The 72,089-nt window shown below is 27.9% G+C and overlaps 4 protein-coding genes and 2 pseudogenes across 6 annotated transcripts; 4 read left to right on the top strand and 2 right to left on the bottom strand.

Annotated features, from left to right (window-relative positions):
- Positions 1-7,842: 7,842 nt before the first annotated feature.
- LOC107167565 (protein Rae1-like) lies at positions 7,843-13,059 on the top strand. The gene is made up of 8 exons (XM_015516682.2): positions 7,843-8,227; positions 8,299-8,457; positions 8,524-8,790; positions 9,956-10,027; positions 10,169-10,325; positions 10,398-10,534; positions 10,597-10,791; positions 12,949-13,059. Exons 2-8 carry the CDS (start codon positions 8,326-8,328, stop codon positions 13,033-13,035), a joined length of 1,047 nt encoding a protein of 348 aa, XP_015372168.1. The 5' UTR covers positions 7,843-8,227; positions 8,299-8,325; the 3' UTR covers positions 13,036-13,059.
- A 13,999-nt stretch (positions 13,060-27,058) lies between these two features.
- Positions 27,059-55,291, top strand: LOC149059789 (uncharacterized). Of its 2 annotated transcripts, none has more exons than XM_089217122.1 (3): positions 27,059-27,353; positions 51,670-51,823; positions 54,944-55,291. In XM_089217122.1, exons 2-3 carry the CDS (start codon positions 51,690-51,692, stop codon positions 55,083-55,085), a joined length of 276 nt encoding a protein of 91 aa, XP_089073248.1. In that variant the 5' UTR covers positions 27,059-27,353; positions 51,670-51,689; the 3' UTR covers positions 55,086-55,291. The 2 variants fall into 2 exon arrangements, with proteins under 2 accessions (XP_089073248.1, XP_089073247.1); XM_089217121.1 differs by lacking the exon at positions 27,059-27,353 and adding an exon at positions 35,443-35,955.
- Positions 36,919-40,495, bottom strand: LOC149059791 (uncharacterized; annotated as a pseudogene).
- Positions 42,460-45,170, top strand: LOC149059790 (uncharacterized; annotated as a pseudogene).
- Positions 55,292-56,088: 797 nt separating the features above from the next.
- LOC149059788 (uncharacterized) lies at positions 56,089-64,557 on the bottom strand. Of its 2 annotated transcripts, XM_089217119.1 has the most exons (13): positions 64,234-64,557; positions 62,263-62,481; positions 61,698-61,798; positions 61,537-61,611; positions 60,165-60,283; positions 59,598-59,697; positions 58,464-58,770; positions 58,216-58,382; positions 57,804-58,080; positions 57,556-57,722; positions 57,119-57,413; positions 56,871-57,037; positions 56,089-56,728 (listed from the first exon to the last, which is right to left on the bottom strand). In XM_089217119.1, exons 2-13 carry the CDS (start codon positions 62,458-62,460, stop codon positions 56,461-56,463), a joined length of 2,241 nt encoding a protein of 746 aa, XP_089073245.1. In that variant the 5' UTR covers positions 62,461-62,481; positions 64,234-64,557; the 3' UTR covers positions 56,089-56,460. The 2 variants fall into 2 exon arrangements, with proteins under 2 accessions (XP_089073245.1, XP_089073246.1); XM_089217120.1 differs by lacking the exon at positions 61,537-61,611.
- A 5,094-nt stretch (positions 64,558-69,651) lies between these two features.
- Positions 69,652-70,032, top strand: LOC149059787 (uncharacterized). The gene has a single exon (XM_089226125.1). It carries the CDS (start codon positions 69,652-69,654, stop codon positions 70,030-70,032), a length of 381 nt encoding a protein of 126 aa, XP_089082251.1.
- The last annotated feature ends 2,057 nt before the right edge of the window (positions 70,033-72,089 follow it).

Here is a 72,089-nt window from a genome sequence, read left to right as displayed (position 1 = left end):
TATATATATATATATGTGTGTGTGTGTGTGTGTGTTATTATATTATACGATATTTACAGATAAATGTTATTGCATTTGTACAAATATTTAAAAATATTAAACATGATATAACAAATATGTACCTATATTACTTCAAACAAATCGTAATGATTCCCACTACGTCACTTCACTTTTTGTATACATTATAATTAGGGCTGGGATTTTGATGCAAAGGCATCTTTTTTTCTGATGTTTTGAAACGTTGATCCGTAATTATAAAATGTGTTTCGGGTGATACTGATTATTTTAAAGTATTTTTTATTTTGCATTTTTTGACAAAATTAATTCTTCAATGCATTTTTAGGACATTTTTTATGTTTTTAGTGCATTTTCTTGGTTTTTAGAGCATTTTTCATAATTTCTTCATAAAATGAACGAAAATTGTTGCGATTCACAAAAAACTTTCGGCAAACTGCTGACGGTACAAATAATAAATTGTATATAGTATCATATATTCATATATTTCATCATAGCTAGGGTTTTCCCCGAAAATTATCACCGTTATATTATACCTACTATGAATTATTATTTTTATTACACCATACATACATACATAGGTACAAGTTATCGTCTATAACAATTTTATCATAGCTAGGCTTAGATAACTATTACTGGATTAGTAACCAATTAGTACGTCCGTCGTCGTAGTATAATTAGTGTAGTATAATTTAAATTTTTTTCTAATTTTTAACCTATAATAAATATAATTTAAATGCATTTTTTGAGTTTTTAAAGTCATTTTGCATTTTTTGAAATTTTTTAGGGCATTAAAATCCCAGCCATAATTATAATATTGTGGCGCCATCAATAGTATACAATGCAAAACCATTTTCATTTATGGCAACCGACGGACACATGGCGGTTATTGTGTTAACAACAATAGCATTTTCTCGTAAATAGCTGGATACCGTCGAATAATAACTGATACCTCGTGAAAAGAGCGGAGTACTTGAAGTAAGTTATATTGATACAACATGTACCAAAACGAGTTACGGTCGATTATATTTGGCTTTTAACGCCGAACGACCTATTGACATTGATTTATAAGGGTAGGATCCCCCGTGGTACGTTTAGAACAGAATATCCAACAAAATATCATGCGCTATGCTGCAGGATATAATAATATTATCGTGGTCGACACGATGTACAGAAAAAATCGTTCAAGTATAAAAACTTCCCACACGTGTTGTTTGACCTATATAGAAGTTGTACAGTGGTTTGCTGCCGAATGCTTAGAGGGAGGGAGTGGTGCCATAATAATTTGTTAGCATCGTATTCAAATTCTATAAACTGGTCGACCGTCGACAATAGAAGTCGTTAACACGTTTGAGTACAACACTGCTCACTGTGGAGGAAGCTGTGACGTTCAAGGCCGATTTCACTGCACCACAGTCAACCATATTATGTATACTATCTATGCATTGTACCACCGACTCTGCAGTTAAATATAATATATTATAAATGTTACTTATTTCTTATGACCAGTCAGTATATGGTTTTTTAAACTATGTAAACAATCTACAATAATCGAAAATGTAAGATTTGTCGTACATATTTTGCAATATTAAAATCCGACCTACAACTATTACTATCCCACAAGGGCAAAATTATTTATTGCTTTAAATGTATTTTATCATTTAACATTTTACCGTGAAAGTTCATATTTCCATCACTCCATTAGTTGTTTCACTTGTTTGTACTTGAATAGCACCTTAACGCATCGTGTTTTAGTCAGAGTAATTGTATATTATATAATAATTGAGCCTATTAGGTGTTTGATGTTAAGGCGGCTTTAAGGTTTAAGCCATTGGATTTTTTTATGTATTTAGACCAATATTCTGGCGAAAAATAAATATAATTCTAACAGTTCACTTTTAATTTTGATAAAGGTGGGCATTAACTATTTAATTTATTTTCTGATCAACTTTATATGAACTTATATAGTTTAATTGATAGTTGAAATATCTTAGATTTTCTCAGTTGATTTAAAAATAAGCCATCTAGTTTTAAATTTAACGTTTATACTTAAATATTAATACAAAATAAAAATAATCCAATATAATAATAAAACAGACATTTCTGTTCTTTTTCTTGATAAAATAATTTTGTATATTGATATATTTAATTAGATTAGATAGACACACAGTCACTCTGTGTCTCTGTATGTAGTATGTGATTTACATACTAATTATAAAGAATAAATTAACTTTATCGAGTGAAATTTATTATTTGTTAACTTTCAACTTATTGATCATAACGTCATTTAACTTGAGTTAATTATTTTCATTGGCTTGCCCGCCTTTGAATTTTGAATACCAATTTGAATTCGTTATTCTTTTCTCTATGTTTAATTTTTTTGTCTCATTGGCATTTTAAAATACATATTAATTTTGAAAAATTAAGTAAATTCGTTTGGAACCGTAGACCGCATATAGTACATAAGCTTTTTAAAATATCGAAAATAAATTTCCTACAAAAGTTAGAATAAAATCTAACAATTCAATTTTGTTCAAAATTATAATCGTGCTTTTAAAAGTTTTGTAATAACAAAGCTAACTACACGAAATTGGTTTTGCTGAACGCAAATTAAATTATGGTACAAGTATGTTAGTCGACTAGTCGAGGTTAGCATCATATTATCGAAATAAGTTATCTCACGCATAATATTATATTAAATATGTACAGCAACTGTTGGCTAGACTTGTTTTTGTAATCTATAATCTAAAAAACATATTATGTATATTACATTATGCGTGGATTTCCATAGGTGCATGATAATGTGCATATCGCATATCTATATTATTTTATCAATATTGTATACATACATTTATAAATTATAATCTTATATAATATTATTCAAGTAGAATTTAACATAATACAATAAGACAATAGGTATACATATACAGTTTTTCCAATAGCCCCCTAAGTAGGTAGGTACCAATATATATTATATTCATAATATATAATACCTAGACATAATTAGTTTCAATCTTTTTTAAAATTGGACAATTGATACTATTGAAATCTAGAAGGCAGTGTCGTACATCAATAATTACATTTTTAAATATCTTTTTTTTTTAATACAACATTATTAATTTAGCTTTGTATTTAATATAACTACCATTGTTTACACAAGTAAAAAACTCAACAAGCTCTCTATAAATGGTTTATTGTTTAATTATCAATTTTATTTTATTGCTGATATACAGATTTTTCTCATTAGAACCTTATATAATACGAGTAGGTTAGGAGTACTTAACTATATTACCCCTATGGTACCCCTGTCTGTCTTGATCATTTGTCACTGACGTTGCTGAAGGTCGGCGGGCTTGTTTATATAAATACATTTAAGATGTTAAGATATGTGTATGTGTCTGTCTGTTTGTTGTTGAAAGGAACATAATATACATTATAATGTATTTATGTGAATATATATTGTATTATGCATAAGCTATTATTGTTTATTATTATTCTTTGGTCGACTAGAAAGAGATTTATTATACATGATATTCACCCCGAATATGGTCACCCTTGTTTTCATCAACATTAGTGAGTATGTTAATCAAATAATAAGTTGTATGTATATTGTGTATAACAGGTATAATATCTAAGAAACTGACTATAGTAACACTTTTAAGTTTTAACCATACCTTGGTATATTAGACAGTCTTAACGTCCATGTAAAATGGAAATGAAATTGTTAGATGCTATACCATAGTAATTTGAAAAGTATTTTAATAATATAAAATAAAACGAGTGATCACAATAATTATGAAAGTTCATCGGAACCATATAGGTACTAAAAGTACCTGCAGTAAGGAACAACTAAAACTAACTCGTATATTGCCTACCTGTAGACAACCTTCTAACAACTAGATTTTCCCAATAAGCGTAGGGGTGGCACCCTTTTCGGCCAGTATTTTTTTAATTTGCATTATTGTCAACAGCTATGTGAAAAAAATAATAAAATAAAACAATACTTCGCAATAAACTGTTATAAAATATTACTATATTAGGTACCTTAATTGAAAAAAATGAATATAGTCTTATAATACCTATATAATAATTATTATGATGATAAAATATACATTCATGAATATATCGAAAGTTAATATTTCCTAATACAATTGTTTAATGAAAACTATTATTATAATCTTATAATACCTATATTTCCAAAATGCCTATAATAATACAATATGTCATTAATATATGTATTATTTTATATTAAATAAAATGGAAACGTCAAACACTAAAGTATATTATTAATGGCATTACGCTATATTATACTACCATATTTATATTGATTATCTATAAATTCTATGGGACACATCACTATAACTAGAGAGCCTAGATAATAATAATATTATTATCTAGGCTCTCTAACTATAACTAATTGGTTCGCGCATATTATAACAAACAATAAGGAATAATACTGATGTATCTATGTTTCCAAAAAACCAATTATGAGTGATGTTAAACTTACACTGAATAATGAAGACCATAAAAATAGTTAATTTTTCAAACAAAAACTAATTTTTATTTATTCGACTAAGCTAATAATAATATGCTTATCAATTATTCAAAATTAGTTATTTAAAATATCACAGTTGTAAATACAATAATATTAAGTTCAGTTTGTATGACACTAAATTTTAAAGAAAACTGTAGGTACTGACCGAAAAGGGAGGGTATATTTTAGCCGAATATTGAGTCTGCCCGAAAGGAAGAAGGTAAATTTTGGCCGAAAAACTGCGACTGCCTATCTTATAGTTGTCCTCCTCGGCTGCATATTGTAAATTAATAATAAATAATAATAACAGCAATTATGTTGCCTTTGTGTAAAATCCATTAGAGCTAAACTATACGCATTTAGTTGATTACACAATACACACTAAACATACACTAGTATAATATTATTATTATTATTATATAGCCCATACTCACATGAACACGCATACACGACCACACACACAAAACAAATATTTTAACCCCCGAACTCTGACAATCAGACTAGACAACCACTCGAATTTATCAGTCAATTATTTAAAAAAAAAACCTCCAGAGAGTATTTAGTATTTTTTACTTTTTCAATAGTCGTGTAATTTATTACAGTATTTACCAACCTTTTTTATTATGAATCATTTTTAATATAGCATCATTTAATTTATAATATAAAAATATAAATTTAAGTAATAGATTCCTAATTTACGAATATAATGTTAAATATAAAGATTATTTTTGGATTAAAATATTTAGATATACTTCGAAGTAAAAATAGTATACAAAAAAATGTTTACAATATTACGATGATAACAATTATTTTGTACAAAAATAATCGATACAAAAGTTATTAAAAATCTAATTATATACATTGTATATTCAATATTCACCTACGTTCTAGAGCCGTAGGCTGTAGAGTATATCAAATAAAATACAGTAAATTTCGATAATTCGTATGTCCATAACATGATAAACCTATAACTGGATTTTTTTACTCCCTTAGAGGTAAAATTAGGTAAAATTTGGGTTAATTATCTAGAATAATACTGATATATATATATATATATATGTATCTTAGCAGTGGCGTGGTGAACTAAAAATATTCCAGAGGCAACCCTCCATATAGATGACCCACCCCACATGTATTTGCATGTAAATAAGTACAATCCTTGATACCCATCCCCAAAATTTGAAAAATCCCAGAGGCAATTGCCTCTGAAATTACTCTTTGCCACGCCACTGTATCTTAGCAGATCGCCTAATTATAATAATAGCGATATAATGTTCGTGTTATGTAAAATTAATTAGAGCTTATATGCCTTCTGCCAGTGGTTCCCAACCCATGGACCGAGGGGTCCAAGGCGGCGCAAACAATGTAATACTGCAGTACTGGGCCGTGGATGCTGGACAAGTGTCTATGCCAAGCGTCAGCGTCGGAAAATTTTAATTGAAATCAACATTGAGATCTTAACATCCACGTCTATATTTCTTCTCTCGTCTTATTTGTGCGAGTTTATATTTCATAACTGTATGTCAGCGTAAGTGGGTCTCATTGTTTTTTTTGTACATTATTGGTATTCCGCACAACTAAAAATGTTGGGAACTGCTGCCTTAAGCAGTACGCGCTTAGGTGTTCACACACTCTCACATATTATTATTATTATGTAAACCCGTGTATTCACAAAAACACGAACGCACGCACGCACGAGCATACACACAAAACGAATATTTCAACCCTCTACCTTTCTGACAGCCATACAACCACTCTTTAAGTGATTTCTAACAAAAATTAACAAAATTTAATGGCACCTTAAGACAGATCTAAAAGACACCACCACGTTATTTTAAGTCGTTATATAGTAATGTTATTATTGATGAACGTTATACTCTCGAATTTATTATATTATACTGCAGGTAGATACAGGTTTTGTATCGCGACCTACCCTCCTGCGCTGTATATAACATCGATGAGGTGACATTTTTACTCGTGCCACACAAATCAACGGGTCGGTGGGGGGAAGTAGTCCGACCTTATCTTCTAAGATCGTAACTTACACGCATTTATAGGCGTCCACACACACACACACACACAAGACGAATATTTTAACCCTCGACCACTGTGACAGTCAGACCCCTGCCGTTTAATACTCGTACAATAAATTGTATTTTATATTCGAACGGACCATTTTTATTATATTCTGTATTATTAGACTCATACACACGGACACCGCCACAAAATCAAACAATCACAATAAAAAAAATAATAAAAGGGGATGGTATCTAAAGAGAAATCGTATTTTCTTCGAAAACCCAATGCGCATACCAAACATTAAATACACTGGGTGGTTCTTCTTTATTCTCTGAATACTTCTTATTTCGAAAAAAAAATATTTTTTTAAGTATTTAAAAACGACATTTAATTTTTAAAGTTTTAATTTCATATACAAAAACAGAATATTTTAGAATAAAATATAATCTATTATAATAATACTCACCAAAGTCGACCTAGTTGTTTCACGGATTAGATACAATTAAAAATTTATATACCCATCATACACGTTTTCAAAGTACTCGATCCATCAATAATAGACTCTTTTTAATCCAATTGTTCTGATGATCCACAAGTCTCGTCAGACAAGACTTCTTAAAACACGTTTGAATTCTTCGCGAAGTTTAATCGAAAACCAAATTAGTAAAATATCACTCAATGATAACTTATAAGTCCTATCAGACAAATTATTATATTAGTTTTTATGATTTATTTGAATTAATATTTTGGACCACTGTACTAAATATTTTATTTTAACTCCTTAAAATATTACTTAATATAAAATAAGTATTCCTATCAAAATTATAAAATTCATTTCAAAGAGTCCCGGAGTAGCTAATTTCATGTAATCCAGTTCCATCAACCCTCCCTGTACCCTTGCAAGGGCCATAAGTTTTCTATAACACATTTTAAGGTTTCAGAAACAATATAGTCCATTTTCATGATACCCACCGACCAGTCTACTACACACACACACTGGCACGCATTCGTGATCAATATATTTTGTAATTTCCCCTAATATTTTTGTGGTGAGTCGTTGTAACCTACCATAAAGCGGAACCGAAAAATGCTTAAATTTCAAATGATGTTTGTCCGATACCGTTACAACGAGTTTCCTTGTTCACCGCCAGTCCGCAGACCGCAAGATCAGCGCTGTCACACATATGACGGGGGGAGTGGAGGGACACACATGAAGGCCAACAGGGTTCGCTCGTACGCGACGAGCGCGGTCAGTTTTGCCAGATACACGTACGTGATCACAGCCCTCCGTCCGTATTTCACGCAACCCCCTCCTAACTGCGATACCTATAAGTGAAATTCAAACGATCTTAGATTTTTTCGTACTTATTTTTTTGTTTTTACCATGATTATTTGAGACAACACGCTCAAGTGCGATATTTCTGAATATTAATTTTTTCTGGGCTTCTTTTGAAACTATCAATGTTACAATAACGCGTTAGCTTCGACCAGATTGATTCTGAGTTAAATTTTTTTTTATTAGACCAACGCAGCCCACCAGCCGTGTATATTTCTTATAGTAACTCAATTGTGTGAATCCGCTGGTCCCGAAGGCAACATCCATACGGACACGTGAGATAATAAATAAAGACGGATACAGCAAGCTCGTCCACAACTTAAGTAAGTCGATTAATATTTAGTGTATTAATGTATGATCGGAAATTATTGTTTCGTTGTAAATGGGTTTATAGACTAAGGCGACTTGAAGTGTGTTGACAATGGCGAATCCCATAAACCCTAATAATGATTTTGAAGTCATGTCGCCTCCCAATGATTCCGTTTCAGCAATGGAGTTTAGTCCGGCCACGTCGCAGAAAACATTTCTCATTGCGGGTAGTTGGGACTCAACCGTAAGATAAACAATATATAAACGTAAAACGATGTATCGAGTTGAGATTATTTGATTTCCATCTTAGGTACGTTGTTGGGAAGTCAAAGAGAACTGTCAAGCCGAGCCAAAATACATGTATTCTATGAACATGCCAGTATTTGACGTCTGTTGGAACGGTGACGGCACCAAGGTTTTCATGGCATCTTGTAACAATCATGTGGAATGCTGGGATTTAGAAGGAAATCAAACAATGCACGTGGCAACTCACGATGCACCCGTAAAAACTTGTCATTGGGTTCAAACACCACCTTATAATTGTATTATGACAAGCTCGTGGGATAAAACGTTAAAGGTGTGTAAATTGTTTTGTTTTTTATTTTTGTAAAATATTCATGTACTAGGAAGGTAAATGACCAAACGGGTAATGATCTCCTGTATGGTAAGTATTCAAAGATTTATAATTATCATTGTATACAAAAAACGATTCTGAGTGGAGACTGTTTGTCAGTCTAGGATATTTTATATTGTCTGTGTCTTGATACCCGGGTGGCCGTGTGTGATAAGAGGAAATGATAAGAGTGGTTATACGGCGTTTACCCATATCTTTATTATCTATGCGTTTACCATGTAACCTAACTTGAGGTGATGTTGTATAGTAAGTCGAGAGATATTATCGAAATTTTTGGTCTGAGCGCAGCACAGTGAGTGAGTGACATTGCGGGTATCACTATAAAGGCAACACTGCATATATAATATAACGCCAGGTATGAGACTGTATATGCTTTATCTACACGGGCACCCGGGTACCTATACATGGCGTTTTATATTACATATTAATATGTTATTATTAATACTGCGGTAGCCGGTAATAGAAGAAATATTTGCACAATGCACATCATACCATTATATTTGAATACAATGGTGTACTATCGAAGAACCTATTAAGTAATCAATGATAATATTTTTAAATTACAATAAAATTACTAAACTTATTCTTGGTTTTAATTTGATTTCGACCAAATTTTTAAAACTTTAAACTTAAAATTTCTGAACAATATAACTGTTTACATCATTTTTAGATTTTTTGGTGACAGAATGAACTATAAATGATAATCTTTATTAATTAACATTTAAAATTCTAATTTCTAATTTCCGTTTCTTAGTTTTTAATTCTATTAATTTCAATCAAACTGCCGGTAATTATATACACCAATAACCAATTCCGCATAAAAATTCCTATTTTTACTTTTATTTTTATTTGTTTTCTGGGTGGTTTTGAAAAATTATAGAAATTTTAAATTTTGAATTCTTGAATCATTAAAAAAAAACACATCATTATAAAATCTAAAAGTTCATCACTCCGAATCCAAAATTAGTACTTACATTCTAAATAGAGATGTTTTCCAGTAGGTATTAAATCGTTTGATATATAATTCACTTTAATATGTTTTTAAATTCCTGTAAATATTTAACTATGTATTTCAAGTATTATATTTTGTATTGTTTTTATTTAACAGTTTTGGGATCTTAGAAATCCAAGTCCCATATTGAATATTAATATAGGCGACACAGTTTGTTGTGCTGACGTGGTAAGTTTATATCATACAATTTTATAAAAATATAAATTATTAATCGTCTACTTAATAACTAATGTTTTTTTTCATTTAATATTGTATTTTTCAACTATTTATTTTATAAGACGTACTACATATCAACATTTAATTGTTTAGGAGTATCCAAATGTGGTTATCGGTACGGCATTAAATGGTATACTTACTTACAATCTAGATTTAACTGAAATGTTAGTGGATTGTTCAAACTCTCCTTTTAATTCTCGAACTCGTTGTGTTTCAATATTCAAAGATAAGATAACGCAAGTTCCTATTGGTCAGTAATATTATTAAAAAAAAATATTAATATTAACATGCAAGTATAGAAATATAAGAGGTTGTATTTTAGGTTTTGGTTTGGGAAGTTTAGCAGGAAAAGGAGCTATTTTTTCAAACTTCAGACCAGAAACAACCAAAGCTATTTACTCATTTGATTGCCACTATCGAAATATCATGGGAATACCACCTATGCGAAACATTTATCCCGTAAGTGCCTATTTGTTAAGACAAACTATTTTATATTTCTTAATTACACGATATCCTTACAGGTTAATGATATCAAGTTTCATCCAATCCATGGTACATTCGCAACTGTGGGATCTGATGCCACATTTGCATTTTGGGATAAAGATTCACGTACAAGATTGAAGATATCCGAGATATTAGACCAACCGATTACAAAATGTTGTTTTAGTAACAATGGTCAAATATTTGCTTACAGTTCTGGATTTGACTGGTTAAATGTTTGTATATTAATTACCCTAAGGTCTAAAACTACCACGGCCGTATATCATTTGCGCATCTTCTGTTTACCTCTTCCAAAATATCGTACATCATATGCGCATCAACATTCTGAATAATAGATATAAAAATAATTTTCGATTAAAAATTCAATTTTGCCATGAATCATATTATATAATACGAGTAAATAAATAAATAGAAACAGTTAAAATAAATTGGATTAATTTGATTGAATTGTTGTTATAGTTATATAAATGTACATACATAGAATATTATATAGATAGAATAATTAAAGATTTTTAAGTTTAAAAATCATAAAGATACATAAATTGTGTTCAATCAGGCACATTACAGCTATAGTTATAAACTATAATATAAATATAGTATACATATAGTTTGAGTAAAAATTTGTTATCAGGGAAAAAAAGGAAAAACAATATTATAAATTATTATTTGGTATATTGTAATGTCCCATTATTTTTACAATATTACGAGAGTAAATTTAGAGATGTACGAATTTTAAAATTAAAGTATTAGTTAGAAAACAACTTGTGCTTTTGGGTATGCACCTTTTTTTGCAGTTCTATTGTTAAATAATATTGATGTGCAAATGATATACGACCTTTTAAACGATCGACGCGCAAACGATGTATAATCCAAAATTGAACGATATGCATCTGTCTAACAAAAAGGTCAAAAATAACAATAGTGATGCGCAAACGATAACTGGCGACTACCAAATAGATACCAAATTAATATTAAATACTTATTTACAAATGTGATACATTTAAAGGAACCTCCAAAGGGATAATATAAACCGGATTTCTAACATAAATTATTGATTAATTTTTTTTTATCCTCATATTTTATTAATTTGTATACATTTTCAACAAAAAGTTTTCATTTCATCTTCGAAAGCAGAATATTTTTCTGAGTTTTTCGATACATTTAAATCGAATTAAGACGAATGGCTTATAAGTGTTTATGCGTTATTATAAGTATTTAAAGTTTAGGGTAGTAGACCAAAATTTTGCGGAATATTCGCGTACCGCTGTACTACATTCCCATTACAAAATTAACTTTTAACTTTTAAGCTATAATCTGTTTTCATTATGTTGATCAAACTGTGATCTTCTTTCACAAACTGTAACAGTTTACTAAATTTTCGTTTCATAACTCGTAGGTTAAATTATAAAATTAAATGTATCACATCGATAAGTTATCTTCGTTAACGATGAGATTATAACTATTTCTTATGTATATGTAATATGTTACATATAGTACGTATTTTAAATTAAGATAACTAAAACTGTATCGCTAATTCAGCGTCCTATCGACTAAAATTTTTTCGCGACATCACATTCATCGAAATATGCAAAAATATGCAAAATAACAATTTAGAAGTAAAATTCAATTACTGTAAGATGAACAAACATATAAAAAGTGAAAAGGAAAAAAATGTACAAAAACATAAAAATCCAGGCTCTATACATAAATAACTTATATAAACTACTTGCCCTAAATTAAATTTGTATGTGCCTATCAAAATACTTAAAAAAATTTTTGCTTTGAAATATGAAAGTAAAAGGGTATGTTGTCACTAAACAAAAAAACTTCAAAAATATAGAAATATTTTTAAAAATTTTATTTTTAATGACTAGAAACAGTGAAAAAATTTTTTTTCAACATATCTACACTTTTTGAAATAATAAGTGTTCCATGATAAATAGTCATCCGGTATAATCACATCCGGAGTTAATGTTATTATAATTTTGGAAACCTTTTTCAATTTTTTACTAAAAAAAAAAAAATACAATAAACTGTCCTAATGTGTTTATTATATTTAAATAACTATTTAAAGATATTATCGAAATATTTTAGTTTGAAATAATTATTTGATAACTTTTTAAGATAACTTATGGTCGTTTAACACTTAAAATGAGTTTTATAGTTTAAAATTCTATAAAATTCAGTAATATTGAGTAAAAAATTGAATTTAGAAAAGTTTATAAATATTTTAACATCAGAATTCATATTAGAGTTGTAAAACAAATTGAAATATTTAATTAGGTTATACCTACTAACTAATAGAAATAAAACAATAACTTCTGTCTCAATTTATTTTTAATGTTTTACTCTGTTATTTGTTTGATTTTCAGGGTCCTTCCAATTATGATCCAAGTAAAACGCCGCATATATTTTTAAGATCGTGCTTTGAGGAATTGAAACCAAAACAAACAACTTAAGATTAATTGTTTGTTTTTCATAATATGTTGATTATTGTATTTAAAGTAACTATGATAATTCAAATAAACATAATTATTACAATATAATACAGACAGTATATTTTATTTTATTTATTTTATTAGTTTCCTCGTATTGCTTGATAAAAAAAAAAAACTTTTTCTTGATTTTGTAAATGAATAATTATTATTTTGAAGTGTAATTGGTATTTTATATGAAAAATTATCGAGAAAATAAAAAAAACTTGTTTAATCTCTGTTGATATTGTAAAAAGTACCTATTTACTATTATTATTATTATTTTTTTTTTTGCTAAAATAATATGGGTTAATATTTATGATAAGAATTTGCGAAGTCACATAAGTATACAATATTTCTTTTACATTATTAGTATTAAATTAATATAGGGCTACAATAAAAAAAAATTATATATTAAATGGTATACATAATTTGTTATTGGGCCACGTAATTTTTATTAAAATGGATCAAAAGGGTCCTTTTTATTTATATACCAATAATAATAACTATAGGGTATAGGGCTCGGAGTTATGCACTTAAAAAGTACTATATATGCATGCGCTTATGCGCTTAAAAAAGTACATATAAATATGCAATTTTATTTTATTTTTTCCGCAAAATGTTCATTTGCACAAATATTATATAAAATTTTGAATATATAAAAAAGAAAGTAATATATACCACATTAAAACACAAAACTATTTAAATAATGATTTATCGCAGATTGTTTGGTTTTTCGGAATAATGAAATAAAAATAGTTTAGGTAATTAAAGCAAGAATAAGGAAATGTAGAACTATAGGTAACACAGAAGTGTAAGTTGAAACTGGGGTTAGGCTGTAGGTCAGATGTCTATTTTACTAAAAAAGTATTTATATAGAAAATCATCAAATTTTGATAGCAGTTGTTCTATTTTTGATATTTTGTATAATATTCTAATTTATATAAATCATCAATATATACGAATTATATTTATCAATAGGGGAAAACGGAAAACATTGTTTTAAATATCAAATGGAATTTTGAAAAATACGTACATGAATATCTATATCTATTTTACTATTGTTAAGTTCTCTCAATATTTATTTTATTATTTACGAATTTTCATATTGAATCTTCATAAATTATAAAGCACCTACCTATGCTCTAAAATCTAAAAATCACTAAATATGCAAAAATATGCACTATACCTATATACTTTCGTTATGTTTTTCATTTTGCCTTGGAATGAATTTCTAGCTCACTTAGTGATAAATTTAATGCTTAAAAAAAAAACATGCAAATGCAACAACTTCCGAGCCCTAATTATAACTGAATAAATATAAATAATATATATATATATATATAAACATATATACATGTATAATAAAATATAAATAAAGCTTCTACTATTCTTACAGATCAGTGGTTCTTAACCTTTTTTAGTTCAGCGCCCCCTTTATCGTAATAATTAATTGCTAACGCCCCCCCCTCGTGCAAAATCAAATTTTCTTCTTATAAATATATATAGGTATATATATTTGTATATTTACTTATTCATCAGTATAATATTACCTATAACATTATTAATGAAACTATTAAAGTAAAAACTCTTATTTTTAGATAGTTATAGTTTAAGAAATATTGTTAACAAAACAATTTAATACTTTACTATACAAAAAGATTTACTGAACTATAAAAAAAAATTATAAAATATACAAATTATACCTATCAATGACTGCCCTGAACCTGATGAGTAGCTGCTAATGTAGCGATATCTGGTTTGATATTGGTCAATGCTAAACGTAGATCACCTTTGTTGCAAATGTCCAACCGATTTCTTTGTCTATAATATAGATTCTATACCTAGACAATATTTTTAAAATCCCAGTTTATTTTTTGATCATTATTAACTGGTTGTTAACGGCTTGGCTGCCGTATCGCACTCATAATATTTTAAGTACCTATCATTTAGAAGTACGTGAAGTTGCTCCCCCCCACATTGTCGTATCAACCTCGAACCTTCACTAATATTTTGGATCTAATTTGGAACTAATTGGAACCTAGTTTTCAAAATTTGGAACTTCAAACTTTTCTAAGAAAACATTTTTTTTTGGCTGGGTGGGTCAACCTCACGCACCCCCTCCCACCCAACTTTGTCATATCATCCTCAAACCTTTACCAATATTTAGGTACAAGTATTTTGCTTTTTACCAACACATTTTCTCATTATCGATTGTTGCAAATGTACAACAATATTATTTTCGAGTGCTTCCAATGACTTTTGTATGTGTGTGCATGTAATATGGATAACTATATATATATACGTCTTGTTTCATAATATGATAATATGTCAACACTGATAAAACTGTTATCACTGTTTATCAAATATATTGTAAGCTCTCTCCTTGATGTCACTGTGTGTGTTTTTCTAATAAAAGTTTTTTCAAGCACATGCTTAACAATCACAACTTTATGTTATTAAGTTTATCCGCCCCAATCCACAATTACCAGCGTCAGGTGAAGACGCAACATGGCGCAGTCAATAGGATATTAACTATACTACAGTAATAGTGTATAAGTCAAGAAAACTAATAAGTAACAAAATGGTGGAGTTTGAAAAACCGGCAATACTAAAATTGGACGGAGATGTGGAGGCAAATTTTGAATTATTTCAACAAGAAGTTGAGATATTCTTCACAGCAACAGAAACTACTAAAAAATCGAAAGAAACTCAAGTAGCCAGACTTTTGAACATAATGGGTGCAGAAGCTAGGAAAATATATTTCCAAATAAAAGATGACTTACCAGAACAATCAGTTAGTGCAATATTGGACGCATTAAAAGTAAGGTGTATACCAAAAAGAAATTTGGTAATGTCTCAATTCAAAACCCGTCAGAGCCCTTTGACAAATTTTACACAGATCTAAAAGAATTGATAAAACATTGTCAATTCAAAGATGCTGAAAAACAGTTATTGTGTACTCAAATTGTATTGGGTATTCAAAATAAAGAATCTCAACAAAAGCTGCTTGAAAAGAACATGGATTTGGAGCAAACTGTTCAGTTCTGTCAGTCCATCGAATTATCGGAGAAAAGCAGGCAAGAGATCGAATCAACATCAGTAGCTGGCAAAGAAGGGGTATCAGTAAACAGAACAGAAGTTAAGACAATAAGGCAGCATCATAACAAGGAATTTAAAGGTAAGCAGCCGTATAAAAGTAACAAAATTGGTAATAATAGTGATGTTAATAAAAACAGTTTCCAAGATGTTAAATACTTATGTAAAAAATGTAACAATGAACATGGGCCAAAAAATTGTCCAGCGTTCGGAAAAAAGTGTAATAAGTGCTCGAAAATGAATCATTTTGCTATAGGTTGCAAAAATAAGAAAGTAAGAACAGTAGATTATGGAAAATCTGACAGTAGTGATGAATACTTAAATATAAGTAGTATAGCGAGAGATCAGAATAAAGAGGGAAATAATTTAGCAAAAGCGAGTTGGACACAATTAATACAAATAAATAATTTGGAAGTGAATATAAAACTTGATACAGGTGCTGAAGTTAGTATACTACCCTCTAGTATCTATAACAAATTGTTACCAGAAATTGAAAAGAGTGAGGTAAGAATAGAAACATTTGGAGGATTTGTAATAAAACCACTAGGTATTATATGGGTAGATTGTAGAGCTCATGGTGAAACGCAAATAAAAGGAAAATTTCTAGTTGTAAATGATACAATAAAACATGGGCATTGTATAAAAAAAATAGAGGCAATATTAGGCTCAGAATTGTGTGAAAAATTAAATCTAGTTAAAAGAGTACAAGCAATTAAGAATGAAGATCAATTCGTAAGTAACAATATAGATGTTTTCACTGGATTAGGATTATTTCCTGAAAAATGTAAATTAGTTTTAAAAGAAAATGCAACTCCTGTTATAAACACTGCAAGAAGGGTGCCATTGTCTATTAAAGACAAGCTAAAAAATACATTAGACCATTTAGTTAAAATTAAAGTGATTGCTACTGTAAATGAACCTGTTGACTGGATATCAAACATAGTAATAGTAGAGAAACCAAATAATAAGTTACGAATATGCCTGGATCCACAAGATCTTAATAGAGCACTTAAAACTGTCAAATATCCAATACCAACATTAAAAGAAATAATACCTAAATTAAAAGGAAAAAAATGGTTTACGGTGGTTGACTTATCTGATGGTTTTTGGCAGGTTGGTCTTGATGATGAGTCAAGCAAGTTATGTAATTTTAGTACCCCATTCGGAACTTATAAATTCCTAAGACTTCCTTTTGGGTTAAATGTTTCACCAGAAGTTTTCCAAAGTTTGTTAAATAAATATTTCTCTTGTGTAAAAGACTTAATAATATACTTTGATGATATTATGATAAGTGCTGACACGAAGGAGGAACATGATACAATACTAAATCAAGTAATCCAAATAGCAAGGGAAAATAATATAAAACTAAATAAAAATAAAATACAATTTGGTATGAATGAAGTTAAGTTCTTAGGGTTTTTGTTCAATGAACAGGGAATGCGCCCTGACCCACAGAGAGTAAAAGTAATAAATGAACTAAAAGATCCTTTAAATAAAACGGAACTTCAGAGAGTTTTAGGCATGGTAAATTATTTAAGAGATTTCATACCTAAAATGTCAGAAATAATATCTCCTTTAAGAGAATTACTTAAAAAAAGATAAAATTTGGGTCTGGAATGAGAGTCATTCAGTAGTATTAAAAGAAGTAAAACAATTAATTTGTAACGCATCAACCTTAACTAATTTTGATCCTAATATAAAAGTAGAAATACAATGTGATGCATCACAGGATGCTATTGGTTGTTGTCTACTTCAAAACAAAAAACCAGTATGTTTCCTGTCAAGATCCCTAACTGATACAGAAAAAGGTTATGCCCAAATTGAAAAAGAACTGTTAGCGGTGACGTTCTCTTGTCAAAAACTACATAACTATATCTATGGAAATAATAATATTATAATTTATACTGATCATCAACCTTTAGTTAGCATAATTAAAAAAAGTCTGGATAAAATACAAAATAATAGAATCAAAAGATTAAGAATGAAATTATTTTTGTATACATTTGACTTAGTGTATCTACCTGGTAAGTTTATGTATATCGCTGATCTTCTTAGTAGGAATTTTATTAAAGATAAAAGTGTGAAAGATGATGAAAGTATGAAGGACAAAATACACACAGTAAAAGTAGGGGAAATCAGGTTTAGTGAGGAAAAAATTAATGAGTATAAGAAAAACATGTTAGAGGACGAAACGTTAAAAATGGTAACTGCTTATTATAAAAATGGTTGGCCTAAAAGTCTTAGTAATTCTGAAATCAATTCAGAGTTAATTCATTATTTCAAATTAAAGAATGAAATAACAATGGAAGGAGACCTCCTATACTGGAATAATAGATTATTGATCCCTAAAAAAACAAGGAGAGACATTTTAGAGTTACTTCATGAAACACACCTGGGAGTTAATAAAACAAAACTTAAGGCAAGACAACATTGTTATTGGCCAGGTATTAATAGTAACATTGAAAATTTTGTGTTGAGTTGCAATATCTGTCAACAAAATTCTTATAATAATACTAAAGAACCGTTAATTCAACATGAAATACCCGAAATACCATTTTTAAAGCTGGGAGCAGATATAGCTGAATGGGCTGGGAAAAAATATTTTGTAATTGTTGACTATTACTCCAAATGGTTAGAAGTAATACCAATCAAAAGTGCAAATAGTGCTACTCTAATAGACTGTTGCAAGGAAATATTTGCAAGATTTGGTATTCCGTTAGAATTAATAGCCGACAATATGCCATTTGAAAGTTATGAATTCAAACAATTTAGTGTTGAGTATAAATTCAAAATAATAACATCTAGCCCATATTATCCACGTAGTAATGGGTTAGCTGAAAAATTTGTAGGAATAGCTAAAAAGATGATAAAAAAAAGCATTATGGAAAAAAAAGATCTACGATTATTTCTTTTAAATTATAGGAACACACCTGTTTTAGATAGTAAACTTTCTCCAGCACAATTATTGATGTCAAAAATTTTAAATACAAAACTACCAGTAAAAAAAGCAATGTTAAAGCCAAAGGTAGTGAATGCAAAAGAGAGAAGTAAGAAGGAAAAGTTTAAGGTAAAGAAATATTATGATAAAACCTCAAAGGTGAGAGAAGAATTTAAGGTAAATGAACAGGTATTGGTAAGAGACATAAAAAAGAAAGAATGGGTAAAAGGAGTAATAATTAAAAAATTAAAAGTGCCAAGGTCCTATATAGTTGAGGTAAACAAAGTAAAATATAGAAGGAACTCATATTATCTTAAAAAAATAACTGTGAGAAATTCTTATTATTAATTTAAAAAAAAAAAAAATGTTAATTTAAATATTGTTAAATTATGTTATAAGTTTGTAACAAGAAAAGTGTTAATTTAAATATTGTTTAATTATGTTGTAATAAAAAATGTGTTATAATAAATATTAAAATATTATCTAAGGAGAGAGATGTTTCATAATATGATAATATGTCAACACTGATAAAACTGTTATCACTGTTTATCAAATATATTGTAAGCTCTCTCCTTGATGTCACTGTGTGTGTTTTTCTAATAAAAGTTTTTTCAAGCACATGCTTAACAATCACAACTTTATGTTATTAAGTTTATCCGCCCCAATCCACAATTACCAGCGTCAGGTGAAGACGCAACACGTCTAGGTACCTATCAACTTTACCTATACTGAATTAAGCTCACACTAGGTAATAATAAATAACTGAAAAAAATTTTGCATCTGGTACATCTGGTATTACGTCTAAGTGTCATCGTGAAGGAATAGGTATCACGAAAGAAAAAACAAGCCGTCGGGGTACGCCTGTGAAATATCGAGATTATTTTGTAGCTGAGGTAAAAATGGTAAAATATAAATGAAAATTAAACGGTTGGTTAAGTTGAAGGAAATAAACGCGAAAAAATTGAAAGCAAAAATTTAGGTTTAAAAAAAAATAATATATTCTTCATTTTAAAGGCCCATTACCCATTAAGTATTAGCGGCTTGCTTTGTGAGTTTGCCGCGCACGTCTCAGTCGTCTCACACACCACATCAGATATTTATTAATAATAATAATAATAATGTATCACGTCAAAATTATTTTATATAATCGAGAAATCTGTGCTGCAAGGTTTTTGTAGTTTTCAAATTAAACGGAATGTTGCGAAACGTTGCGTGTATAGTCGTGTTATCATTAAAATTATCATAATACGAATAATGTTCGTAACATCAATCAGTGCCGTTTCGCATGATGTCCAGATAAATTATTTGTTTTCTCCTTTTAATTTTATATTGTATTATTGTCATATTAAAATCGCGTGCCTAAGTTGGATAAAGAATACAAGTGCATACGCCATACGACTTTACTGGCTTACTGCATTTTAAGAGGATGTACACGACCGTTTGTTGTCTCCGTCTTACAAGTGCATAACATGGCAAATTTACGCTCAGGAGATCACGTTTAGCTCCATTAGTTTACAAATTAGAGTGAATTATAGACCTAACCTAACCTATTATGAAACTTTATGTTATTAACTTTATGAACATTATCTGTGTTTGTACGCGGGTTTTTGACGATTGTTCAATTTCGTAGCAATTTATGCGTATATAAAAAAAGCGTAAATTGAAAATGTTTCACTTAAAAATTAAGTTATCGTAAAAAACCCACTAACAAACAAACAAACACAAATAATGTTTCATAAAGTTAGGTTTTTTAGATTTTGAGTGTGGAGCAATAGACGGAATTTATTGATTTTATAAAGTTTGTGTGTGTGTGTGTGTGTGTGTGTGTGTGTGTGTGTGTGTGTGTGTGTGTGTGTGTGTGTGTGTGTGTAAAGAATAACATAAATGTTTACGAAAAATCGATTTAGGTTTCCGATTCAACTTAAAAACGAATAACCCAACGTATTTCCGCCAAATATTTTTATTATCATTTTCTGCAGGTCAAAATTTATCGGAATTTTAATGGGCAGTTTATAGGCATACGAAAATGTTGTTTTAATAAAAATTTAAACAAAAAGTTGAGTCTAAATTCACAATAATTGTCTAAAAACATCTCCGAATTTCGAAGTTCGTCAAAATCATGAATATTATTTTGAGTTGTTAATTAATAAATCTTTTCTTTATGTTCTTGTACGTCCTCGGGCTGTATAGATACATAAAACGTGGGGTCGACCGGACGGCGAAAGAAAACGAGTGACTCGTTGGTCGGCGGCTACCGTGACCTAACCGCGGTGGCGGAACATGTACCGCGAGCAAGTAACCGACATGGGTTGGTAGAACCAGTGTTGCCAGATTAAAAAAATTCAAATTCCCTTTTATTGATTTCATATTTCCCGTTTTGATTAAAAATTTCCCGCACCAAAAATTTTTTTCTCGCTACGCTCGTACTCACAATCACTGATAATATATCATTAACTGTGGTCAAAATGATAAGATAACACCATAGTTCTATAAGTTGCACACGCCACACACAATAATAATTAATAGTCTATTCTTATGTAATATAATTTTGAGGTACATAATATAATAATTAATAAGAAATACTTTTAACATCTACATAGCAATTTAATTTTTATTTATTTTGATACACTTTATTAATATAAAGGGCCACTTTATATAGATATAAGATACTAAAATGTAAATAATAAAATATTATCATCAAAAACAAATTATTAATGACCATTCTAGTCCTTTAAAAGTATAACATATTATTTAGAAATCATAATTTAAATAACAAAACATAAAATAGGATAATAAAAGTATAAGATTATCTTATTATCAACAAAAACAAATTATTATATAAGGAACACACTGCTTTTATGACTTAGAAATACCACTCTAGTCCTTTAAAAATTAAAAGTATAACATATTATTTAAATATCATAATTTAAAAACAAAATACATCATAGGATAATAAAAATACAAAATTAAAAAAAAAACAAATTATTATATAAGGAACACACTGCTTTTATGACTTAGAAATACCACTCTAGTCCTTTAAAAATTAAAAGTATAACATATTATTTAGATATTATAATTTAAAAAACAAAATACATCATATTATAATAAAAACACAAGATTAAAAAAAACAATTATTTTTTATACAGAGTTTTAGCGTTATGAAGTCTTAAATGTTCTTTTGTCACTTCAAAGTTGGTACAGTTAATATTTTTAGCCCCGAATGATGATCGAATTACAGATATTGAATTTAAGGTATCATCTCCCAACCTGTTACGCTTTTTAGTTTTAACATCTGTAACTATTGAAAAAATTCTCTCTGCTTCGGCATTAGAATGGGGCAAGCATAGACACAATTGTGCAAGGTCCGCTAGATTTTTGTACATTAATACTTCTGAGTAATCTTCAAGTTTGGAAATTTGATGCCAAAACTCCTCTACATCCAAAGAAATTAATTCTTTTTTTTGTTCTTGATTTATTAATACCTTGATTCTTCTCCATTCCATTGTTAACTCGTTTATATCAAATGGCTTATTGAATGTTTCTATTAAAACTTTAAAATTTATATCAGTACCATCTGTCAGTGCTATTTTTGGATCAATAAATTTTAGTTGTTTGAAAAATAAGTTATTGATTGCCAATCTTTTTTTAATTTCAATTGCAGCTTGAATAAAAAATTCCAAACATTTATTTTTTATTTCTGTTACAACTTCTGAATTGAAATTATTAATATAGTCCTCACATTCAGTTCCCAAAAAAACTCGATCATTTTGTAAAAAATTATTAGGGTCATCAACATTAATAGTATGGAGTTGTACGGTATTCAGAACGTCAGTCTTTATAAAATGTGTTAAAAACTCTTTGAGAATGTTTTCAGAAGCATCAGATATTTTATGTATCAATATGGTCCGACTTTGAAACAATGCATTAAATTTATTCAAAATATTTAATACATATTTTAAAAATAGTAAATAAGCCTTTGTATATGAATTTTCCATCGATCTTAAAATATTTTCAGCGCTAAGTAATTTGTCCTCAACAACAGCAACACGAAAATAACTAATTAATACCACCCAATATTCTAGTATACGAGAAACACACTGATGCATGGATAACCATCTTGTTGAAGCAAGTTTCAATATTTTTTTTCTCTCCATATGAAAATATTCTTGCATTTCTGTCAACTGTGAACAACGTTTAGCACTCCCTGAACAATACGTTGAAATACTTCTCAATAATTCTTCAGGACCTCTTGGCAATTTCTCACAAGCCTTCCCTGCAACCAAAGCTGATGAGTGGCATAAGCATCTCATCAATATAACTGATGGAACATCCTTAGTTAGATGACTAAAAAAAGAATTATGCTTTCCGACCATAACATTAGCACCGTCTGAAGCTAAACCCAAGATATTATTTAAAGGTATATTTTTGGAAACTAAACAATTTTTAAATGCGTCATAAATTTTTTCTGCCGAACCGTCAGTGGCATCCAATAATATAAGCTCTAATAATTCTGTTCTAACACGGCCTGTTGTTGGAGACATATATCTAACTAAAGCACACATAAATTTGTGATCAGTAATATCTGTGCTTTCATCTACAAGAATTGAAAACGGTAAATGTCTTAAATTATTTATAGTTTCAGTGGATTCGACATTTGCAATTATATTTTTAACAATACTTGTGCATTTCGTTCTGTTTAACGTTAAATCTTTTGCAATTGCTGAATCAGTAAAACATTTACCTATTACCCATATTACGCTATTTATTATTAATAGGTCTATAATAATAATGCTACAGAGCCTATATATATTATTTAGGCTCTGTACAAGACACCAGTCTACCTACAATAGTACAAAGTACAATCTACATTGTGTTAACTAAGATATGGTTTAAGCTGTTTAGCTGTTATCATTTCTTAATGTCTTATCCACAATTCATATAAAATAATATAATCCATGATGAAGTTTTCTTTATCATGATAAATTATCAATATTTAATTTTCTGTTTTTATTTTTTTTTTCGAAAAAATATGTTGGGCTGATTAATTTCCCGTAAATCGAGTTGGTAATGAAATTCTTTCCCTTTTCCCTAATGGTATTTTTCAGTCATATTTTTTCCCTCTAAACGGGAAATTTCCCTCCATCTGGCAACACTGGGTAGAACACGGTTCTCCGCCGGATTAACGTTGTCGCCTTGTCGTTGCTGACCGGCGCAGCAGCAGCTGTCTCGTGTTTTAGTCTTGGCCCCGGCGCGTTTAGCCTTGCCGCCTTGTCATAATCTGTGCGGCGGTAACCTATATTGGCTATATTTCATGAAATTTTGAAAAAAAAAATTGTTTTCTTTTAAACACATTTGAGAGAATAGATGGTATAAGGAATGATCATTAATTACACACAGAAATCATCAAAAATGAATGAATTTCCAACCGGAGTATACGAATTACTATGTTAATGGTTTTAAATATTACGTACCTACCCAGAAAAGTGGTATTATATTATTATTATAGTATGATTTATCACTTAGTCGTTGGGTCCTGATTGGCTATTATTTATTAATTATTTACAATTATTTAATAAATAATACTATAATAGTATTCGATTTCGATACAGTAAACTAACTCTTAAAATGTCCCCTCGTTGTAAGTACTTCGGTACTTACCTATAGGTAATTGCAGTTTAGCTACCACGCGATTTTTTCAAATTTTTTTTCTTCGAAACATATGTATTTCGACGAGTTAAGAACAATGATGCAAAAATAAATTTGCGCAAACCGTTATTTTGGAAGTTACAGCCTTCCAAAGTTTTCGATTTTAGTTTTAAACGCATGCGCTCAACGACAGCGTACTTGCTGCATTGCCGCGCGGAAGTCTTCGAGTTTATATTATACAAATATTAGTAATATAAAATATAAATACTTTTGTTAGGGTTAGGATGTTTATTACCTTAAAAAAACTTATAAATATGCACAATAAATATCAAAACATGCCCTTTAAAAAAATTAAACAAGTCATTTTAAAATTTTATTTCTAATTCAAAATGTATTTTAAATTATTTTACAACTGTTTATGTAAAAACTTAAATACAAATATATAAAAATATGATATTTTGAAATTAAAAACATATAGGTACTTACAATGAATTCGACACACTATCGCAATCATCGGTCGTAAACTTGATTAATAAACGTAGTCAAAGTTAAGATAAGTATAAGTAATAAAGATAAGTTAATTATATACTACGGGTTTCATATTTTCTCATTTTCGTTAAATGTGAAACCGACTGTGCCTACCTATGGGTTTTTATTGAAGTTATTTTTTGGCGAAATATGCATTTATTTATTATTTTTTCGCTAAATATGCATTTATTCAGAAAAATCCCTAAATATTCAAAATAAAATTGAATGCATCTGATTCTATGTCGTACAAAACGAATTTATAACTTGGTCTACAATGTGCACGACTAAAAGAAAAAATATACAAAAGTCATAAACATCTTAACCCTTGTAATTACCCTGTGACCTACTCGAGGTGGTGTTGCATAGCAAGTCGAGGGATATTTTCGATTTGCGGAGCGGAGCGACGCGACGGCGTCGAGGAGCGTAGCGACGAGTGCCGCAAAACGTGCGATCACTGTTCATACTGCGACATAACTTTGATTAGTTATAACTAGGTAAATCGACGTTTTAAAAATGATGGTGCCAAAAATATATATAAATAATATATATTTGTGTAACAGATATTCCCAGTTACGTAATAACTAGGCGGATAACTTATTATTAAAAGAACATCAAAAGATATTAAGATAAAAATTGTAGGTCATAAACTCGTACCTATCTAATGTTTCGGTCGGACTTGAAAATCATCGTAATTGGCACTTGGCAGTATGCGGTCTGCATTATTTGTGAAACATGTGTCTTAATCTTTTAAATATTTTTGAACTTTTCTCGTGCAAAACAAACGGGCCCGTTAGTATCGAAGTACTAGAAAAACTTCAAGAGTGGAATCTAATAAGTAAAAATAATACATTAAAGTGTAACGAAGGGCATATTCTTCGTTTATATCCCTTGAATAGTGCTATCAATGGATTTGTATGGCGATGTCGAGAAAAAAAAAATTTTTTTTTTAAATCTCATCTGTCCCTTTTTCAAATAGTGGCATTTTCTTATTTGTGGCTTAAAAATGTTTCTCTATCTTTTATAATGGAGCAAATCTCTATTTCGGAAAATACTGCAGTATAGATTGAGCAGCTTTTCACAGAGAAGTCGTTTTTGATTGTATGATTATACGTCACAAAAGATTGGTGAGTTTGTAAAATGAAAATGATTTAAATATTTTGAATTTATATGAGATACATACAAATTATACCCTTAACTTATGTAATAAACAGTACAATAATTTAAAATTTTTCAAATATTGATTATAAAAGGTGGAATAGCCAAAACAGTCGAAATAGACGAGGTTTTTTATTGCCAACATTTTAGGCTTATGACTGTTTAGAAGAGGAAGATTCCCGAAGCCTGACAGTGAATCACTCGATTTAATTTGTCAATCCAGATACAGGCGCACACACCAACAATGTCGAAGGCATGTGGCGCCATGCGAAAGCATCACGCCGGTTGTCATTTGCGTATCGCTATATTGTTAATTTTGACCTTTTTTGTAAGACAGTTGCGCATCGTTTGATTTAACAATATAATTTAAAAAATAGGTGTATACCCAAAAGGGTTAGTTGTTTTCGAACTTTGATCATAAAATTCATACATCAACTTTCAAATATTGTACAGATATTTCTATTTTAAAATATATAATAATATTATGATAAAGAAAAAGAATAGGTATTGTGATAATATTGTGTCATTGTGTCAAGATTATCATTATAGTTAGCAATAACATAACTAAGATGTACGGTTGACTAATCGATTTTTTATCGCAAAGTACATCAAACGAGATACTGACACAATGTCGAGACGTACGACGACGTAGACGTATTACCTAATTTTTACTTTTAAGTTTTGACTGCTTTTATTATATTTAAAAATGAGCCAATTAAAATTTGTTAATTCAAATCGTGGAAAAGCTGGCATCATTTTCCAAAATTATTTTTATACGGAATGAAAAACATTAAAAAGTTGTGAAATTATATTTATGTGTCCAAAAAAAAACTGTTATGCCTCAATAAAAATTGATGAGTATCGAAGAACGGTGTTAGAAATACGTGGAGAACATACGCATCTCAAATTAATGGATTCGGAGATGGAAAAACACGAAGTAAGTCAAATTAAGAATTAATTTAACAACAACTAACAAGAGTTAATATGATTTGTGAAAATCATTACATTTGCAATTAAAAAATAATTTTTTATACAATTCTATTGTTCAGCATGTTGATGCGCATTTTATGTATGATAATTTGGTGCAGGTAAAACGGGCAAAATGCGCAAACGATAATTAGCGTTGATGCGCAAACGATGTACGATATTTTAGTACAGGTAAACAGATGATGCGCAAATGATATACGGCCAAGCATCACTGTCACAGTACTGCCGCAAAAAAAATATTATGGTGGTTACATGGCAAAATGTATGTTTATTAAGCGTTGTCGTTATCAAAAGTTGGACGTATTGACAGAATTTTTTAAGTACGCTGGTCAACTTTACGACCCACTCTTGATGAATGACCACCCTAATCATTATGAAGACAATAATGAGTCTGATGAGAAGTAGTTTTGTTACAGACGATGAATAAAATTATATCATGTAAAAAAAAAATAATAAAAACAGTTTAATTATATGCATTTTAAAAGTTTCATTATTTCAAAACTAATTTAAATATACATAAGCCCCCCGTTTAAAAAAAAAAAATTAAGTTTAAAAAATTCAAAATTTAGGAATTTTCGAATTTCAAATCGTTATAACTCAAAAACTAAGTGTTAGCGCAATTTTTTTTTGGCACCATCATTTTTAAAACGTCGATTTACCTAGGTTTCGAAAAAAAAATTTGAAAAAATCACATGGTAGCCAAACTGCAGTTCCAATACTTTTTGATAATATTATAATGAGCAATTTTTTTTCTTCTAATTTTAATTTTTTACATAAATGAAAATAATATTTCATGGAAATTTCGTGAATTTTCAAAGCCCTAGATAGCTAATAACAAATATTAATATTTAATAGGTATATAATTTTAGAGAAAAATTGTAATAGTTATTATTAAGGCGCGTCCAGACGGAGCAGCTTTTGCCGCGCGGCAAATACGCGTCCACACGGTGCGGCATTTATTTCCCGATTATCTTCCAGTAGACAATAATTTAAATATTTAAAAAATAAGTACTGATGCCGCGCGGCTTTGTTGAAAATACGTCCACACACGCGCGGCATAGGCGAGCGGCACAAGCCGCGCGGCTTTCCTTTGATGTAGACCGCCTACTAGGCCGATCGGAAATTATTCCGCGCGGCATCAAAAAAAGCCGCGGAAAATGTATTTATGTATCCACACTCATGCTGCGTGGCACGGCCGCGCGGCAAAGGCTGCTCCGTCTGGACGCGCATTTATAGGGCATAGGACTTGAAGCATTTGCATATTTACACAGTCACAAAAATAGCAGAGTACGATACAAATACATTTCATGCTTTCACAAAGCTAGTTTTGAAATTTTATTGTGAATATAAATGCATAATATTTTGCGTTTTTAGGTTTTTATTTAGGTGATATTATTATTGCAAATAATACAGTCAACATTTTTGAACAAAAATGTTGTTTATCTTTAATTTTTATCGTATAATATGGGTTTTGACTGTCCGCGGGCACACATTTTTCGTAGAAGCGATAACAATCATTAACATCGTACACTATACCTACGACATCGCCACTACAGCTTTGTGCGCACCACGCGGGCTTTTATTCGATTAGGATTTATTTATAAAACGTTTCTAGACGGACTAGACGTATTAACAATGATCAATATTTTAGTATATACTATATAGTCTCAGTCAGTTCTGCGGAATGTACATTCGTGTTAAAAAAAAATGTCAAGTGCATATTATTATGGGGTTTTTAAGTGCATAAGTGCTTACATATTTAGAGCTTTTTTAGAGCTACAAGTCCTCTGCCCTAGTTATTATAAAAAATTCACATTATTACGGTTGTTATAATAACTTATCTTACGTCATGATAATAAGCCTCCACGTTTTTACGACGGAATATTTTTATTAACTGAATTTTTTTGCCTGTCATCGCCTTTTGGGAATGAGCGTTGGGAAACGTATTTTAGTATACAAGGTAATAAATTTAAAAATAATTATTTGTTAGTCATTTTATCTTGATACTTAATTTTTAACATCGGCTTCTGTGATATCAATATCATTATTGATACTCATATTTTTTTCTAGCATTATTGAGTAAGTCACTTAAAAAAATTAATTAAACTACTTTACTTTTCTTCCTAAAAGTAACTAATTTGCTTTAAGGCTTACGTCACTAAAATTAAATTAAATAACAGAACAATTCATTTTATGTACGCCTGCTTCTTTGGTTTCTTAATTTCTTTAAGCAATAGACTTTCGATGATAAGAAACGTTAGTACCTATATAAATACTATACTATTATAGATTGATTAGAAAAAGGTTTTAAAAATAATAAATTGTTAACAATTATAATTATATTCAACAATTATTTATATATAACCATAAAATTAATATACCAATCATTTACCTATATGTATAACTAAGGTTGCGAATTTGTAAAAGCTAAAAAAGCAAAATATGCATAAAAAAATGTAAAAACGTGAAATATGCAAAACATATAATGTCGTTATTACTTATTAATTGTTATGTATTTATAACAAACATTCTGACATTTTATTGAACTGAAAAAATAAATATTTATTCATTATTCGAGAAGTTAAATACGAAATAAATGCATGTTTTATAATGCCTGCTAAATTGTTGCATTGAACCATTTTATTATTTTTACATCATTATACTAGGTATTGTTTAAGATTATTTAAAATACATAGTTTATGAAAGAAAAAAAATCAATTTTTTTAGAAAATATTAAATATTCATAATATCCATTTGGAAACCAAGAAATATGCATGCATTCATGTTTTTTTGATTGATGAAACATGCAAATATGCATAATTTTCAATTTGTAAACTCAACAATGTATAGCTTGGATTCTAGCTTGGTTTGCTATAAATAGAGATCATACAGAATAATATGCAATTTCCGAACACTATATATAACATATAAAAACATAATAACAACCGGTCTGTTTATAAGAAATGTTTTATGTATTTCGAGAAAAATTAATTAAATATAAAATTTTTTTGATTGTTTTATTGTAATTTACTATTTTCTATTTAACTACGTTTAGCTTAAACTTAAAACCATAGAAAATCAATTGTAAAGATTTAAAATTAAATATATTATGTATTTATGTTAATTAAATTCATCTTTATATACAGTACCTGAATTTTATGGACATAATATATAAACAAGTATAATATAGGTATTATAAAAAGTGTTCGAATATACAGTGTGTTCACGCTAAGAGGTGCCACTTAATATTTCAGTTCGATTACCTACCTAGTATTGAAAAAAAATTTGGTGTTACCATTTAATAAAAAGTAAGTTGTTTCGCGCATGCACGTGAGTGTTAAAAATTGAAACTCATCTAAAAATTTGTATTTAAGTAAAATCTGCCAGTCAGCGAAAACACCATTTCAATCGAATCGAACTGAAATATTTAGTGATACCTCTTAGCGTGAACACACTGTATATAATACTATTTTTCAAAAGTATTCAAAATACTTTAGTATAATTTATAAGTAAAATAGCCAATAGGTATGTATCATTTATGTATGTATAATATGTAATGTACATTGTATATTATGACACGAGTTTAATAAAATTATTTATATATATTATATATACTATACAAATGATATGAAACGTGGTCACTTTTTATGTATAAATAATCTACATTCCACATATTAATTTAAAAAAAAGTATATTAACTTTTTTTAACTGAGTTAATATTTTTCCATATAACTTCTAAACTTATCGATCTTGTGTTCTTTTAAGATAACTTAAATTGAGCTAATTATTCTCATTTAATTTTTCCACATTTGCAGATTATTCAGTATATTATATTAAATACATTTTCATGTTTTTATAATGTATTTTATTAACGTTTTCGCGGAATGTTAAATGTTTTTTTGCCACCTAAAACCTACAACCTATTTAAAATATTATACTTTTGAAACTATATAGTCTACGACAACATAAATTTAAAACAAAAATTCCATAATGTTGGAAAATATTGTAAATCTTGAATTTTGAAAAACAAATCCACGCTAATATGCAAAAAATACCTAAATTATTATTTTCATTATTTGGACAACAAACTTGTGATATTTCTAACATTTTAAATTTTAATCATTAATAGGTACTGTAATATTATAAATACTGAATTCGCTGGGAAATACGCTGGCTATGTGAATAATAGTCGGTAAGATAAGATATAGATAATACTATATAATATAATAGTTTATAAATTTATGATCATTATCGGTGAGTCGCGTGTAAAGTATATCTATGTGCTTATGATCGTAATTCGTAACCCGTCAATTATCTGCAGATAACGCATCGATGATATAATAATAAATTAATAACGCACAAGACGTTCTCAACAAATATCTTAATTTTTTTTTTTTTGTGGAAATCGGAATATAACCTTTGGCGTAAAATGTCCATGGTAATAACAGGTGAGGGTATCTTTGGTGGAAAACGGAAACTCTCCTCATAACGCGTACATATCCAATGAATCCTTTGAAACGAACTATCTCTGATCTGAATAGTCATTTATACAGGCGTAGATGCAATGATTTACTTGCTATAATAAACTTTATAGGTATGGAATATGGATGTATTTATAATGTATATTAATACATAGGTATTTAAATTACATATTTTCAACTAGCGTATTTTATATTTAAAATTTTTATGTAAATATAACTATCGGTTATACGGTGAAAAACAAAATATAAAGTATAAACACTATAAACTACTATCAGGAAAAAAAATATGAAAACAAACATATAATTTAATAGGTCGGAATCAATTTTTATTAAAAACATATAGAAACAAAACACACTTGGCTCGAACTGCGACCGTTGCATTACACGTACGATCGTCGTACTTATGCTCTCGCCGAAACAACGAGATTCCCTTGCCTGTGCGTGTCGCGTGCGGCAATGTTCTCTTGCGGCAAAATATTGTTGTCACTTCAGCACAATATATAGTTTTGCTGACATGACCTATCTTAACATTAAAATATTCCCACCTATTTTGCAAATTGTAGTAAACCCAATAATGTAATAATAATAATAATAATGCTATAATGTAAATTTATAAATACAATGTACAATAATAAATGACACACTTTGTATAATTTATAATGAAGTAATGAGACATATATAGAATATTATGTAAAATGTTTAAAAGTCTACATAGCAGGAAATATAGATCAAAGATGAAAACAACAAATAGTTTTTCCCTTTACGCATATTTATGCAATCCACTATCCAGAAATATTAGGGAGTAAAATTAGAATATTATAATAAGACGCCATATACATACGTCATTGATAGAATTCGCATAAATACGGGTAGAACACTATGTTTTAGAAGATAGTCAGCACGGCTCGTAGACGCTTACAACAGTTTGCGTTATATGCTATATATTTGTGATTAACGTATAATAAAAAATTGTTTTTGTTCCATAATATATACGAATCAGTGTTCTATTTTACCCATCTTTCTCAACACAACATCTTAAGACTGACAAAGTCGTGCTACGTCGTTTAAATAATTAATTATAATATTGTGCTCAACGTGTCCTGCACGGCGATCACTACAATATGAATTAAATAATATTACATTGATGATGACTGTATACAATATAGGTACGACACACGAAATTCGGAAACATCATAAAATATTTGTTCTATATTTGTAAAACAAACGTGTTTTTTTATTGTCATAACATCTTGCACAGTTACACTATAGTGCAAAAAAAACCCTAACTATGGAAAACTTATTGATAATACCACGACGTGGTGTTAAACCAGTAATATAAAATCTTTAATTGAAAAAAAAACGAATAACGATTATCGTATTAAAGGTCATGACGCCATCCATCGTCTTCAAAGTCACTGCAATAGTAAGCGACAAATTTAATATTATTCATTTGACAATACGCAACCATAAGATCCTAGTCTCTTTATTACGTTCTACGTATGTTTAATAATGTGACCAAATAATGATTGTCCGTATTTTTGTTTCTCTCAGCTATAACCAGATAAGAGTTGGAAAGTGTATTAAAAAAAAAAAATGTTGTATTTATGTGCGCTTAAAACGTTTTGATCATGTGGTTTTGTTTAAAACATTTTGCACATACTAATATAAATATTTTTAAACATTTTAGTCGACGTTTTAATTATATTATTTAGACACGAAAACCACCTATTAGGCACTTACTTATAAGTTATTAATTATTATAATAGTTACAAGTTATGCAATATAAAACTCTGATTTAATTGTGACAAATAATTAAGTGTACACTACTATTTACTATATTTTTTAAGAAATATAATTTTATAAACAAATCACTGTTGAAAATTAAAAAAAAGAGTAATTTATAAAAAAAAATTTTTGCAAAAAACAATTGTGTGTATGTCTAACTAAAGCAGAACGGAAACGATAGATGGATTATTTAATAGATCTATCATGGTATGTTTTGCAAGGTATACAGTGAATTAGCGTAAAAGCATATAATAATATAATATTATTATACCTTATATTTTATTTATTTTTTGTTAATCCGTGTGCTGTATCATTATTTATTTTCAAAGGACATTTATCATTCTTCTAGAAGTAAGGACAAATAATTAATACCTATTGATTAATTGATTATTGCCACGCATTATTAATGTAATAATGTATCTATTGGGAATTGGTATAATATGGCAATATGCTTTGCTAATCATCGTTCGTGACCGACGACTGTGATTATTTAAATTCTTTTTGAAGAAGAAATTAAACCAAATAAGAATTGCCAAGATAATTATCAAGTTAAATGTTATAAAATGTCAAATCTGACCTATGAAATAGTTGCTAATTCTGTCGTACACTGTAGATAGTTGTTGTTAAGACTACGTGATATCCGTATGTGTTGTCTCCGTCTTACAAGTGCATAACATTGCAAAAACTGTTTAGCGCGGAATAGAACTACTCAGTCCGTACAATTAGTAGAAACACCAAAAGTTAACACAATATAGAAAATAGTATTTTCTGTGTCGTAGCGTTTTTATTTGTTTGATATCTTTAATAAGAAAAAAGTTATAATATTTTTAAAAATCTGATATTTTTAAGTTTTTTAAACTTCAATAACTTTTGATATATTGGTCTAATCAAAAAAATAAAAACGCTGTGACACAGTAATAATTCTCCTATTTTTATGGTGAAAATTTGGTTTCTTAGTAATAACTGTTTATACTTCTCGGTTATTTCACGCGCGAAACAGTTTTTCTATGTTACGCGCTTGACGGGCACTTGTAAAGTTGTAAGACGTATACAACACGTGCGGGGTATCACGTCCTCTTGACATAATATCATGATAAATATGTGTTGATATTTTAAGCAGATTATTTTAAGATAGGTTTGGCCAGCTGAGCTAGAAAGTTTCGACATACAAATTTTGATTTATATTACATCGCTCACATCGCACAGCACGGGCACGGGAAGTTCAATTGTCGATTAGTGATTCGGCGAGAGCGAAGGTAGGACGATTGTATGTGTGATGTGTGAAGCAACGGTTGTAGTATGGACAAGTGTTTTTAATTAGTTTTCATTTTTATGTTAGTTTTACACCTCAATAAAGAGCGTTTCCGACTTCAAAATCCAAATATATAAGAAAAGAAAAAATAATCGTATCCAATATATACATATAATATACACATCATTATCATAATACAAACTTATTTATAGAGAATTGACGGGTGGGCATGCCGCATGCAGCTAATTCGCTATCTTCGAGTCGGCCCTATTGGCAGAGGCTATTTTTAAGTCGTTGACTGTGTTCATGATGGTTTTATTTTGATGATAATATTATTACAACGTAGGCATGAAATACCATATTATTATAAATTATTATTAAACGTCTTATTATATTTTTTTGAAAACGATATCGATAAGGCGCGCCGAGGTGATTCTATACCCTTTCCCCCGCCGCCGATAGCGATAACGTGCCTAATTGTTTATTATCTTTCGGCCGTTGCGCATAACAAGTTCACCGCCGCCGCCTCGCGGGTTTTATCGTTGACGGTTGACCGTAGTCGTCTACTCGCCTCGGGACCGTCGTCGTTTCATCGCGCTTCGTCTCACGTGATATTTATCCTAGAGCACGTGTTAAATTAATATTATGCCATATTAGTCCTAGTGAGTCGTAAAATAATTATTAATTAGTGCTAGCGTGCCAATTGGTGTGATCCGGCGGAAAATATTTTTGTCGTATTTGTCATTATTGTTGTCGATGGATAATCGCACACGTGTGCAACCGTGAAATCCCGACACACGCGCTCGCGGACTTGTGTGATTTCAACGGTACCTTCACGTCAACATTTAGGTACACGATATATTGACATAAAGATTCATAAAGTAACGACAACGCACGAGCGACATCGCCTGTTGGTATCAATCGCAGCCGGCGTGACCCGTACGAGCTGCTCATAGGCGACGTGGTTATAACTCGTAGTCCATTCATATAGGCTGTTGCGGTTCGGCCGAGCGGTCAGCGGTCAGCGACAATCGGTAGGTGTTTACGATATGTTAAACGCGGTGTCTTTGACACGCGGATTTTGTGTTTAGGCCATAGAATATTCAAGATTTTCGCGGAAGAAATTGGACGGAGTGTGTCGATACGCAGTGGCGTATACAGAATTTTTTTTTTTTTGAGGGGGGGGCACACACTGTCTAAAATTTTACCATATACACTACCTACTACCAATGAGAAAAAAATAAAAAAAATATTTAATGTTTTTAATGCAAATAATTTATTTATATTTCCAGTCAGTCATCAAGTTAATATATACATACATACATATATATATATATATATATATATACATAATTATAAATAGTAATTTAATAATAAAAACTGGTTAGTCCAAACAAAATTATAAGTGTATAAAAACAATAGTAACCATATTGTATAAAATTATTTTGAGCAATCTACCTATGAGTTGCAATTTTTTTGGTGCTTTTTTGGCAAAATCCTCAATGATTTCAGTTTCTGAAATTATCTCCTTTTTATTTATGGTTACTAAAGCTAATCCATTAAGTCTATTTTCAGTCATTGTTGATCTTAAGTATATTTTCAGTTGTTTCAAGGTAAAAAAAGTATGTTCTGGTGTAGCTGTTGCAATAGAAAGAGTTGTGAATATTTGTTAAAGCAATTTAATATTTCGCACAATATCTGTACAATATGGTAAAGTCTCAATAGCAGTTTGAGGTTTATTCACTATGCTATTTTGTCCATTGGCTTCCCATTATATTTTGCCATATACATAATTCAGCCTTTAATGTAACAATTGCATTTAACGGAAGATGATTTTTGTACATTTTTGCAGCCTGTAAAATAGTTTTAGTATCATATTTATTGAAATGTTATGGGATTAACCCTTCAAGTTAAATAATTTCTCTTAATCTTTGATCAAATTGTGTCCTTAATTCACATATAATTTGGTCAAGAAATAGAATGAATATAGTTATTTTTTAATAATCTTCAGGATTTGTAACGTTCACATTAGCTCTTTTATTTTGTTTGCTACAAATTTGAGGTGTTTTATTATCGACATCTATTTTAGAAGCAATCTTAAGTACTTCACTAAATATATTTTTGAAATGACTATCAACATCTTTACGAATAGATTCTTAAGATAATAGTGATTACTAAATACTGTTATAACCACAGAATATTCATTGGTATAAGCATATTATTATAGTATGTGTTCATGTATACGAATAAATTTAAATCTTTAAAACAAAATTTAGTAAATACAGCCAACAAGGGGGGTCATGGCCCCTTTGGTACCCCCTCTCCTGGATACGCCACTGTTGATTTATATTGGTTTAATTTTGAGTGTTCAAGAAGTTTAGCATTCAATATACAAGCGATACATAGGTACTAACCTGTGTCATGCTTAGACTTCGATATGAGTAGGCATGTAACTATTCCCGGTCGATACGTTTTGAATTCTTCTTCTTGAAAATCTTGATTATCTTAAGAAGACGCCATGCCCGCGCGTGTCATTATTTTAAATGTTAATAAATATCTATTATATTTAAAATAACAATTTATCTCATTATTTACACATTACCTATATTTTTACAAAGAATATTATTATGCTTTTGAACTTTGATATATTGGCATAAATTATTATAATAAGTATTACGTATAATTAAAGCTGTAACTAGTGGAAGGGAGGTCGAGGGGTCCGGACCCCAACCCGAAATTTTTTTCAGTTACGGTATTGAGTATAACTCCTTAAAAATCGGGAGTGTGGAGTCCTCTTGAATTAGATGCTTGTAAAAATATTTTCGTGGGAAAAATAAACATCCAGATCAAAGTCAAAATCAAAGGTAGGTTATGTTGATATGTATGGTACCAAATTCAAACACAATACTGCAGAAGACAATACTGTTTGTTGTAGCGTTATTTTCAGTTATTATTGAAACATAAAAATTAATTGTTATTTTAAACCCGTATTTTTTATGTTTTTCAAATTTAAATACTTGATTTTTGTGTACCTTTCTTTCTTAGAAGTTATAATAAATCAACAGTTCAGTATTTTAAATAATTATGTTTTTAAATTTTATATTTTAAAGTAGGTACATTACAGTTTTACCTATGTAAAAAATGAAACTAAAGACTAGAGGAGTCACTAAATGTTAAGGTAAGTATGAAATTATTATAAGTTACAATTACTATATTAAGTACTATAATGATGTTATATCGATGATATTATTTATAAACCTTGTCCAGACATATATTACCTACAAGGTTTTTCTAATAATTTAGCTTCAAATAATTATGTATGTGAGATTGTACGTGTTCTATTGAAATCAGTTAAATTTATATCTTCCATTTAGTCTACCTTACCTTCTATAAATAGATATCAATAATATTATATTACGACAAGTCTAATGAGATCACAAAATAAGACTTCAATAATTTTTGCTCTCATGCTTTCAAAATTATAGACCAGCTATAGATATTACTCAGTCTGACATTGAACGGAACGTTTCACTTGTGGCATTTGATTTTTTGTTTTCTGCTTCCAATTGGGTTATAGCTGTCGTTTTATTCTGATATCCAATTCTGAATTCTTATCGGTAAGTATCTATATAAATAAAAAATGCATTATAGTTTTTATACAGAATAGTTTCTTTTTTTTTAATGCAGTTGTCAATCATTTTTTTGAATAAATTTTATTTTAGATATCAAAAATGTTTTTGACTAAGGTAATACAACATTTTTAAATGCTTGTATTTTTCAAAATTCTATTTAAATGTAATCAGTAGTGCTTAAGATTATAATTTTATAATACATCTTCGCTATTATAGATCTATATATATATATATATTTTTAATATCAGCACTTTTTATCTAGATGTTTATTAGTTATGACATTTTTAATTTAAAACCAATATTCCAATTAATGTATGTTTTAATGTATAAATACCTATTGAAAGTTGAACTTGGTTCTTATTAGTTTTTATTAAAAGTAAATTTTTTTTATATATAGAATGACCACTAATAGCGCACTTACTTTATAGCAGGGTTGCCACCTTTTTGTTTTCAAAATAAAGTACATCATGATTCATGACTTGAGGATATGTTTTGGCTCACAAAACAAATTGTAAAATAACTGTGCCATATCATTCGTTAGATTAAATTACCAAAGCCAGTAAAGTACAAAACACAAAAAATACAAATTTTTTTAACCAATAAGTATCTTTATTTTAAAGAACTAAACTTTTTAACAAAATTTAATAAGGAAAAATATTAGTTTCATAAACATATTACATGTTATTTTTAAATGTGTACTTTTTATTGCTCTTAGCAGCTTTTAGTAATTGTTCATCATTAATTAAATTATCATATATTTCAGTACATGTTTCAATAGCATTAAGAAAAATAATTAATTCATATTTTATAAGTTCAAGCCTACACTTATTTCTTTCTTCTCTGTATTTTAATTTCATCATAGAAAATACTCTCTCACAGTAACTTGATGTTTCAGGAGTATTATATATAAAACTAATAACTTGTTAATATAAATGAGTGGACATTTTTGATTTTCAAGTTTTGAAATTTTAAATAAACTTTGCCATTTACTACATGGATTTGAATTAGGTTCTTTTAACAACGGCAACATTTCATTAATAGTATTGCATTCATTATATAGCTTATTCATATTTAAAGAAAGTTTATTATCTAAGCTAAGCTCATTTATCAAATTTAACAATTCAGAATATACAAGTTACTTGAAAGATTAAAACATTTTACTTGTTTCAACCAATTTAAGTCTGATAAATCAAACCATATAATCAAATAATTAACTGCATTATTCAAAAAATTTAAAAAAATCATCAGTAAGTATTTTTTTTTGTTTATGGATGTTTCAATCAGTTGATTTGTTTGGAAGCCAAAAGATTTATCTTTAATTCGTATTTCTAAAGATTTATTTAGTGATTTCATCACATAATAAATTACCATGACTGATATGCTATTCCCTTGCAGTTTATTAATGCATTCATTAAATTAAGGTAAAATATGACTTAAAAAGAAGAAGTATATTTCTATGTCCGTGTTGATTGTTTCTTAATTATCACTAAATAGTATTTTTAATATTAAAAGGGCATTTTTCCAAAGATAAGAAATTGGATTTTATTGGTTCCCAATTTTAAAAAATATTTTCTATGGTAGGAAGTAAAGATAACCATCTAGTCATAACATGTTTCTTTAATTCAGACCATTCACAGTTCAAAAATGTAAAAAAATCTTTTAATGTTTCACACCTTACAGAAGATTGTGAAAAATGTGCATATAATTTTAAAATTACATTTTCTATATCAAAAGATAAATAGTTCATTGCATACCTAACATCATTATGAATGATATGTGCATGACAATTTGCTTTTATTAAATTAGAAATGTCTTTTCGTAAGTTAGTATATAATGAATGATTTTTTCCAAAATTGCAATTAGTATTATCTGCACTTAATACGGATACTTTTTGTAAAGATAATTTGAAGTTTTCAAAAGATTTTTTTATGTATGAACACATTTCATCTGCAGTTTCGTGTGGATTTTTGTAAAAGTCAATTAATTTATTTTCAATACCGTTTTCAATACTGAAATATTGAACACTGAGAGGGAAAAGTTTAACATTTTTTTTGTTACTAGCATCAGTTTGAATTGAAAAAGCAAATACATTTTCATTATTTAAATAATCAATTATTTTATGGAGGTATAATGGTCCTAATTCCTAATACTTCAGTTGCAATACTTTCAGCCTTAGTCCTGCCTAAATGCAATTTGTTTAACATTTTAAAATCTTTGTATGTTTTCTTTTCGACTTTTATACAGCAATCTAAACTATTATTAGACAAATTGTGTTTAGCATTATGGTAAACTTGGACAAGTTCACTAGCAGTTACTTGATTTTCTCCTTATCAGCAGTAGGTCTTTTGAATCCATAAAAGTCCATAGTTTTATTTTTAAGTAAATTTGTCTGTGAACTCTTATGTTTTTACAAATCTCGTGTTGCTTAATATAATAAAATATTAATATATTTTGAAATCACATTTTGCTTAATTTATAAATATATGATAACTAACTCACTGCAGCTATGCCAGAGTTAGCTATAGAAAATTTAACTTTGCAAGAACAACAATAGGCTTCATATTTGTCTTCACATTTATCAGCCCATTTATGTAATATGGTCCAATCATCCTTAAAACATTGTTTTCTCTTAACACACTTTTTTTTTAGATTTGAATCATCTGAAAGTGATTCGTCTGGAGAACCCTACATTAAATAAAAATTAAAACAATATTTATTTTAATTGTTTTTTTTTTTTTTTTACTAGGTAGTTAATAGTAATAATTTGTTACTGACTAAAGACTGTCGTAAATATTGTAGATTAAATAATTTTTTGTATTTATTTTATTAATTTACCATAACTTCTTGAACTGTATTAATATAACATTAATAATATATTATACTTTAATATTGAATGCATAAAACAAATATACTAAGTATAAACAGTTAACAAATAACACTACAAATACAATAGTATAGGTCTACAAGATAACAACTGTAAAGATACTGAAAAGTAAAAACTTAATAACATAATTCTATACAATAATATAGATAATATTTGTTATAAAAATACAACACCATACGCTTAGCGATATTGAAGATTAACGGGAAATACACTATACAGATAAGATAATCTGCAGATAGTCGTACTCGTGACTAGACTCGGACTAATTGTATATGTTCTATAAATAAAGTATTTTGGCGTACTTTATTTAAACTACAAAGTATAAAGTACAAAAATGAAAAAATCAGTACAATACTTTGAAAAATAGTACAGCTGGCAACCCTGCTTTATAGTGTAAACTATGATAAATAATTTACTATTATGGTTCAACACTACGTAGAAATTTATATATTAACTAGGTATGTCATTAAAATTGTCATAAAACTTTACTTTTCTAGTTCAGCTTCTCTAAGTCTAAAATATAGGTGCAATAAAATAAAAATATACTTAATTAACAAAATAGAAAATAGTAATAAATGTAGGGATTATGCTAATATTTTTTTTTTTTTTAAATATTTTATTTATAGATATAAGATATACCATACGGCTATATATTATTCAATTGTTTAATTAGTAAGTACCTGTATTAATTAATGTGTATTCATATTATATAACATAATATTGTTTTAAGTGGTACTATTGAATTTATTAATATCATTTGTTTTGTTTGTAAAAAAAATATTCTAAGTTTTTCGGCACTGATTATAAAATCAACTTACTTAAACCTTCAAGCACATATTAGTGTACAGAGTATAGTTGTATTCAAACATTTCATAATTTAAAAAAATTTAAAAGACATGTAATAATAAAACATGCCAAGAAAACTACTATAAATTTTGACTTAAAAATGTCAGCGAGAGAGATAATGACATTTATTTACTATTTCTCTTTAGTGATAGAAGATTTAATTTCTGAGAATGATAATGGGTGACTATCTTTTTTTAATTTATTGGAAATCATTGAGATTTTACTCACATGCCAGATATCAATTTCACATCTACAACAACTAATAGAAAAGCATAATTTTGACTATGTCTCATTTTTCAAAGATACCTCAAAATCTAAACATAAAATATTAAAACATTATAGAACATTATCAAACATTCTGTTCCTCCTAAACATTTTTGGTGGTTAAGGTATGACTGTATGAGGCCAAACACAAAGAGATGAAGTTATATGCTTACACAATTATATCAAGAAAAATTTTTGCTTGTCACTATCCAAAAAATATCACTACAAATTTGAATACAATATTCTAAGTTCAAATTCTTCTCTTGATATTAAAATAAATACAAATAATAAATATGGTAACGATAGTGAATACATCCAACTTATTTTAAGAGTTCTACGTTCAACAAGTGCCCAAAATATTTTACTCACAGATAGAATTTAAAGGTACATTATGTCAATGATAAAATTTGTGTATGAAATTTTAGAAGTTCTACTTGTTACAGAAAAATCCAGAGTTCAGTTTATTGTTTTGTATTGTTGAAATTAATTTTTATAATTCCCATCTTAGAGCATATCAAGTAAACTTAAATTATAACTTAAATAAATTATTTTGAAAACTATTTTGAGTCCAGGGGACTGTTGTGGGCCACCAGTGAATATTAACAAACTATCTAATGGTAATTAAATGCTCAGATTAAAAGAATATTTTGCAGATTGATAATGTATAAGTGTATAGCCGTATAGGTAGCATACACATGTACATAATATACATATACATATATATATATATAAAATATATTTTTTGTACATAATTCTACTTGAATTATTATTTTTACCTAGTTATTGTTAATTTGTAAATACATGAGTTATGTAAAATAATGTCAAATAGGTTATTAAAAGTGTTGTGAAATGAATATTTTTATGAAAATAACAATGAAAACACAGAACACTACGAATATGCAATAGTTAGTTTATTAATTAATCATAATGAGTTGCATTCTATTATGACAAATAATATGCATGGTGACATTAATGACAATGATGAACCTGAATGAACAACTGGCCAGTACATCTGAAAGTTTAACAAGTTCCCAATCTTTTGATTATGGTCAGTTAAAAAAACTTCTTTTAGATTGGAAACTTGATTGTTTGTACCAAACTTGTATAGGAAATAACTAATAATACTAAAACAAACATAAAAATGTTTTATTAAAACTAATTATTTTATTTCAGAGCAACAGATAGATTTGAAGGCCTTAGGGCTGAAATGAATGACAACCATTTAGAGATATTCTCGTCAAACATTCCACTGGGACTAAGAATCAAATTTGAAAATAAAGTAAAAAAGTATCTTTTAGAAGAATAAAAGTATCTTAAGAATCTTAAGTTCAAAACTCAGATTATGTCACATTCAATAAGAGTATTATAAATAATATTGACAAAATATATCACGAAGTCAAAGTTACTACTGAAAATGCAAGTATATCAATTAAATACCATTTGACCAAATATGCTCAAGGATCATTTGTTTTGAATTACTTTAAGAAACATAATGTTTTAAATGAAAGTTGTAGAAATGTATTTGTTGAGATTATTATAAATGACCTTATAAAAAGATAGTCTCAAATGGAATTTGGGTGGACTAATTCAGTAGCCTATAACTGTTATGATTGGAACTTTTCCCACAGAAATCAAAGTGGTAACTTATATTATTTTACCTAAAATAAAAGAATTTAATGTGCTTGTATAAGTAATATGTTATAGGGTACTTATTTTGTATAAGATGCCAAAAATAGTTGACCTAAATTGTATTCAAAGTATTTTAACACTACAAGAGCAATAAAGCAAAATGGTTTAATACCAACAGTCTCTAAAGAGAGATCTTCAAAACTTTTGAGTTAGGTACATAAAGGACAAGGAAAATATTATACTCGGTAATATAATTAATTATTCAAAAAATATTTCAATTTGTATTAACTTGTGAAATTGTTGTAATGTATTTAAGACTAAGCTACTTATGTGTTAATATTACTACATGTTATATGCTCTATTTGCTTTGAAAAGACAGTTGTTCTGTCAAATTGTATGTATTTTTCATTAGTGTACCTATTATTATAATATATGTGCTGGCTTTGAATACAATCACTGATGGAGTAAATAACTTACATACAACTTGACACGAGTGGTTTGAAAATATGATACCAAGTGTTGCAACACACATAGTCTATGTCCTACAGTCACCTCAACGTAGCCAGCGTTCTTTAGTGAACTTGGTAATTAAAGTTACTATTAGCTAATAACTAAATTAATTTGAACTACACCGTTGCTTAATGCTTTATTCATTATTGAAAATACTCAAACCGTCTCTGCCACCTGACCACTGCTGATTTAAGCCATTTAGGCCTTCTTGAAATGAATAATGTATACAAAAAACAATGGTTTAATATAGGTAATACAACATATAATATTTACTCTTATAGTCTTATGTATTTAATTCACAGCTACTAACCCTGATTCAGAAAAAAATTTATAATCATATATAATCAATATAGACTTAACATGGCCAGAAATTGAAAACATTTGGAAAAAAAATACTATTATATACCGTCTAAACTTTATTAAACTAAATAGTGCTGCAGATATTTTTATTAAATGGCAAAATTATACTCATAATGGGTTATAAACTTGTAAGTTGAAATATTGTTTAATAAGTTTATAGAATATGTTGTTTAAAAAAAAACCTAATCTCACCATTATTCGATTCTAGTTATTTCTACTTTATACATTGCAATGATACAGTATTATTTTATACTACATTTATAAAAAATTTAAAGTATTATACTCTGACAGTTGTATTATTAATGTTATTTTTACTAAAAAAAAAAAAATGAAATATATATAGGCTAGGCAAAATAAATGTTAACAGGATTATTTTTTAATTATTTATTAATTAAACCAAAAAAATAAAAATATATTTATATATATTTAATTATAGGTATTAATAATATGGATTAATATATTTTATACAATACTAGCTGATCCTTGTGCATTTCGTTGCCCGTGAAAAATACCAATTCTATATGATTCAAAATCTGTGTTTAATTTGTCGTTTAATACTCGGTTAGTCATGTTCAAAACTTCTTGTGATTAATTCCCATGGATTTACAAATTTTCAAATTTACAAAGAATTGAAAACTAGAAATAAATAATACGAAAACTATAATAATCCACCTTAGATTTGAAACCAATAGCAATCTTTTACAATGTACCAAAATATTTAATATTTAGTATATTTTTTGGTGAAAAGATAACAATACTATTTTATTTTTTAGTATAGTCATCCACTCACTCTCGCAACTTTATTGGACTAAATTTATGCCAAAAACCACAGTGTACTCTTTCGTTAAAAAAAATAAGATCTGATAAGTAGTTCCAGAGTTTATCCTATACAAAGATTTTCATTTCACATTTATATACTTAGAAAATAATAATATTTACATTATTAAAAGCATTTAATCAACCATTATTACATTAATAATTTACTGACTATATTTTCAGCTATATTTCGTGTAAAATTCCTATAATTAAAGAGACTGAACATTACAGAAAAACAGAAAAAATCATTTATATGTCTGGTTTATTGTGTAAATTCTTGTGTGTTTGTAATTATTATTGTTTTGATAATATAATACAACATAGTATGATTATGATTGGTATTATTATTTGTTCGAATTAAAAAAAAAAAATGATAATTTCATTCTACCTAGGTTGATATTGATTTTCAAAATATGAACAGTAATTAGTAATTACTAATACTAATAAATAGTAATTACACAAATTTTAAAATAATTTTTGAAGAGAATATTGATAATTTAATACAAGTTTAAATGAAAGATCCAAGGATCGTAAAAGCTTAAATATGTTGGAAAAATTCTGTAGTTCAATACTAGATATGTTAGATGGTAATTATTTACATACAAATTTATTTTATTTAGGTATAACTCCTAGTATTCGTCTTTGCGATGTATAAATATGTTGCTAGATTAGGTAGTATTGTATGTGTTAATTTCACATAATATAGAATTTATGAAAGCAGTATAATATAAATCTTAGATTTCTGTTTTATATTTTTATAATATGCTATGATTGCCTTGTTATTTTTATATATTACACCTAATAATCAATATACGATGTGTATAATATTCATATAGGTACATCATTTTTCACTTTATTAAATATGCTGACTTTAATTAATTTTATTACCTACTCATAATATTATATAGTCAAAAATGAATCTACGAACAAAAGTCCGGTAAAAAATGACCCTCGAAAAAAAGTCCGGTTTATTTATTAATTATTATACATATGTTGTACAAGAAAACATTAATTTTATTAAAAATAATAGCAATATTTTATAATACAGTTATTACAATCAATATTATAGGTAGGTACCTACTATAAAAATACAATATGACATTATAACTTTTTGGTCAGACTGATTATTACTTTTATATGAAATATACAAAAATAAAATTTCATGTCATACAAGAAAACATTAATCACCTTGGCCGTGTCCTAATATTATGTCCCACTTAAGTTAAAAACTCTTCAACACTTAGCTCGGAGTTATGAATTCCTAACCAAAAAATTATTATGTCATACCTATTTTATATAACATTTTTATTTTTATTGTACCTACCTATAACATTGATTGTAATAATTGTATTATAAATTATTGCTATTATTTTTAATAACATTAATGTTTTCTTGTACGACATATTATGTATAATAAATAAACCGGACTTTTAGGTAGAATACCGTAAAAAATAGTACTATATGAATGATATAAAATAACTATACTAAGTTCTTCAGTAGGTAGTTTATTTAGTCAATCGTACTATTTTATTGATTTTGATACCTACGTGAATAACGTCTCTATTTATCGATAATGCGATTAACAGCTATTATGCGTTCTGGACTCAAACTAATTGGCCAATCGGTATTACATCGAAATCGCGTTTATTGAGAAGACGTTACACCGGCATTTGCTGTCTTAGTTTAAGATATACAATTATATATAAGTAAACTTTTCAAACTCTATAAAGCAAACTTTAGGGATCTTGATCTTTTTCCTAGATTCCTGTATAATATATGGTTGTTATATACATATTATATTTTACGTTCATGAGGAAAAATTTTGATGTACACACCACACACGTCAAATGCAGCCTTCTTTTCGAGCATAAAGTATTGTTTACATAATACAAGACTGCAACAATAACGTTGGGTCAGGCGATGGTACCTATACACAGTGCAAGACAAATTATTGTTTAGGTCACGTACAGTGTAGACACGCGTTGACGTTTTTATAGAATTAATGGTTTTCGATTACGGGATTCCAAAATTCAGTATATTATTGTATTATACAGAGACAAACAATTATTTTTTCTCATCGTCTGAAGCGCATAAAACGTCCAAAACGCTGAGCGTGAGACGTGCAGAATTTTGAAACTATTAAATTGGCGACGGACATTTTTTTTATATCATATTTATTTGGATATGAGTCCGCTTTCTGTACAACAACAAGTTATTGCAAAAGGCGCCTATAAGCGCATTTTAGTCACAGCGAGAGAACACAGACCCGCACACACATTCGTGGGGACAAGGGATAATAATAATAATATTAGAATGTATCTTTTATACGTGGACTCTAAATCGGCGTGTGTGTGGCCAAGACGAAGGTCGAAATAATATTTTATAATTATGATAATATTCTGTAGTAAATGTCATTTCTCCGAATTTCGGGCAAGAAAAGGCATCATAGAATCAATTTATCCATATATAATTTCCGTCTGCAACTCACTGTCTTTGTCTCTCTATATCCTGTGAGTTTTCAGGGATCTTTGTATTATTAGTTTCTAGGAATGCCCTACACTTCCTTGGTTTTTTACCAACTATATAGCGATGTATTATATACTAGGTATATCGTATATTGTGCATTGTTAACCTGTGTGTACACGTGTATCATAAATACCGAGAAAATTATAATATATCCGATGGCACTTTCTACTTTTCTAGTATACTACGAAAAATATCAACAATTTGAAAATATTATGGTCTCTACGTATTCTTAAAAATTCTGATAATCATAAAAAAAGCGGGTAAGCGGATGTAGCTCTGCTGTACAGTAGGTTACTAGTGGGTTACTGTAATGGATGGTATTAAAATTGAATTCAATGATAAAATACCATTGTATACGAAAAAAGATTTTGAGCTGAGACGGGTTTGTCAGTTAGATGCCTTTAAAATAAATTCCAAATTAATCAAATCAGATTCATTATGTACTCGACTCACTCAGTCATTTGTAGGATATACAATTTATTATAATGTATTATAAGTCATTAACGACATTACATATTACAATTAGAATATTAATAAGTATACTTAGGAATTTTTAATTACCCATGATCATGAATAATATTTTTAAATTACAACAATATAACTAAAATTTATTGTTCTTCTTGATTATTTAATATATAATTTTTAACTTAAAATAATTATAAAAAAAAAAACTGGTTGTATGGTTTTTAGATTTTTTTTGGCTCAAAATTAACTTAGGTACGCGTTATTCAGTTACACGGATCATTGTTTTAAATTTCCAATCCTTAACCATAAAAGTTAAAAGTTTTATAAATTTTTAACAACTAAATAACTTATTAGCTTTCAATATGTATGAAATGTATATAAACATAGAATTATATCATTTTTAGATAATAATTTTTTCTTATCTAAAAAACAATTTGAAGTGAAATCTTAAAGAGAAATCTACTAAAGATACTCACTCCTCAATAAATAAATATAACATGAACATTTCGATCAGAATAACAAAGTTATGGGTGTAAACATGGGCGTCCATAGGTAAAATTTTAAGGAGGGTCAAAATAAAATAAAATCTCAAATGTAAGATAGTAAAGATTTGATTATATTTTCACATATGAATGTAAATATATATGTTATATTTGTTGTATTTATAAATATGTAGGCACAGTTGATTAAAAAACATTTTAATTAGTATGAAAAAAAAAATAGAAAATCAAATAATCTAATCTAATATATTACATATATTCCGTACCTATTGGTAAATAAGAGCTGCAAATTTATTTATTTTATTCCAAACATATTAATGACATCCTGAATGAAAATATTGTTTATGTTCACTCTTTCACGATGAAGGATCATCATACGACATACACAACCCATTCATATTATTTTTTGTCCATGGGGTTGGGGTGGTCAAGTGCCCTATAATGCCCCCCTCTCAATGGGTACCCATGGGTGTAAGTATCAATTGTAATTAAGTAATAAATTACACTTGTATTTGAGGTATTGCAAATAATCTAATCGGCTCATATCTGAGTGTTATCTAACAGTAAAAATTAATGATAATCTAAGTCAATACTTGTTTGTCAAACAAGGTGTTCCACAGGGAATAGTCTTGAGTCCAATATTTTTTATTCTTACATATAAATAGTTTACCTGATATTAATACTGAAGCAGAAATAACGTATTTTGCTGATGATACAGTTACTCTAATTCATAATACAATTATACTGTTATAGAAAACTATATACTAAATCAAATGTTATTACTAATATGACTAAATCATAGTTTAATAACAACTTACTTGAATTAAATCTGAATTAGACTAAACATATTTTAGGATACAAAATATTGATATCCAAAACAATTTAAAAATCTGTTTATTGACTCACGTTTAAAATGGAATAATCACATAAATTATTTATTATTATTAATCCGTAAATTCTATATTTTTATGGTCTTATATCTATACTTGATATACCCCTATACAATGAAGAATAGCATATATTTCACTGGTTCAATCAATTATTACTTATGGTATAGACAGTTAGGGTTCTCCTTATGATGTCCATTTAACAAAACTAAAGACCTAGCTATATATAAGTACTGATATTATATATAAAGAATCAAATGTGTTAAATTTTGAAAAGCTATTTAAAACATGTTTATTATTATTTATATTTAAACGTAGAAATATTGTACCAATATGTAACCATGATGTAAACACTATATTTAGGAAACATACAAATTAAATATGCTTAGATGTCATAAAACTTGGTTTCAAATGTTTGTTAAATACTGTTATTATTCTTTGTATAGATTTAAAAATCAATATTAATCTCTTCAAAGATTATTATCATTTTAAGTATTCCATATTCTATCAAAATTTCAAATGTCCAAATCATTATATATATATTATAATATTATATTGTATATGTCATATAGTTGCATCATAAAGCTGTTATATTTATTTTATTATTAATATTAATATCACCTTTATACTATTATATAATATCATGTATGTTGTATTAAATGTTAATAGTAATTAATGATGTACTACTTAAGGAACTCATTACCTTCAACATAAGCTTAAACTTATAGAAGGTGAGACGATGATCATATATTTGTATTCAATAACCCCCTATTGTAAATTGTGTGTTTGCAAATAAATAAATAGCAAAATATATAAAACTTTCATTTACAAAGTGCTCATGTTTGTCCATGTTACAAATAAATTAAATTAATCAAATTATAATTCATTTTAATATTTCAATTATAAAATGTTTTTAAGTTTAAAGTTTAACAGAAATAACTAATAAGATATTTTTACTCATGAGCCTAGTATCATAAAATCAACAGTAAGGAAATAAAAATACTACTTAACAATATTTCCTATTTTATTAATGTTTATTAACTTAAAGTACTAACAAATATTCAATATAGCCTTATAACATGTGTCCCATGATGTATTTGTCATCCCTGTCATCATTAACTAAAAAATAAATAAATATCAGGTCTCATGTTGATAGGTCTATAATAGTTAAGCTAAGACATGCCTTGTTTGTCTTCTTTTGTCCACAAGAGAGGCTTATTGGACCTGGAGTACAGTTTATGTGAGGTCCTATATACATATATCATAGCTTATATGCAACTTATACAAACATAAATTAATTAAATCATATTTTTCTTAATTAATTAGCAGGTTAAATCTAAAATAAATTATTATAGGTATTCTTCAGTTTTGTTATAAAAAGTAAATGATGAAGTTAATCAACTAAAAATTAAATATTTTTTTGTTTAAGAAATCGAGTACATTGCAGCCATGAAGAAGAGTATTGTACTAATGTATGACCCTGTCATTGGAGATTTCTTTGTGTGCACTAAGTGCATACATTTCATGTTGTCAAGAGTCACAGCAGATTTGCATCGTGGATGCAAGAAAAGACTATTTGAAACGTAAGTATATAAATCAATTACTATGAAATGTATTTGGTAATAATTAAAAAAACAACTGAACTGAGGATCAGGAAAGAGTGAGTGGGCTTTGAAGTTATATTATATTAAACTATTTAAGTGTTATATTATAGTATATTATATTATATAAGTGGAATTCATAACATCTGATTAAATGTTTTTAATTTTGTAGTACCACATTCTTAACACAGATTATAGACAAAATATTATATTTATAGTAATACCAATATATTTTATATCAGGCTTGTTTAGTGTGATATTAATGATATCATAATGTTTTAGATTCTGACGGCTGTTTTATTTTTATTTTTTGTGTCTGTGTACACCATAAGTTGTCAAAAAGATGACTAGATTGTTAGAAATTTTGCTGCTGAGTATTCTTGTTACATTCGAGAGGTCAAAATAAAAAATTCCTCGTATTTTCAAAAGTGTAAGGAAAAAAAATATTAGTTAAGAAAAAATGGCAATTTAATGCAAAATAGGTTTTCAAATTATTTTGGCTTATGGTAAACTTTAAAAAAAATTAACATAGATACATAACATTTTCACTGTTTGTATAAATATTTTCTGTATACCATAATATTTAAAATTAAATATTTTGACTCATATTGAGCTATTTATAATAATCGTTTACAATTTTTGATTTTTTTTCGGTAAAAAAATTATGTAATTCAAGTTTCTTATTAAGAACACTTCCCACCATTGCGTGTTGTCTCTGTCTCACACTCGTACTACATAGTACATACCTAATTTTTGTTTACTAGTTTCAATAGTGTGCTGTTTTGATGTTAGAGTGAATTGACTCACTATCAAATTTTTAGGTAAGAACATCATGTGTTCTCTCGTTGGTTTTCTTATGACATTTTAATTTTTAAATGAATTATGAGTATTTAAAGTTTATAAGTTTTTGTAAGTTGAAATAAAAAAAAATTAGCATATAAATCCACAATAGTTTTTTGTTATGAGCGTCTGGTTAGAATTTTGACAAAAGTCCTAAAAATTACCAAAAATGTATAAGTTATTTTTCTTTTTTTGATTAAGATTTGAAAATGTAATATGAGATTCCTCATAAGTTTTTATACCTTTATCAAAAAAAAAAAAAAAAATTTTACTGAAAAATCAAATTCAAAGGATTTTCTTATTTTTTTTTTTTGTTTTTTTTTGCAATCTCAAAACTAATGATTAAATAAGTTTCACTGAATGTTTATTTTATTATGTTCCATGAATTACAACTTTTCTAGATATTTTGAGTTTTTGTTGACATTTTTAATTTTAGATTCTGAGCGGAGCGATGAACATATTGATTTTACAATGATGTGTGAGTTTTTTTTTTGTGTCTGTGTACATAATAAGTTGTTGAAATAATAAATGCTTCGATTTTCAACTTCAATAGCTTTTCCGGTTGGAAAGTTAATCTAGTTGATGAGTTGATGCATTATGGAGCTCAAATTTTGAAATACTTAGTAGTTTTTAAAAGCACCGGGAAAAACAAACAAACATAAGGAATAACTGGTATTTTCTATTCTTCATAACATTTTCAAAATATTTAAAATCTTTTTATTTATAAACATTTTCAATCTTAGTTTATTTTTTTTATAAATGACAACAAAATTGTATTCGTTTGGTAAAAAAGCTTCAAAGTTTAATACAAGGCTCCTAATTTACTGCTACAATGTTAATTAATAAAATTTAATATTTAAAAAAAAGTTAAGAAATAAAATAAAAATATAAAAAGTACATAGTCACAATTATTTTTAATAAGCATTAAAAGTTCAAATTTTTACAAAATACGTAAAAATCACGAAAATTTGCAATTTCTTGAGTTAAAAAAGTATCTTTTTAAATCTAAGATTTGAATATTTAATTCAAGATTCTTCATAAATTTGCCCAATTTTATCAAATAAAAAATTTCTACCGGAAAGTCAAATTAAATTTTAGGAGCATTTGAATTATAACATTGGATATTCATTCTATTTCTCTTGTACCAATATTCCTATTTTGTTTTTCTAAAACCAATAACTATAGAAATTTGAAATTTGAAATTTACACCATATTTTTATTTTATTAATTCTTATCTTTGATAAAATTTTCAAGATATTTCAACAATTTTTAAGTTAATGATAGACATTTTAAATTTTCCATTTTTTAGTTTTAGATTCTATAAATGTCAATAAAATTGTATTTGTTGGGTCAAAACACTTGAAAATGTAAATACAAGGTTCCCATATGTTGATATAATATAGCAATTGTAAAATATTTAAACTACATTGGCACGTTTTTTTTTTATAATTGTTTAAAGTAAGAGAGCAGAGCAACATCCACTTACCTGTTTTTTAAACTTATTTTTGTTAAATGTTGAAACATATATTTTCTTCTGGGTTTAAACCCTTTAAAATGTAAATCAAGGTCCTTATAAATTATTATAATAACAGTTCAAAAGTATATAAGATACAATGGTATGATTTTTATTAACATTTAAGTTTAAAATTTTGACAAAATTAATCAAATTCTCGAAAATTTGCATTTATTTTAATTTTATTTTTTATATGAAAATATATAAAATATCTAATAATTATAGCAGAGAATTTAAAATGCTGACAAGGTTTCATATAGGTTAGTTCATAATGTAGAGAAAAATTTAAATATTATATTAACACAGTATTTTTAACTGATATCTTAAGTTCAAATTCGATCGAAGTTAGATAATACGTATTTTAACTTAAAATATCATTTTAGTTTTTTTTTTTTTGTGATTTAAAAATATTATTATAACATAGGCTTACAGACCGTCTTCATTTAGAATCAATTTTTGTGTACAATAATTTTATATCATTGAATTTAATTATAACACATCCATATTACAGTGACCCATACAACGTCTACTGTACAGAAGGGCTGCAGTTATTTTATAGGTATTTAGTAACTACATATCCAAATAAAAAATATTATTTTGGAATTATTCATATCAATAAATGTAAATGATTATGAAATATTGCAAGTTACATACATTAAGAATCTTAACTTCCTTCTATTCTGAAATAATGGCAATTTATAATATACAATTGATATATTCTTAATTAACATTACTTCGCTTTTTTCTAGTTTCGTTCCAGAAGAGCAACTGTATCTATGCTCAACATGCGGTAGATTTTATGATAATAAGGATCAGTGGTGTAATCATGAGGCCATGCATAAACGTATTGGTAATTACGACCCTAGTAGATTTTACATTGTAATGACCTAAATAATTTGTTTGTCATATTTTGAATTATAATCTTTTAAAAGTTTTTTTTTTTGTTATCATCAGCTGTAGTTTTTTGTCATACAATGATATTTTTTTATTATTGTATACTTAGTTTAGTAGTTATGAGAGTTAACTTGTGGACATATTTATCATTCGTTTTTTATTTTATTTTTTAAGAAACTTTTGTATACCTAACTAATTGTACTTTTGTATATTTGTACTACCATAAGCATACAAATTTTCTAAGTTTAATTCTATATATTCCTTAACTTTGAATTAAGATTCTTTTTTGTGTTTCAAAATGTTTAAAATTGTATCCTACAAAAATTTAAAACTTACAGAAATAAATTAAATTATTTATTATTAAATTCTTCCTCAATAGTTTGCTTGCTTCTTGAATATAAATTACCAAAGCAGAAATACAAAATTGTCACGAAATTACAATAAGTTTAAACATTTGATAATTTCACGAACGTGAGCATTTATGCTTGTGTTTTCCTATGTAGCTAAAGCCCGGAGAAAGGTTGATGACAAAGGGAGAAAAAAGAGATAAGAGGTACAATGTTAATATTTAAAAGTTAAGTGACCAACACGACCACAGCTTGGGCCAAATATTTGGAGAATTATAATTTTGATAGGAGGACATAAAATTAAGGATATTTTTCGTTGTTGTGTTATGATGGAAGAAACTTAATATTCATCTTTGGAAACCTAGCCACACTCATGCTCATGCATTATCTCTGAGGCTTGAGATTCCGTCACGTTACACTTAATATATTTTTTTATATTTGTAACAACAAAGAATAATACAACATTAAATAGAAAACACAGTTTTTGAAAAATAGAAAATAGTCTTATATTATTGTTCAAAACACTTGATTTAATCTATTTTATACATGATGTATTAAGATTATCATAAATTAGTTAGCAAAAAACACACAAAGTCAATTAGAACATAAATATAATCATAAATTATCTATTTTTGTTACTTAGATTGACTATAATAATATCTACTGTGATTACAATAATGCATTATGCATATATCACAAATAAAATATATAATACTGTGCAATAAATAAACTTATAACATTTTAGTTAAGTATTTAAAATAAATTAAATAATAATTAACTCTACAAATTTATGCTCATAAATCTACCACTGATATTACAATTATATTTAATTGAGCAACAACAGAATTGACTTTCTATTGACAAATTCATTATAGTTCATAATATTTTATCGATACATCACAACTGTTAAGTAGTATCTGTTTCTTCTTAAGATAAGGATGATCCTGAATATGATTGAATTTTGGCGGTACTAGGAATTTTTGACATTTTGTTTATTTATTTTATTTTAATTCATTTTGTTTTTTTTACTCATTTTTTTTTATTCTTTTGTTTTTACTTTTATTATATTTATTATTTTTTTTTTTTACTTTATTTTTTTTAACATTCTCAGCGGGGAAGAATTGAGAAAATGAATAATCGATTTTCGATTTATTCTTTATATCATTATCGCTTTTGTTAACATCTTGACATTTTGTACGTGATATTTGAAAATCTCGAGAAACAATTATTGAATCTTCATCATCTGAGGAAGAATGATTGCTTGCAAATAATGAATCATTCACAGATTGAAAACTAGAACAATAATAAATTATAAGTCACTAAGCATAAACTTTGCCATTTATAAATTAAATTCTACCCAAATGGAACAGTTAACAAATATATACCAATATTATCTTAATATAAACAACAATATTTGAAACATTAATTTTCTTACCTATTGTTTGGTCGATTTAATGAATGTCGAATTCCGGTAGATGTAGATGGTTGGTCCATAGATGGAAAATTAAGCGATTCTATGGAATGTGAAGATTCACTCAGAATTTTAATATTATTTTCATCGTTGTTATAACTATTTTTGTTAATATCCATAGTAGTTGGTTCCTGAAAAAATGTACATACATTTAAATTAATAATAACTCATAACTATCAATATTTTGTTTATTCTACATTCAATCCACTAACATGCGGCCGATGAATTTGTTGAACATTGAGGTTACAGTCGAAAGCGTCAAACGTATAACTATTTTTATTTTTTGTTCTTTTTTTAATCTTTTTGTTATTAACATTCTCTATGGGGAGGAAATGAGAAAATGAATAGTCGATTTTCGATTTATTCTTTATATCATTATCGCTTTTGTTATTAACATCTTGACATTTTGTACGTGATATTTGAAAATCTCGAGAAACAATTATTGAATCTTCATCATCTGAGGAAGAATGATTGCTTGTAAATAATGAATCATTCACAGATTGAAAACTAGAACAATAATAAATTATAAGTCACTAAGCATAAACTTTGCCATTTATAAATTAAATTCTACCCAAATGGAACAGTTAACAAATATATACCAATATTATCTTTATATAAACAATACAATTTGAAACATAAATTTTCTTACCTATTGTTTGGTCGATTTAATGAATGTCGAATTCCGGTAGATGTAGATGGTTGGTCTATAGATGGAAAATCAAGCGATTCTATGGATTGGGAAGATTCACTCAGAATTTCAATATTATTTTCATCGTTGTTATAACTATTTTCGGTAATATCCATAGTAGTTGTTTCCTGAGAAAATGTACAAATATTTAATTTAATATTAACTCATAACTATCAATATATCGTTTATTCTACAATCAATCCACTAACATGCGGTCGATGAGTATGTTGAACATTGAGATTACAGTCGAAAGCGTCAAACGTATATTTATTTTTATTTTGTTTGTTATCAACATTCTCAGCGGGGAAGAATTGAGAAAATGTATAATCAATTTTCGATTTATTTTTTATATCATTATCGCTTTTGTCATTAATATCTTGAGATTTTGTACGAGATATTTGAGAATCACGAGAAGCAATTATTGAATCATCATCATCTGACGAAGAATGATTTCTTGCAAATAATGATTCATTCACAGATTGAAAACTAGAACAATAATTAGTAGTCAGTAAGCATACACATTGCCATCTCTAAATTAAATCTACCCAAAAGTAACGATTAACGAATATACCAATAGTATCTTTACATAAACAACAATATTTGAAACATTAATTTTCTTACCTATTGTTTGGTCGATTTAATGAATGTCGAATTCCGGTAGATGTAGATGGTTGGTCTATAGATGGAAAATTAAGTGATTCTATAGAATTGGAGGATTCACTTAGAATTTCAATATTAGTTTCATCGTTATTATAACTGATTTCGTTAATTTCCACTGTATTTGGATCCTAAGAAAATGTTCATACTTTTAAATTAATATTAACTCAAAACTTGCAATATTTTGTTTATTCTACAATCAATCTACTTACATGCGGCCGTTGAGTATATTGAACATTGAGATCATAATTAAAAATTTCAAATGAACTATTAGCGAAATTGTATAGTTCATGACAAAAATGTTCAGCATGTTCGTTCATAAATTCCCTTACGAAGATAAGTGTATGTAGATCTCTTATTTCATAAGTTGTAAGTGATTGCATTATCAAATTTGACATATTAATATCAGTATTTACTGGGGAATATCTATAATGACCATTTGATCTTAAAGCATTTCTTATGGCAACAATATCTCTGAGGATAAATAATTGTAATCTATTCGTTTGTGCTGGATTATCTCTGAAAAAATAAAAATATGCATTGTATCAAATATAAATCATAAATAAATAAATTCCAGGGAGGGTGAATATGTATTAATTGTATTAATCTCTAACTCACACACAACATACCAAATGTATGTTAAGCAAAAACTCAACCTGTGTTGTTACTTTTGATATATTAGATTGCATTCACTTATTATCAAACTTAAAGCTGACATTATGTCCCTATGTTATGAATACAATATTTTAGTTTGTATACAATTTATAAGCATTTTTAAATTATAATTTACACGCTCATAACATAAATAATAATTGAAAAATCATAAAATAGCCAACATGAGACATATGTAGTATTTTTGTTTCTCGTGGGTCAGAGAGGAAGAAATAAATAGGGGACTGACATATTTTTAAATTATTGTTTTTTTTTTTAAATTTTTATTGTGTGTTAATAGATATTAGAACTGGGCGATAAAGAGATTTTAGAAAAAATTGTTTTTATACATGTTTGTAAATATGGACTTAAATAAAACTATGGATAATAGTTATTATTGTAAAAATAATTTCATTGTACAATATTATATCAACACAATATTACATTGATTTTAAATTATAAAAAAATATTTATGTTTTTTACTGACTGTATAGGCTACTATTAAAATTAGACAAAAACATCATAAAATAATAAGTATTAAGTAACCTAAATTAAATTATAATAAATTATTTTGTGTTTTGTTTTAACATATTTCACATTAAATAATATAAAATAAAAATATAAGTATTATACAATATTATTTAAAAATAAAAATAAAAATTTGAATAGATAATAATTGTTTATTTAAATTTTACCTATAGAAAGCTAAGGTAATATCACTAATATGGCTAGCTCTATCTATTAGTGGTTCAGCCCATAAATTAGTAACATACACTTGTGTTCTTCTTGATTGACCTGAAAGATAAAGGAAATTATAAGATGTATAAACTAAGATATGCCACAACCGTGTGTTGTCTCCGTCTTACAAAAAAAATATAGCAAATTTTATGTTCACTGTAATTCATTTTACTCTGGTAAAAAAAAAAAATAGAATAAAATTGTACTAATTTAAAATTTTAAGGTAAGTTACAGGGCATATCAAAGGCTTTTATTAGCATTTTGATTAAAATTCAATTAAAGAACTTTTAAAACCTGTGTTTTTTTTCTATTTTAAAATGGTAATAAACTAATAGTTGATTCCAAAATCTCCAAGATTATCTAGGTAGTAATCATACTTTCTATATTTCAAACACGTTAATTAATTCTAATTTTAAAAATAATTAATTAAATTGGATTATTAAAAATGTACATATTGCTGTCATACATTTGTAGGATGGAGCAAACATATGGGGGTGGCCACTATACTAAATTATAATAAATACCATTGATTGGTGTATTTATAGTAGGCATACGATGAATTTGACCCACGCCATCAAGATTACTTCCTAATCCGTTGTCGCCAAATATACCCCGCATGGTACTCACCATTATTAAGTCTTCACTGTAAATATTCAAAATAAAATCATATCATTAAACATTGATAATAAAACATAAACATCCAAAAATTTCATATATTATATGATATGCATTACAATATCTGATCTTATTTTGGTTGGTATCATTTTTCAATGAGGATGATATATCCAGTAACAAGTAAATAAACAATAGACGTTTACTACCTTTATCACAGCATTAATTTGCAAAACGTATTTATAGTTTTCAAAACTAACAAAAAGTTAGTTTGATGAACAGACTTATGGTTCTGGAAAATGAGGACAACTATATCTTAAAATTTTGATGTCTCTTTCACCGATATGCTGTGAATATGTATTTGAAAGTTTAAACCGAGCGATTGACATTTATCAGGTTGAACTAGGCGAAACTGTTCTGAGCAATACATTCTTTTTTGGGATGCAATCAATGCTGACGAAAATGCACAGATTTTTTGGTAGAACAACAATTATTCTTACAGCATACGTGGGAAGTCCGACCATTATGACCATTATGGCACACCAGATTTGTGTAAGCGCCAGAAAATTAAACAAAGAATATTGTGTATCATACAACATTAGAATGATAAACACTATGTTCTTGGGATAACATTTTTTTTTTTTACTATAACAATTCGAATTCAATATTCATAGTTAGGACAAATTTGTTTTAAAGCTGCTTTAAATTGTACCACATTAGAGTTGTTATTTGATACATAACTTTACCTAATTAAAGCACCTATATAAGTAAATTAATAAATTACAAGAGTTAGTATTTTTTATGGGTGAGATATAGATGATCTCGAGATCAGCTAGTCTATAAATATTATTGAATATTTTCTAGCTGTCATAAAATTTAATTTTGTCTAACTGTAACACATAATACTCGCTCAAACACATTATAAGAAGTTCTTTGATGAAGAAGAAGAAATCATTTGATATGTTTATTAGTTATTACTATTAAAATAATAAAAATGAATTTTGCTTCTAAGCTCAATTCAGAACAAATGTACACCAGATAATAAATGCATGAATGATTTGCAGGTAGCGAAAGTATGTAGATATGTGAAATACACGTGCAAACTCAGTTTGTGCTATCGTCTAATGTTTGATGAACCTACTTTTATTTTGAAAGAATATAGTTATTTTTTATAACATGTAGGTACATTGATAAAAGCAAAATGTACATTGTATTAACTGTTAATTTTTTTATATCATGCATTTAATATCAAAAAGTAATTAAAAAATTTGAAGCTATCTTTACTTTACAACTATTATCTCATCTGGGATTTCATCATCTAACATTTCATCATCAAACATTTCATAATATTGCGTTGGCCTAGAAAAATAGACAATGTAATAAAAATATCGTAAATATAAACATTATATTAAATTATCAATGATTTATAGTTATGTGTATCTTACGGTTGTAAAAGAACATCATATGTTTCAAAGAGGCCAAGATTATTAAATGAATGATGAATGTGACTGAAATTCTTCTTACATAATGGACAAAACTGTGCAATCTAAACAATAAACATATGAAAATATTAACATTATGATTAAGACTTTTTAAATAAATTTAAATTAATCAAATTAATTATTATATTATACACATTAACTACAACAATTAATAAATCATACTAAATTTTTTTGTTTGTACTAGTTATTAAAGACTTCAGATGACAAAAATTATATTTTTTTGAAGTTAAATTCAAGTTCAGTCGTCTTATTTTTAAAATTTGTATTAATCCATTTTTATAAATTTAAATTACTTAGAAAACATTCAATGTTTATTAAAATTAAGTGATAAATTAAGTAAATGGCTTAACAAAAAAATGTATCTTAATTTTCACACCTATAATGAAAAAAAAAAACATTATTCTAACAAAAACTGTATACTTATATTCAATTTCTATTTAAATCATTTATTAAACAATATAAACATAATCTTAGCACTTAAAAATTATTAAGGTTTAGTTAAACTTACATCAGACCATCTTTTTAAACATTCATAACAGAATAAATGCCTGCATGCATTTGTATGACATTCATTGTGTAAATCATCAAGACAAATTGAACATTTTGGATCAGGTGTTGAAGGCCGTACAGTATGTCCGGTATTAATGGTTGACATAGTATCTTCTGATTTCAACATTTTAGGTTTAGAGTTTCTGTTTGTTGACATGTTAAATTATGAATTTCAATTCTAAAACAAAAAATAAAAATAAAAAATGGCATAATATTCTTTCTGAATAACATTAGATACATAAAGTAAACATTATAATGTAAAAAATTATTAATTAATTTACCTAGTATATCATACATTAATAATTAAACCAACATAATTAGCAGACTTTTTTGATCAGATCACAATCACAACATAAGGTTCAAAAATAAAGCTATAAGCTATGTACAATTGTATTGATCAGAAAACTGTGTCGTTAGGTCACTTACAGAGTGAGCAGTCTGCTCTATTTATATAATTATATAAATAAAGTTGTTTATACATATATAATGTGCATAATCATTGATTCATGCAGTACCTAACCTATATTATGCATTAATAATTAAGTCAACATAATAATAATAAGCAAAGGTTTATTTGATTTGATCTGATTTGGTCATATATGTACTACCCGGGTTATTGCAACATCCAAATTCAGATTTTAGGTAACAGAAATAGCTTATTATTTTTCGTTACACTTTTGGACGTATTATTTTCAACTTGTAATAACTAACATAATATCAAATAAATAACAGTTTTTTTTTTTTTTAAAGTTAAAAGTACCCCTATCGTTTTCTTTTTACAATTAAATATATTCATATTTATTACAAATATATTATGTGCAAGACTCTACAGCATATTATCTTGAATATTATATACAATAATATGGTTTAAACCATGACATAGAACATAATGGAAGTGGCACTAACAGATTGGATGATTTTAATAGTAGTATTAATAAAATTATATGATACATAAACAAAAGAATATGATGAAGAGATTTAACTAATGACAAGGCGATTAAATCAAAATTGTTGGGAAAATGTATTTGAATCTATACGAAATCAGAATGGTAACTGTAACTGTTTGGAAGACTTAGACGTACTGACTACCCTGAGCAAAATATCAGCTGAAGAATTGAAAACAATATTCCCTGAGAAGCAGGAGGTAATTAAAATTAATCCATTACCCATTGATGCAATCAATTACAGGTAATTAAAATTACCAAAAAGAAATGCTTTTACATTATATGTGATTAATTCAACATGAAGTGTTTTAAATACATTCTTGTGAAACATGCATATGATATGGCAGATCTACCACAATATTATCTGATGAACTTTTTTTGACATACTTAAAATCACACCAACACAGTTCTATATCTAAATTTTCATTGTTAATAACTTCAAATTGTTTTTCTACTTTAGCAACATTACCAAAATTTGGGCGATAACTCAAAACTTCAATGTTAAATGTAATTTTAACATTTTTTGAACAATTCCTTCATGAATATTTGTTAAACTTATTTATAAGATTTAGAACTTATACTACTTTAACCAGAAGCAATCAAAATTTGTAAATTCTTCATACAAAAAATAGAAAATTATAAATATTGCTAAACATATAATATATATTTTGTTATTTTATTATAGAGTTAGTGTAATTTTGTATAAAAACATTATCTGTAAATAAAGTAATATAAAAAGAACTGTAATTATTTTTTTATTTTATGTTAAAAATATAAAATTTGTTGTTATATTATTTTATTATCTAGTTTGTATATTTTGTAATTAAGTAAGTTGAAAATTTCTACTTCCGACCTTAGAACTAATATGTTCTGTGCTTCAGCAAAAGCTTTTCTTATATAAAGTAAATAATTCCTTATTAATTTATTATATTAAATAAAAAGTATGCATAAATCAATTAATATCCGAAAAAAAACTAGGTACTTACAGTCATTGAGTAAATATCTAAAAAAATGAACTATCCGTGATCCGTATATCCATAAAGTACATTTAGAGTAAAGATAAAAAAAAATATGGATAAGCCACGACTATGTTAAATACATTTGAGGCCGCGTTCCCGGAGGGGAAGGCATTAAGGCTCTTTTATCAATGCTTTCAAATTGATAGTCGACACTCGATACTTATTTGGCCTCAATTGTACCTTTTAACTACAACTGCTGATGAGACCGTTATGTCTTATTCATATCTTAATTATCGATGATTTAGAAAAACAAGAAAAATTGACTTAATATTATAATTACAATGAATGTGTCTAGACACTCGGGTGACTGAGAGTGATAAGAGTGATTACTCTCATGGGTAGGTTTAATATCTATTCCATAGTACTCTAGTGGCCTAGTGTGAACCGACTCGAGGTGGTGTTACATCTTACATAACAAGTCGAGGGATATTATCGTTTTTTTTTTTGTCAAGCGCTGCGAGCGAGCAACAACACTGGCAACACTGTAAAGGCAACACTGCATATTTGAAGTGACGCCGAGTATACAAAGGAGTCCGAGATCGGACTCAGAGTTAAGGGGGGAACCCCCTTTAGGGATGGTAAATTAAAGTCGTAGCAACTGCGATATATCGATATTTTATCCGTTGACTATCGATAACCATATATTGTGATCCCCTATATATCGATATATCGACCAGAATTATCATTTTTTTTAAAATGATATAATTGTTAATTAATAATTAATTATTAAAATAGTTTTCATATTCATAATCATAATTACAGTTATGATTTTAGAATATTGTCAACTTATACTTTGTAGTCAATTAGTCGAAGAACCAAAAACTTATAATTTTTAGAAATAAAATAATCATTAAAAATCAGTTTTTTTTTTAAATTTGCTTTTTATTGAAAATCAGTTTAGAACCAGTTTTTCTCGCTTAAAGAGCTCATAAACACTAATTTCGAAAGCCTTTTCCCAGTTAATCTATTTCTTGTTTTTGAAATAGTATTGCCAGCCTTAGAAAAAGACTTTCAGAAGGAACTGATGTGGCAACAATACTCAGTTTCTGTCGAGCAATTTCATATATGTAGATAGGGATACATCGTTTTCATACATCAACTTCCCAAACATTTAATGGCTCTGCATTTATCTCAACAACTGGTTTTGCCAAATAATCATACAGCTAAACAAGCCAAAAGTAAGAATTTTAAATGAGAACATAATATGGAACAACACTATTAGCTATCAGGTTAATGGTATGGGCTAAAACATGGTATCAATTTTTCTCTAGAAAAAGTATCAGACACTGCTCTTTTAATGTTGGCCCCTACAAGTTACAACACATAATATCATGAGTTTATGTAAAAAATAAATTAAATGAAGTCAAACTTATCATACCATTATCAGTAACTATTGCAATTATCTGTTCTTTAGTTATTTCCCATTCTAATAAAATATTTTCAAATGACTAACTGATATTTATTGTTGCATGAGCTTGGTCGAGTTCATATACGCCTAATGTACCTAAATTCCATAGAATATTTTTTTTTTAAAGAGGTAATTAGGTAATTTTTTTAATTCATGTAAAATATTACCAGATATAAATTTGGTGTCTTGTGAAAAATGTATAGTAATACCGATGTAACTTTTCATTTGTATGTCAGTCCAAATATCTGATGTAAGTGTAAAATTGTTTTTATCTTTTAACATATTTTTAAACTATTTGTACTTGGGTAAGGTGTACTTGAGGTCTAATTTATTCTTCACAGTGTTTCTGGCAGGTATTTTATATAGTGGACAAACTACTTTCATAAAGTATTTAAAACCACTTCTGTCAACAGTAGAAAATGGTGCACTGTCTTTGAATATAAAATACATTAATGTTTCTATTATTTCAGTACTTTTGTTTCCTACACCTATTAATTCAAAATAATTAAAACTTGTATAAATTATCAACTATCATGTTATAACTTAAGCTCTAGATCAAAGTTTATATATGAAGCACTATAGCACTATGACTATAAATATATTTTAAATGTGCATGTAGATTGGACGTGTTCCCAGAAGTTGAGCAAAATTTACTACACATTTTACAATTGGCTGACTGTTTATTAATTTTGTCAAAATGTTGCCACACTTTACTTATTTGACATATAGTTGATGGATAATAATTTAATGTGGTATAAAATAAATTGTACACAATAAATAAATTAATAATTTTAGTAATAAAGAATGCCAATGAAAATCTGGGAACTGGCAAGGTACAAGGTTCAAAGTACAAGTTGCAAACATATAATTGTATTTGCTATTTAATCATTTTAATCATTATTACACAGGACAAATTTGTGATTCCCAATGTAATCATATTACTCATCTAGACATACTCAATAAAATGTTGCTTTAAAATATACCTAGCAGTTTAAATATCACTGGCTATTCCAATTTTAATAACTATAAATATAAGGCCATAACAAATTCATATTCATCTGTAATTCAACTATATAATATAAAAAATTAGGTTTTCATACTATACAAATCTATAGTGGTCTTATATTATGCAATAACATTTGGAACCTATGATTATTTAAATAAAAAACAATTAATAAAATATTTAAATTTATGCAGGAAATGTTAATTGTTATATTATCATATTATCAATTATCAGTTATGGTAATTGATATATTAATATTAAGGGTAAAACACGATTGCGTACGTTCGTTATTGGCATTACCTTTTTAAGCAACACGATTGCGTACGATTTTACCTATATTTTAACTACATGATTGCGTACGAAGTTTTAAGCGTTGTTGCCAATTTTCATACCGATATACAGAGCCCCCACAAGGGGGTCTGATGGACCTTTAGTACAAGGCCCCGAATACTTTAAGGGCCGGCGGGCCCGTTGAAATTTATTTGTAATTTTTGAAATTTTAGTAAATATACTTATTTTATATTAATTAATATTGTAAAATAACATTTTAGGTACTTGTTTTTTCTTTTTAATTTAGATAATATTGTAATAAAAAAATAGAAAAGACATTATTAACGTTGGACTGTTTATGAACGAAATAAAAATGATTTTTTTAATTTTTAGTGCTTTTTTTTTGTTGGATTTTTGAGACTTGCTTGGATTTTTAACTGTTTCTGAATTAAAATCGGTCTTATTTTATGAAATTATATTTTTTTGTCAATCGAATTATCAAGTAAGTTGTAAATGTATAGATTAAGTAAATAGAACGATTACGTTGATGCAACGTCCTTTTTTCACATATTTTTTTTTTATTTATTTATTTATTTACGATAATTTTATTAAAATAATAATTGACAATTTATTTATTTATTAATTTCTTTATATTATTAAGTTAATCTCATTTTATTTATTATTTTATTATTATTTTTTTTTTATGTATTATTATAGAACTGTAAATGTATTCGATATTTATTATATTATTATTTATTTTATATATGATGAAATATGGTAAATTTGACAACGTTGCATACAATTTCATACGCAATCGTGTTTATTTTTTTTTTTCTGAAAGGTACTTTTAACCCATCTACAAACATACGCAATCGTGTTCTACCCAATATTACGTCCAATCGGCAGCTTTGGACAGGGGCACAGGGCGGGAAAAATTGTCAAAAAATTTATTTTTTCACTGAAAATACGCCACTGTGTAATGTGTATATTAACTATATATTTATCGATATTATAGACCTATGTCAAACAGAAGACAAATTTAATATCTTATCTAAAAAAGGACAAAAAAAAATTTCATTTTCATATATGAAATTGCGATATATCGGTTATATAGCGAAAATTTACCAATAAGTGAATATTTATCGAAGTCCTCTAGCGATATAAAAATATCAATATATAGGTATCGGATGAAGTTATTGACAAATCGTTGCCATCCCTACTCAGAGTACGTTTTATCTACACACTACACACCACACGGACACGGGCAGACACGGTCTGTGTACCTCAGACACAGCTTATTATACAATTTATAACTGTACTAATCTCATCGCGCAATTATCAACAAGAAATACTTGCCGGTATAATGATGTCGTGAGCTTGGCGGTTAGACAATAATTTATGAACCATTACAATGCCATGAAATATTCAAAATGTTCATACGTAGTACGCAACACCCGCATGTGTTGTCTCCGTCTTACAAGTGCATAGCATAACAAATTTTACGCTTAGCAGATTACGTTTAGCTCCGTTAGTTTAAAATTGTATAGTGAGTTGACCTCTTATTAAAATTTAAGGTATCTTTATTATGGAGGGCTTTTTATTATATTTTAATTTTAAAGCGAGTTATGAATATTTTACGATATACTGTTTACATTATAATATTATTATTAGGTATATAAAATTTACAATTTTAAAATTAACGTTGGTCGTGTCGCTTTTATAATTTTCTAAGACCAAGATAAATTAAATAGCATACGTCAGCAATATATCGCACCCCGGCGACTATAATGACATAAGTCAAAACCGGTATTTTTTCAGCAGAGAGATTTTTAAATTGGCTTGTAACTTATAATGTAAATAAAAAATTAACCAATCGTTCAATAGTTACCGAAATTATACCAACTTTTTTTATTTATTTTTTACATTTTATTAATATAACTGTAAATTTAAAAACATAATTATTAAAAAAAAAATTTTGAGTTGTGTCGGTTTATGTAATTTGTTTTAAAAATAAAATACGACTTAAGTCAAACAATTTTGAGTTGTGTCAGTTTATGTAATTTGGTTTAAAAAAAAATATTATAATATTTTACAAGTTGTTGACTTACATTACAGTTGGATTACATTACAGTGAGTTATAAAATTCGTGGTATAGAGGTGGAATCAGATTTTGCCTACAGAGCAGTTTCTTCGTCATCCGTATCATATGCGAGAATATTACCATGTATTTTATACGGTTCCCAATCAGAAATACCGCTGTCTTCAAAATCACTACTAACTAACTCTTCAAGATACTCATTAACATTTTTAGATGCCATATTCGAGTAAAAAAATAACTTTAAAATATTTTAATTAAATTACAAATCACTAAAAAAAATAAGAACTAACGGCGGTAACTACGGCTATTATGTAGAAACAACGACTACACATATACACACGATTGAAACTAACTATTTATATTGTCGTTATAATATTATTACAGATTATAACGCATGACAAAAATTTAATCAGTAGATATTGGAGAAGTGGATAATCAAAGTAAAACCTAAAGGTGCGTCTCCATTGCATGCGGCTAGGCCGCGCGGCTTAGCCGGGTGGCCTGGCAGCTCGGCTTTAGCCGCTCGGCATACCCGTCCCCACTACAATCGGCTTTTTACCAGCAACAAAATATAAATCAGTATTAGTTTATTTAGTTTTCATTAAAATGTCGTGCGACCAGGACGCTTTATTGGCTGCCGCCGCGTTCATAGTTATTGCGAATAAAAAAATTAAAAAAAAAGCGAAACCACGAAGATTCTGGGTACGGCCAAGTCTTCAAAGTCGTGAAATCTACACCACAAGTCATCTTTTGTCCGATTTAATATCAGATGATTCTGATATATTAAATCTAGAATATAGATGCAATGGAGGTTTCAGAAACTTTTTTAGGATGTCACCGTCTCAGTTTGATGAATTGCTGAACATGATAATTCCTAGTATCACGAAAAGTGACACTAATTTTAGAAAAGCAATACCTGCTCAAGATCGTTTGGCTATATTATACTTTTCGCGAAATGTCCATTATTCTTTAATAATTAATTATTGAGAAAAACATTTAAGTATGATTTAGATATTTAATCAAAAATAATAGTAACTCGTTTTGTATAATTCCGACAAAAATAATCTATATATGTAAATACAATCATTTTAAAAATTTACATATTTACACCAAATGCTTGTGATAGTAATAATAATTGTACTCCCAGTTCATCCAGTCAGTCTGAATACCTACGACTCGAAAAAACTATTTTTCAAACAATAAACATTGTATAAAACCAAAAATGTTAATTAAAAAACATTGAAATATGTGCAAAACACATACCTAGATAGACTTCCAAACCAATTATATTTAATTAAAATAATTCTAGAAATTATATTTTTAAAAAAATCAGTTTTTAATAATTAGGGAATATCATCAATATCAAATGACTTAAATTAATTACAATAGAATTTTATATAAAAATCATCATTTGGCCGATCGGCCAACGTCCCCACTAAATATGCCATGCGGCTTTTTTTGATGTTTACCGACAACTATCGGGAACCCGCGGCTTCGGCCGATCGGCTTCAAAAGTCGCGCGGCCTCGCGTCTACATCAAAATATTGAAGCCGAGCAGCAAAGCCGCGCGGCTTAGCCGCACGCCAGTGGGGACGCACCTTAATAAACAGGCCACGGGGCACAAAATGTTCTTACCTAATATAGATAACATTCAATACTAATGATGCACAGTTAAGATAATATTATGTAATTTCTAATCTAAAATAAAAATAGCCGGTATCTTATGGTTGATATTGGAGTTATGCCAGTTTTTACGAAAAATTTTATTTTGGTTTAATATATTCTATAGGGACACAAGTCATCAAAACACATAGATAAATCCTGTTTAGAGTTGTGTCGTTTTAACAGTATATAAAACGAAAAAAAATAATTTGTATGATGTTATTATCTCAAAAAGCCAAATTTTTGACTTGTGTCATTATAGTCGCCGGGGTGCGATATATCACTAGGCCCCGAATAAGGCGTTAGAAGTGTAGGCATCGCATACTATCCTGATGCTATTTTTATACAAGTAGATATAGAAAATTTGAAACAATAAAATTCAATGCGTTTTGTTGTGCGGTCTTTTTATCTTTTAGATTATCGACAAACGCGTTCTATTTTTAAATTGTTATTTTTCCGTAGAACCGGACGCATACGACTTGACGTGTGGTTGTGTGTAGCCAGTAGCCACAGAGGCACAGACGGCAGACCACGATAACTCACTGTGCGGGCACAATGCCCATAGTCGCACTCACAATCATAATAATTAAATTTACTAATTTAGCAAGTCCGCAGACCATAATCGTCGTTCATGTATTTGTATTTTTGTTCACCCGTTACGAGCATCGAAAATTCGTCCGTTAGTAAGTTGACGGTATTGTAATTTGTAATTAAAGGTTTTACACGAGCGAGAGTAGTGCGTTTTATATATTATTTGGTGTTCGACATTTATGTAAAAATGGACCAAAAACGACATATTAGCGGAGCACAAGTAAGAAAACGTGCAATCGAAAAAAAAGAAAAATAAGTGATTTTTCTTAGTAAAATACGTATGTTAAATAATTTTTTTAAACTAATAAACAACATCACCCCTAATGGCCCTAATTGTATTGAAGATAATAAATTAGAATGTTCAAATGATACAACTGTTTCTAATAATCGTTCTACTTCTATTCAATGTACTGCACCTTCCTCAGCTCAATCAATTGTTGATGTAAATAAAAAATCAGAAAAATCCGAGTTAAATGTCATGTCACTAGAATTAATTAGGTACTTCCGCCGACTCCAACACCAATGCACCGTTTAACTGTTTGGTGAAATGCTTATGCCACGGACATGCAAATCCCAAAGTGGTTGACATACCTATTTGATTTATCTCGAGTTAAACGTAATAATGTAGGAATTGAATAGAATTATAGCAATGAGATGACGTATTCTAATATACCTATCTTACTATCAAATTAACCTGATATAATAACAGATAATAGCTAATATATAAGATAGCATCTAATTATAGACAGAGGTTAGGTATGTCTTATATTGGTATTCTATACAAATTGTCA

Source organism: Diuraphis noxia, unplaced genomic scaffold (assembly GCF_037042655.1).
Source record: "Diuraphis noxia isolate RWA-SAM2 unplaced genomic scaffold, SU_Dnox_SAM2 contig0001, whole genome shotgun sequence".
NCBI lineage: Eukaryota > Metazoa > Arthropoda > Insecta > Hemiptera > Aphididae > Diuraphis > Diuraphis noxia.
This window is presented reverse-complemented; position numbering and strand designations above follow the sequence as displayed.

Excerpts from the sequence above, each read along its gene's own strand:
- LOC107167565 (XM_015516682.2), top strand. The coding sequence starts at position 8,326 with ATGGCGAATCCCATAAACCCTAATAATGATTTTGAAGTCATGTCGCCT. Across the intron at positions 10,028-10,168 it reads CAGTTTGTTGTGCTGACGTG|GAGTATCCAAATGTGGTTAT; the intron begins GTAAGTTTATAT and ends TTAATTGTTTAG. Across the intron at positions 10,326-10,397 it reads GATAACGCAAGTTCCTATTG|GTTTTGGTTTGGGAAGTTTA; the intron begins GTCAGTAATATT and ends GTTGTATTTTAG.
- LOC149059789 (XM_089217122.1), top strand. The coding sequence starts at position 51,690 with ATGAAGAAGAGTATTGTACTAATGTATGACCCTGTCATTGGAGATTTC. Across the intron at positions 51,824-54,943 it reads AAGAAAAGACTATTTGAAAC|TTTCGTTCCAGAAGAGCAAC; the intron begins GTAAGTATATAA and ends GCTTTTTTCTAG.
- LOC149059788 (XM_089217119.1), bottom strand. The coding sequence starts at position 62,460 with ATGTCAACAAACAGAAACTCTAAACCTAAAATGTTGAAATCAGAAGAT. Across the intron at positions 61,799-62,262 it reads GTTTAAAAAGATGGTCTGAT|ATTGCACAGTTTTGTCCATT; the intron begins GTAAGTTTAACT and ends TTTATTGTTTAG. Across the intron at positions 61,612-61,697 it reads TATGATGTTCTTTTACAACC|GCCAACGCAATATTATGAAA; the intron begins GTAAGATACACA and ends CTATTTTTCTAG.
- LOC149059787 (XM_089226125.1), top strand. The coding sequence starts at position 69,652 with ATGTCGTGCGACCAGGACGCTTTATTGGCTGCCGCCGCGTTCATAGTT.